Source organism: Cryptotermes secundus, unplaced genomic scaffold (genome assembly GCF_002891405.2).
Source record: "Cryptotermes secundus unplaced genomic scaffold, Csec_1.0 scaffold602, whole genome shotgun sequence".
Lineage (NCBI taxonomy): Eukaryota > Metazoa > Arthropoda > Insecta > Blattodea > Kalotermitidae > Cryptotermes > Cryptotermes secundus.
Genome location: NW_019739219.1, coordinates 467,537 through 539,625, shown reverse-complemented (window position 1 = coordinate 539,625; position 72,089 = coordinate 467,537). Strand labels below are relative to the sequence as shown.

At 39.2% G+C, this 72,089-nt stretch overlaps 5 protein-coding genes across 6 annotated transcripts in view; 3 read left to right on the top strand and 2 right to left on the bottom strand.

Annotated features, from left to right (window-relative positions):
• Nucleotides 1-5,906, bottom strand: part of LOC111871732 (trypsin 5G1) — a 27,902-nt gene extending 21,996 nt beyond the window's left edge. Inside the window, exons 1-2 of the mRNA XM_033754372.1 lie at nt 4,649-5,906; nt 1,424-1,521 (exon numbers count right to left, since the gene is read on the bottom strand). Of these exons, the coding sequence (XP_033610263.1) occupies nt 1,424-1,521; nt 4,649-4,697 (147 nt within the window). The 5' untranslated portion in view covers nt 4,698-5,906. The remainder of the gene's footprint in view (nt 1-1,423; nt 1,522-4,648) is intronic.
• Nucleotides 5,907-9,445: 3,539 nt separating this feature from the next.
• On the top strand, nt 9,446-12,937 carry LOC111871727. The gene is made up of 4 exons (XM_023865022.2): nt 9,446-9,728; nt 10,412-10,681; nt 11,385-11,567; nt 12,897-12,937. Exons 1-4 carry the CDS (start codon nt 9,659-9,661, stop codon nt 12,905-12,907), a joined length of 534 nt encoding a protein of 177 aa, XP_023720790.1. The 5' UTR covers nt 9,446-9,658; the 3' UTR covers nt 12,908-12,937.
• Nucleotides 12,938-17,498: 4,561 nt separating this feature from the next.
• On the top strand, nt 17,499-30,408 carry LOC111871731 (cell death abnormality protein 1). The gene is made up of 5 exons (XM_023865025.2): nt 17,499-17,587; nt 18,511-18,598; nt 23,428-25,817; nt 27,853-28,013; nt 30,183-30,408. The coding sequence occupies exons 1-5, from the start codon at nt 17,499-17,501 to the stop codon at nt 30,335-30,337; spliced, it is 2,883 nt and encodes a 960-aa protein (XP_023720793.2). The 3' UTR covers nt 30,338-30,408.
• Nucleotides 30,409-35,459: 5,051 nt separating this feature from the next.
• On the top strand, nt 35,460-43,813 carry LOC111871741 (tenascin). The gene is made up of 4 exons (XM_023865042.2): nt 35,460-35,750; nt 41,104-42,441; nt 43,203-43,375; nt 43,674-43,813. The coding sequence occupies exons 1-4, from the start codon at nt 35,659-35,661 to the stop codon at nt 43,736-43,738; spliced, it is 1,668 nt and encodes a 555-aa protein (XP_023720810.1). The 5' UTR covers nt 35,460-35,658; the 3' UTR covers nt 43,739-43,813.
• Nucleotides 43,814-44,022: 209 nt separating this feature from the next.
• Nucleotides 44,023-58,891, bottom strand: LOC111871742. 2 transcript variants are annotated; one of them, XM_023865044.2, is made up of 5 exons: nt 58,842-58,891; nt 51,469-51,699; nt 47,890-48,959; nt 46,859-47,009; nt 44,023-44,761 (listed from the first exon to the last, which is right to left on the bottom strand). In XM_023865044.2, the coding sequence occupies exons 2-5, from the start codon at nt 51,472-51,474 to the stop codon at nt 44,399-44,401; spliced, it is 1,590 nt and encodes a 529-aa protein (XP_023720812.1). In that variant the 5' UTR covers nt 51,475-51,699; nt 58,842-58,891; the 3' UTR covers nt 44,023-44,398. The 2 variants fall into 2 exon arrangements, with proteins under 2 accessions (XP_023720812.1, XP_023720811.1); XM_023865043.2 differs by lacking the exon at nt 58,842-58,891 and adding an exon at nt 58,277-58,347.
• Nucleotides 58,892-72,089: the final 13,198 nt, after the last annotated feature.

The window sequence follows — 72,089 nt, the reverse complement described above, 5'->3', positions numbered from 1 at the left end:
ATTACTTAATCCTCATGTATCTTATCAGATATTCACACCTACTTTTACCAGAATCATAGTCAAGTGGCTAGCACACCTACACCTATTTTTTTTTTGGGGGGGGGAGATTAGTTCAAATCTCAGCTTGGAAATCAGCTGTCCTTGCTGGATTTGTATGGGGTCCCCAGTCCCTCCAGGCATGTGCTTGTGTAATGCCTCAAATTATGCCATGACTGCTTCCTTCTACATCCATTCCAATTTGTTATTCACAAATCGTTTATCTTTTCATGCTGTGTTGTTTGAGCTCCTGAGAGCATCAGTAAATAAACCATAAATAAATTAATAAAATACTACTTTAGGTATTAAGCGTCAAGCCATGTAAATTTCTGGGGTGTAAATGATAACTAGCATGATTAGTAACAGCATCTTGAAATTTTGTATGGTAATAGATTTTCAAAAAACTTCTGTCAAGACAGTTGTGTTCTACAATTCAAAATAATGTGGCAAGAAAGTGAAATGTATGCTAGTTTATGCCATGATGGCACAACTGATGAACCATCGCGATAAATCTGTCGTTTCTATCAAAATACGTTTAAAGCAATGGATGTCTGTTTTATTAGAAAGTATATACAGAAGTGTATCACAAAATTCGGTAATTGATTATAATTCTGAAGAAAGCAGTCTTCTGGGATTTGGCACCATGTATATGTGGTGTTAACCGACGTTTCGGAGGAACGTATCGCCTCCATCTTCAGGGTAGAAGGAAAAATATAATAAATCCGCAAGTGAAGAGACCTTGAGAACCGGTAACAGCAGTCTGCTTTTACCGGTTCTCATGGTCTCTTCGCTTGCGGATTTATTATATTTTTCCTTCTACCCTGAAGATGGAGGCGATACGTTCCTCCGAAACGTCGGTTAACACCACATATACATGGTGCCAAATCCCAGAAGACTGCTTTCTTCATAGTCACTGCCGTGAAAGCCTCAAATCTTACAATTATAATTCTTGTTACCCTCGTGATATAAACTGAAAGATTTGAAGGAAATGAAGTACTCTAAGCCCCTTACACAACTTCGTGTCTCTGTCAAGTTTTTAAAAATATGTATATTAGATTCCCTCTGATGTTTACATTAAGCAGAAGTAAATCATAAATAAATAAATAAAATGTGTATATTAGATTAAATTCCGTAAAACCAGATATCACTGAAAACTGTTATCACGTAACTACCAATAAATACTAATGGAATGACAAGTAAACTAAATCATTAAATCTCCTGAAACCACATAATAAAAGAAGTAAGAATAATAGCATGAGTGAAGAATATTTTATGCTGTCATGTTTCTAAACAATGTCTTTCACATATCTAATGTAGTGAACATACAAACTATTATGAGCCATTCACAGTTCTTGTAACATTGTGCTAAATTTATACTGATACTCACCTGAAATGGGAACTCTCCGTCTTCAGCCTTCTCACCATTTACAATTTTCAAATTTCGGGCCAGATCTACAAAGACTCCCTGTATTTTACTGTGGGCCCCTGCGGCAAGATAAGATTAAGTTTATTACAGTATTCACATATTTTGTTCTGTTCATATTGGAATTATGAAATTAGTTGTGCAGCTGTTGATCATGGAGCAGCTGTCAAATAACCGGACTGATATTTTTCTGACTCCATGTGGCCTTGGCAACAGCGAGCGGGGTAACATATTAGCCTGTCCTCTCCTCTCCATCAACCCTGCTACTTCCAAGGCCATACAGCCAACAGTGTGGTAGCAGCCTTTGTTTGAAGTGGACCATGTATCTGAGCTCCGTCGGAATTATGTTAAGTGTTGAAGTAGAGCAACATGTCAATGTGAAATTCCTCGCAAAATTTAGAAAATCCGCTACAGAAAGATACAGTTTGTTGATGGAAGTTTATGGTGATGCATGTCTGTCTCGCACTCATGTTTTTGAGTGGTTCAAAAGGTTTAAAGGGAGAAGGAGAGATATCGAAGACGATCTGCGTCCCAGTCGGTCTTGCATATCAGCAACAGATGCTAACATTGAAAAAGTCCGTGAAATTGTTCAAAAAAATTGTTGCCTGAGAATTCGAGCAGTTGCTGAATTAGCTAACATTGATAGAGAAAGTGTCCAACAGAGTTTATATGAACATTTTAATATGAAAAAAGTGTGCTCAAAGATGGTGCCAAGAATCCTCACTCCTGAGCAAAGGGAACTTGAATGAACATTTGTGCTGACACCCTTCAAAACATTGAAAATGATCCAAACTTTTTAGGAAATGTAATAACTTGCGATTAATCATGGTTTTTTTTTTAAGTATGACCTGGAAACTAAACTCCTACCCATGTGTTGGAAGAATCCCAGGTCACCTAGAAAATGAAAGCACGGAAGAGCGAGCCAAATTTAAAAGCAATGATGATTGTTTTTTTCGATATCTGAGGGATTGTTCATATTGATTGGGTGCCTGAAGGTCAGACCGTTAATCAGGTCTACTATAAGGAGGTTTTGACAATCCTTTGTTAATGGGTGAGAGGAAGAAGACCTGAAATGTGAGAAGAAGGGCTCATGGATTCTTCACCATGACAATGCGCCAGCACACAACGCACTGCCTGTCAAGATGTTTCTGGTGAAGCTCAAGATCCCCATGTTGGAACATCTGCCCTACTCACCTGACCTAGCCCCATGTTACTTTTTTTTTGTTTCCAAAGATCAAGTCTGCATGAAAAGGAACATGTTTTCAATCCGTAGATGCAGTGAAGGGAAAGGTGATGGAGGTACTGAAGAAGCTATCAGGAAAGGACCTGCAGCATTGCTTCCAACAGTGGAGCTGTGGAGGGGTCGGGGAGGGGACCACTTTGAAGGTTGTGTGATTAGTTGAATAACAGATTTTAGAGCATCAGTTCGGTTATTTTATAGCTGCTTCACATATTTTCTGCTGAAGAAATTCCTTTTAAGCATCTGGAAGACCTACTATAGCAAGCACAATTTCATAATTCTTAAGGAAGATGAAACATATGTTGCCCAGGGAAGAGGTGGAAGGAATTGTTTCACAGGCCTTGGAATGCAATTTTGCCCCATCCCTGTTAAAGCAATATTTGCACAGTGTTGCATAACATTAAAGCACAGTAATGACTTTCCTCTGTCTAGCTGTCTATATCAGTGTTTCCCAGTTTAATTTGACCATGGAACTTGTCACATTTGGAACGTTTTTACAAAACCCATAATAGAAAGATAAAGATAAAGATATCCCTATAACAGGCCATGAAGGCCCATAGGTTTGTGAGACGTCAAGGTTTCCACATTTTCTCTAGACAGTCGGCTTACAGGTGACGGTAAGTTGTCAGCCTTACACACCCGCTGCCCTTTAGCCCCCATGAAGATTCCTGGTATTCATTTCCATTAGAGGCTGAGTCAACCCCAGGACCATAGTGCACCTGGAAGGATTAAGTCAATTGAAAAAATCCACCTCAGTGGGACTTGAACCCAAGATCTTCTGGCTTGTAGCATAGTGCCTCAACCAACTATGCTACTGCATCCCCCTTATGGAACCCCTAATAAAATTCTTATATATGAAGCTAAAAGTAGTACCACAAATGAGTAATGATAATTATAAGTAAATGTTAAAAAATGATATGAGATTACACCTAATTGTACATATTTAAAAACATATCACATTCCATGTATATGAAATATAAAGTGTAAAAACTAGTATGCCACATATATGCAATTTTCAATGTGAAGAATGGTTTCTCTTTCTTTTGTTCTTTACAAATTATTTTATGAAGAAAGCCATCTACTGGTATGTGGCTCCATGTAGATATTATGTTAACCGACGTTTCGGAGGAACGTATCGCCTCCATCTTCAGGGTAGAAGAAAAAGAAAGAAAATCCACAAGCAAGGAACAGATTTTCTTTCTTTTTCTTCTACTCTGAAGATGGAGGCGATACGTTCCTTTGAAATGTTTTTAACACAATATCTACTCGGCGCCACATCCCAGAAGATTGCTTTCTTCATAGTCACTGCTGTGAAAACCTCAAATCTTAAATTCTTTTTGTGTTTGGCTTGATATTGAAAATTTGAATTCTTAAATCTGGCACTGCATGTAATCTGTTTGTCATGTTTTTATATTGTAATGTGATTTTCTCATATAACCCTTATTTTCACTTCTTAGCCCTCAAGGGTTCTGGGGAAACACCAGTCTACATGTTTCATCACCAAATAAATCAGTTGATTTTGATGAAATTTAATGTTGGCGGGATTGACAGTAGAAATCACTGGCAGACGTTACTTTGATTTGTATTAAGATCATGATCTTCTGACATGTGGTACCATACAGTTTAATAGATTCGTACCAACGTTTTGGAGGAACATGCTGCCTCCTATTCAAAGCAGAAAATGTAGACAATTTCTTCCATAACATTGCTACCTATCTACCAAATTACACAGCATTAAATCCCACAAGACCACAATCTTAATATTCACTGCTGTGAGAACATCATGTAGCATGTAAACATCTGTGTTTTTGTCGTGTAATCCCTACTTTACGTGAACCACGCTTATCAGTTTCCTTAAAAATGGCTTGTTATACAAACATTTATTACATTAAATAAAATATAGGGCTCATTGAGATCTATTGTTTTGTTAGATAAATATTCAGACTTACCCAGACACCCAAGCACGAGTGTGGAAAAAACTGCAAGAAAAAGCTTCATATTGCTAGTCTGAGAAGCAAAGACACTTAACAGATACTTATATGTAATGTGAATAAGATAAAATCTAGCTTTGAATTAGGCACTTGACTTCATGACATCAAAAATTATCAAGGCAATCAAATTATCGGATTCCAGTGATAACCATTTTTCTTGAAATGATAAACTGTCTGCCAAAAGGCTGAAGTTATATTGATGAACTTTTTATTTCAATAAATACAACAGGATTTTCAATAACATTCCCATACAAACTCTTTTTCCTAGTATGAGTTAAATTACTGTGAAAGAAGGTGCATAATATGACATATTTAATATCTATTTTACTGTTATGATTTTTAAATATCACCTTTCTTATCAAAATACATATTTCAATATGGCTGATGATGTGGCTCATATTTAAATGCAGTATCTCCCAAATACAAGTCTAGAGCTGCACCACTTCTGGTACCCCAGTCTGTTCAGGGTCATCAGGTAATCACCATTTAACAAATAAACCAAGAAACTGACTCCACAGGGCTGAGTCTTCAGAAGGCAGCAGTTGCTCAGCTACTCAAGAAATTTCATGCATTTCTTGGAGACTAAAGAATTGGTACCATGTTGACACAAGCCTGCCATAATGTATCCAGTCAATGCCCTCCCATCCTGTCTCTTTAAGATCCACTTTAATATCCTCCCATCTAAGTCTTGGTCCTTCTTATGGCATCCTTCCTACAGATTTTCCCACCAGAGCTCTGTGGGGACTTCCCTACATGCCATGCTCATCTCATCCTTGATTTAATCAATGTAATAATATTTGGCAAAGAGTAGAAATTATGTAGCTCCTCCTTATTGAATTTTATCCAACCTCCTTTCACTTCATTACACCCACGTCCAAATATTCTCCTCAGGATTATGTTCTCAAACACCCTCAGTTGCTTTTCTTCCTTTAACATGGAAAGCACCAAGCCTAATACCCATACACAACTGCAGGAAAAATTGTGACTCAGTTACCTAGACCTGTGAGCAGCAAAGCAAGGTTTTATACATTTGGCTTTTACTTCCTTGGTGATTCTGGGACAGCCGGTGCATAGAGTCACATTTATGATCTCCTGAAAATTTGTGACACGGTGCTAAAAGTTTACTTTATCTCACTTGGAGAATGTATTGTGCTGTTTCAGCAATTTTATTTGGCAAACCAGACAGAAATATAGCTGTCAGACTTCTGTATGAAATATTTATTATAAAACTGGTTATTATTATTATTATTATTATTATTATTATTATTGTCACATGCAATTATCCAGTTTTAGTCTGAACCATTTGAATGTGAATGCTAATCCATACTGATTCAAAACTCATTATATTTAAATCATAAACATGCCTATAAATTATGCATGAAAGATTGGTTTTATGTATTAACAATTACCAACATGAAGACAGTCTGAAACTTTGAGGTTCTATTACACAAAGTTAATGTAGAGGGAATGTATGCCATTGGAAATTACGCACAAAAAGCATTTGAAACACATGTAGGTGTTCAGTGTACATGTAATACATTCTCGTTTGGCTTTCCTGTGTTCAGTATGTTTTACATAAATAACTGACCTGAAATTCTAGATGTAAACATGAAATTATTGCTGTGACTTCCAGATCTTCCCATGCAGTATTACAGCTCATAAATTATGTATGGGCATGCAGTAGCATAGTTGGTTGAGGCATTATGGTACAAGCTGGAAGGTCATGGATTTCATTCTTGTTAAGGTCATTGGATTTTTTCAATTGATCTAATCATTCCAGCCACACTATGGCCATGGAGTCAACTCAGCCTCTAACAGAAATGAGTACCAAGAATCTTCTTGGGGGTAAAGGGTTGCAGACAGATAAGGCTGACAACCTCACCACCATATGTGAGCGTATTGTCTAGAAAATGTGGGAGCCTCGACGTATCACAACCCGATCAGCTTCCATGGCCTCTTACAGGAATAACTTTACCTTTTTATCTACATGTATACCTTACAAATTGTGTTTATGAAGCCACAGACATTCCTAAATATAAAAGTGTGGCAATTGTAATTATCTAAAACACTGCAAATGTTACATTTAATAGGTTACCTGATGTGATTCTGAATGTCTGGGACTTAGGTTTGTGACTTTATAAAGAACATAATCCAGTCATAGTGTGTAATGACAATACACTTCTACTGTCCACATTTTCATAGTGTCTCTGGTTGCATAGTTCAGGTCCTTAATTGTACCTGGTTTATGAGTAAGTGTCCATCAAATTCCTTCATATAAAATATTTGTGCACGTGATTGAGAAATAGTAAACATGTAATAAACCTGTGGGAGTTGCCTGCATGTACTGTTATCTTGTTTTACTTCTTTTTTTATTGTCTTAGTAGATTAGAGAAGTTAATGCCCAATTGACCTTGAAAGTCCCCTTTCCAGCATCTTGGTATTCCAATAAGTATTTTACCTGCAGGGTTATCATTCTTCCTTTTATCTCCCACTCTATCTATATTGTTTTTATCTGGCAAATAAATGGATTAATCAAGGCCTGAAGCAATAAATCCTAGTACAGATGCATTAAATACATGAGAAATAATCAATCATGGGTGATAGATATAAGATATAGTTTGGAAAAACCAGAATGTTTCTGTTTTATTTTAAGCTACTTTACTAAAACGAACAAAGCAATTTAAGACAGCTGTGTCTTTGATTTCTCCACTGTTAAAAAAACTCACTGAGTGACATCTGTGATACTGTATGCAGTTACTATGCTGCCTGACCATGGTGCTCATGGTTTCATCCATCTGTGGCTTTCGAACTAGAAAGTAGGCTGATAAGTAATTGAAGTGAGCATAGATTTACCATGATGAAATAATCTAATCATAGCTTATCACATATGTAATGTCTTTTAGGAGTCAGCATGACAACATATGTGGGTCAGCAGCCCCTTCTGTAACTGAGGACTTGATGCATTGTTTATAAGGAACCAACTGCTAAGAGCGCAGAAGGGTTTCAGGTTCAAACCTAACCATTGCTGTTAATGTCAAAATAAAAGAAGATAATTATTCATTATAATACAAGGTTTTTACTGGAAAGAGCTCTGTGCAAGACCTACATGTAGATATGAGAATAACATCAGAGAAATAGGATTTGGGCTGGATTCCATTGGCTCTTTACAGGACCCAGTGGTGGGGCCGTTTGTATGCATAACAATGAATAAAAGAGTATGTCTTGACCCTAAGAGCCAGTTTGCATATTGACATGAAATATGTTTCGGATGAAGTGTCCAATATAACTGTGGTGTAACTTATCACGTTCCGTCAGTTCTAATTCTTACAAGAGGCTGATGGAGATTATTTTGCAGTCTGGTATTTATTCTATGAATCTCTGAATTTACTATGAAATTGTTTCTGTTTTTATCACAAAGAGCATAAGAGATAGTATGTACTGAGATACCAGGGGTAAGATTTCTAATTCTCTAAATAAGTTTCTGCATCCCAACATAATTCCAATTATATTATTTTGCGTTTTTTATTATCAACGACCAACACTGGGTTACCGAGCAACAATTGATTTAATTTCCAAGGTAACAGAGTCAAGGTCAGTCATGTACTAAGAAGTATATACAGTATTTTTGGATTAATTTTATATAAAGGTAAAATGTAAAGTTGTGCCAGTGCTTACTTAAGCACTGCACCATGAAGATGATAATGTATAGGGATGTGGGGGTACAACACCATGCCTTATTTTGACATTGGCATTTGATGTAGGTGAGTGGTCAGCTTCATGCCCAAGCTGCTAATCCACATTGGGGTCTGGATGTTCAGAGGTCCCTCAATGCCACCTTTCAAGATTGCTGGATTGGATGTGGCAGACCAATTCGGTGGCCACCACGTTCACCGGACCTCACTCTGCTAGACTTCTTCCTCTGGGGTTACATGAAGGACTGTGTGTTCGTGCCTCCAGTGAATGACCTCCCAGATTTATGAGCCCGCATCCGTGAAACGATTGCTACTGTAGCAATGGACATGTTGGAAAGAACGTGGCAAGAAATTGAATACAGATTGGATATTGTTTGGCTACCAATGATGCACATGCAAAGGTTTATTAGTATGTCGAATACAATTTTTTGAGTTCTTGTAGTTCCTGTATCTTCATTTTCCTACCATTCATACTTTCTGTTCTAATATCTGATAAGATGTGGGAGGTTTGAATGGAACATTCTATATGATCATAATACAGGGTGTTCAACCATCGAGGAAACCTGGCAGCAGCACTGAGCGGGAACAACATTCCTCATTGTTTGAACACATTGTACTATACTGTACTATTTAAATTGAAACTCAAACAAGTCACATGCTGTGGTACAGAAATAAAATCATAAACTGTTCTGCCTGTGTAATGGATTTTTCAGCTTTCCTCCTGACATTCAAGTCACTGGCACCCTAGTCATTAGGCTTTGGCAGTCTCACCATAGGTCTACTGGTACAAGCATGCAGTATTCGTCAGCAGAACAAGTGTTTATTCTTGAATATATTGTTGTTATTGTTATTGGAGAGGGTGGGTTTCCCCATGCACTTAGACCAGATATTGGTCCATTGTGCGTCCCCCTGTGATATTCTACCAGTCTCTATACCCTACTGGTACTGGTGCATGCCATCAGTCCCGACTCAGCCAGCAAGTTCGGCCTCTACTTGCTCAGCGGTATCTCGATCCTTCCCCCATCTACCAGAGGCGTTAGAGACTACTGTTGGGCAGGAAATGTCCTGAATTTGGCTCAGAGGTCCCCTTGAGACATAAGGTTCTTTTACATGCCGTAAAGCTAATTCTTGAATATAACTTTATATCCAAATCATTTGCTGCTGTTTGTGAAGCATTTAGCAGTGCAGACCATGACAAGAAGACAAAAAACAAGAATCAGACATGTATCTTCTGATCCAGTTCATTTCTTTGCAGGATTGAAACTGAAAGAGACTGATGGTTTCAGCATTGAAGGTAACTGCCCACATTGTGAACACAACAGCTGTTTTGCTGCAAGAGTCGTTAGGTAGGCACATCCAGCCTTCCAAGCCTTACCCCATATGATGTTTTTCTGTGGGAATTTCTCAAAGGAAAATTCTCTTCACAGAATCTATGAAGCCTGGGGGAACTGAGACACACTACTGACCACACTCTTGCCAGCAGTGACCCACCAACACTTCGCAATCTCACAGAACATACTAAAACAGGTGGACACTTATCTTTAGAAGACTGTGGACATCTTCATGATCTGCTGTAAAGCTGTTACATAAGTTGCTGCAAATAATAAAAACTAACAACTCATTTGTATCCTCATATTGATGACACTTGTAAGCTTGCGTGTACTGTTGTGTTTTAAATGGTACAATCTGTATAAGCCACAGTAGTACATTCAGTACACACACACATCCTTTGTGATATTGTAGTTATGAGGCAGGGTCGTAAAATAGTATATACTACAAAATTAATAAATTAATTAATTCTGTCCAGTGTGACTGAAATGAAACAAATCAGACTTACAGTATATACTATTCCAATATAGTTCAGTATAATGTATAGTATAGTACAGTTCTGTAGTTTAGTGTACATAAGTACGTATATAATACAGTGCAGTTACTGCCACGAGTCTGCAAGTTTGGCCTCGGTTATTGAACTGTAGGCCAGATGGTGGGTTGGAATGTATGAGTGTTTCTCAACCGTGTTCTTCCACAGTGCTGGATCTGATGTGCTGCGGCAAATGGAGACGACAACCTTCTCCCTTAGCCACCCTATTCGCCAGATCTTACACTCTGCAATTTCTTCCTTTGGGGTTCATTAAAGACAGAGTTTATGTACCACCATTGCCCACGTCCATCCGTGAACTTCGTGACTGGATAACGCATGCACTGAAGGCCATTACAGCGGACATGCTACACTGGGTCTGGGATGAGTTTGATTACCGTGTGGATGTGTGTCATGTGACCCAGGGTGCACACATTGAAGGTTTGTAATTAACACATGAGAAACTTGAACAGTTGCCTCCGCTGACGGTGTGCGTTGTGCCCATGTAAGGGGAGAAATAAATTTTTTATTAACTTTTGAAACAGCGCCTTTCTTTTGTGTATATCCTATATATGCAGTTTTAGTAATGTGTAATTTTGTCTCTTTAGCTCATGCATAAAGCGATCATTATGTGACATATTAGCAGCAAGTAATAAAGAAGATGTGTTACATCAAATCGTTTTGTTTTTATAATCTGAACATAATGACAAGGATAATGCAACATTATTCCATGAATGAATATTATCAACATAATTGGTCATAAATGTGTAAATTTGTAATGTATTTAATTCAGTTAATATAGGTAATTTAAATAAAATTGTATTAATTCAAGTTCTATAGTAAGTTATTTTTAAATTATCTTATTAAATTTCTTACTTTATATTATTATTTATGTTAATCAATTAATGTAAGTGATTTTGATTATGTGACTCATGTAATTTTGTATATGTATCTTTATATATGTATTTTCAAAGGGACCATTTCCACATCCTAGGTTAGTTACCTGTATGGATATATGGAAAATAAAGGAAATTAATGAATGAATGAATTCGTTTCTTGGCATTAACTTTCACAACTCAGTTATAATCGTAAGACATGTTACAGAAGACTAAATTAGAACACTCTACATGGATTAATGTTGCAGAAGAAGTTTTTCAGAACTATACAAGAAACGTGGAGCAGGACAGCAATGTAGGTGGGGCGTGGAGACAACCTTGGCTGTGGATCTTGATAGCTGCTGTGATTACAGTCATTACTATGGCCATGATAACAGGAGCCTACTTGTGTCAGCATCAATGTACTAATCTTATTCTTCTGTCACAACAAGGTATGTTGATTCAGTTCATCTTTCATTAGAGAATAGAACTGGTCTACCATAGTTCAGACAGGCACTGGCTTCTCACTGCAGAGCCTTGTGTTGAAGTCCAGGTGATGTCATATGAGATTTATGGTGGATTAAGTGGCACTTCAACGGGGTTTCCTTTAAGCTTCTTCAGCCTTCTTCTGCTATTCATAATTTCACAAATGCTTCATACCTACCTATTACCGCCTCCAGAGGTGTGTGATGACCTTCAATAGGCAGCGCATTATCACAACTTCAGACCTAAAGTCTGGGTTTTGTCTCTGACCCAGGATGTTGCTGGTTACAGATGGGTAGTTAGTTAGTTAGAATACCGAATTAATTAATAAACAAATGCAGAAGACTATATTCTTGCCACAAATTTCATACCATTTCCAAAAGTACTCAAAAATGTCAATGTTAAATGCTCTTAAAAATTTCAGCCACATAATTAACACAGAGGTTATAACGTAAAGCATGGTCCATAATAATGAGCTTAAAGAAATTATGTAATTTAAAAATAGACCCTTTATATTCTTATTATGTTATAATACTAATGAATATTAACATGATTACTGAATAATAGTGTTCTCAAGTGAAAATCAAATCCATTTCAGGTAATTCCAAAAGTCAGTCTTTCATCCAGTTCCACGAAACAGCCTCATCAACTATACATATTCTTCTAGGCAGAGGTCCTCTGAGGAATGACAGCATGTAAATATTCATTTAAGTGGCGCCACCAACCCTTGACGGCTTGGGAATGCCCAGAGCAGTATCAGTTGTGAGGTGTTCTCTCGTGAGTCAGTTTGAACACCAGCCAGTCTGCTCATGGCAAGCCAACGTGAATTATCGGAGTTTGAACGGGGCATGATAGTGGGTGCCAGACGGATGGGACATTCCATTTCCGAAGTTGTGTGGTCATTCAACATTCCTCGATCCACGGTGTCATGTGTGTACTGGGAATACGTTGTGGAAGGCATTTCCACCCACTTTGGACAGCGCAATGGCCGACCACGGGTGCTTAATGATCGTGATCAGCAGCGTCTAGCTAGAATTGTCCGTGGTAACAGACAAGCGACACTGGCTGAAATCACATCCACATTCAATGCGGGAGGTACCAGACGCATATTCAGCCGGTCAGTGCAGCGTTCTTTAGCTTCCATGGGATATGGGAGCAGAAGACAGACCAGAGTGCCTCTGTTAACACCATGACACCCGACACAGCGCCTCACCTGGGCTTGTGATGTCGCTAATTGGACCCTGGAGGATTGGCAACATGTGGCGTGGTCCGATGAGTCATGGTACCATTTGTTTCAGGTGGATGGTAGGGTTCGGGTGTGGCGCAGACCCCATGAGGCCATGGACCCCAGTTGTCAGCAAGCACCATGCAGGCTGGTGGTGGTTCCATACTGGTGTGGGGTGTGTTCACGTGGCATGAGTTGGGTCCGCTCGTCGACCTAAACACGTCATTGACCGGTGACCGCTATGTTACACTGCTTGGAGACCATTTGCAGCCCTTCATGGACTTCATGTAACCCCACAACGATGGGATATTCAAGCAGGACAATGCACCATGTCATCGAGCCGGAGTTGTCCAGAATTGGTTCGAGGAGCATTCTGGAGAGTTCTGACAAATGGTGTGGCCATCGTGTTTGCCCGACATGAACCAAATCGAGCATTTATGGGACGTGGTGGAGAGGTCCATTCGCACCCAAAATCCTGCACCTACAAATACCAGGGAGCTGTGGGCAGCTATCCAGACGGCATGGCTCAACATCTCTCCAGAGGTCTTCCATCCACTTGTGGAATCGATGCCACATCGAGTTGCTGCACTTCGCTGGGCTAGAGGGGGTCCTACATGATACTAGGTACCTATCCCATGACAGCAAGATGAAGATTCCTGAACAGAATGACTATGAGCATTTCCTGTACATATTCTGCTCTCAAATTCATTGTGAATATAATTCGGACTAGCATAAACTCCGCTGAAATTGCAACAGGAAATTGTTGAGGTTTATATCATTATTGAATTTGGAACATAAAATATACGAGGAGCGTTCTGTATATAATGTCTCCTATTTTTAATGAAAACTACAACAGATACAGAAAGCATAATAACGCTTATACCTCTTCTGAGACACAAAATAAAAATAATATACAAAGAAATATATGACAATCCGACACTGACTTCCTAACTGATAATTCGCCACTGAAAACCAATCCTTGAAAACCACACTTCCTTGAAAGCTGTGGAAGCACAGATCTGCAAGCACAGATCAATATTTCCTCTTCAGTTCTCAGAACAAAGCTAGGCTATGTCATAAACAGTCGTATCTAAACATGAATAGTATCGAAACCAGTACCCTGATAAATGATTTCATTCTTCACAGCTAAGATATGAACCTCTGACATAAACCTGTGTGGGTTTGTTCTGGTTTCAAACCCAAGGTCAAACTGTCAGCACTCCCAAAGACTGCATGTGTCCTGCATCATATATTCGTCCAACTTGGGTTTCTGCCTGCGTCATATATATCTGACATTCAGCTGTTAAAGGTTAATGTGAAACATATATATGTTTCACTGGATCCTATTCAGAAACAGTAAAAATATACAGAATTTTGTAATTTTTGTAATATTCATTTTCATTTGTTATTGTTTCCTGTATGACCTGGTCATTCATATGACATGTTTGCAGGAACTTCTTAACATTATAATGCATTGTGGGAGCTATAATCACTTTAACATTAAGAACTCTGCATTTTGTCTGCAGAGATTATGCAAGGATTACATATGATTCTCAGAATAAACAGTGATTATCTCCCTGCACAGTATTACCAAAGTAATAACTGAAATGGAGACACTGCTTTATGTAAGATAACTGAATTTTTAAGCAATATTCATGCTACAGGGTTTTAATCAAAACTTAATATGAATATTTATCTTTAAACAGAATATTTTATTCACTAGCTCATATTCACTGCCATAATCTGTTGAACATCGAAACAGGAGCCAAGTTCTGTAAGTCATTTAACAATGTATACAATTAAATATATAATATACCCACTCTTGCTCCAATTGTCCTTATAACACCTTCCCATGAACCGCGTAGAAAACACTATTTCCAACAATTCCTCCATTGTTGCATGTGAATTAGTGAGCGACCGCCGCTTGTTGGCGAAGTTGGTGCAAACTTTAGCGGCAACTTTTATACATTCTGTGTTATGCGCTACATATTTCGATCTCACAGGGACATCCTCAGACAACACACTTTTTAAGGAATCCGCTGTATTGTGTACTTTGTCAGTAGTATTCTTAATGTGCGTCACTATTTAGTTTATATTGTGGGATGTCTGTTCTTCCTATCCCCGTATTGCAGCAGCTTTGTGACCCATGAGCGTGCCGCTCCCCTTGGTTGGGTGCACCTTGTGTAGATCTATGTTCCTTATACTCCAGCACACCCAATAGGGCACAAAGCGGCCGCAATATGTGGAGAGGAAGAACACATATCCCACAATGTAAACATAATAGCATAGCACATTAAGAATACTACTGACAAAATACACAATACAGTGGATTCCTTAAAAAGTGTGTTACCTGAGGATGGTCCTGTGATGCCGAAACATGTAGCCCTTAACACAGATTATATATATATATTAATGACATTTTAAACATTTTGATGAACATTCTAATGAGTTAAATGTGGATTAAGACCACCTTTATGGTCTAGTGGTCTGAGTTCCTGGTACAGATCCAGNTCACCCCTACCCTAAAACATTGTGTTAGCATAACGGGACCAAAAAGTGCAGAGCTCGGTTCACACTAGTGCGAAAATAGTGTTACAACTCACCATGTCAAACAAAAGTGGATGAATATTAACATATAAGCCTAAAAAAGCCCCGGTTAAGCCGGAAACCGGTTTATCCGCCCCCAGATAATCGAGAGTTGAATGTATATATTGTGACGTGTTGCGCAATGGAGGACACCCCCTCCCTCCCCAGCAGTCTGTCTGGGTCTGCAGTCTATAGCAGTCTGACGTGGCGGGTGAGTCAGCGCTCAGAGTATACTGTTAATAATCAGTACAATTACTACTTTTACTTTTCTTACATATCTGTTGTATATATATATAGGAATGTTTTTTATGAAGTAACAGATGCCTTGCAAAGATTCCTGCAATACTACTTAGAAAATTTGGTAGTGCGGGGAATCGAACATGGACCTCTGGATCAGTAGCCAAGAACCCGTGGGGCACAAAGCTGCCGCAGTATGGGGATAGGAGGGATAGGCATCCCATAACACAAAAATAATAGCGACATGCATTAAGAATAATAATACTGTCAAAGTGCACAATACGGTGGATTCCTTAAAATAGTGTGTTGTCTGAGGATGTCCCTGTGAGGGCAAAACATGTAGTGCCTAACACAGAATGTATAAAAGTAAAAAAAGTAAAGGTATCCCTTTATGTTTTTTAGCCATGTTCTTTGAAAATTGTAGTTCATTAAGTTGTATTTCATCAGTTTATCACTGACCGTCTATTGTGTGTTCTTGAAAATGACCAGTCATTCATTACATTGTCAGAAATTTTCAGTTGTTGTCAACAGTGACTGATGTTTGTCTTTGAATAAACAGCTATAAAATATCACACAAATAGGATCATAAATGGAAAAAGATAATTATAGCCTTCTTCAAAGTATGATATTGGCATTAATTTTGTGAGACTGGGAAGAAACATAGACACACTCACTCATGATAAGAAGTAGCCTTACAAAGAATTGAACTAAGTAACTTCTAGATACAAATTTACAGCCCAAATGCTATATCACATGAAAATTAGTGGGGCTTTGCCTCCAGGTCCTCATGGTAATAGATCAGCAACCACATGACCAAAGCACTGAAAGAATGCCTCATAGCATTATACCATCCTGAACATCATTCCATGTGACCATGTTTATCCTGCTAGCAGGAAACATGGGATACAAGGAAATTGCTCTGTGATGTCAGGAATGGGGAGAAACTGAAGACACAAGATAATTCCACTATCAGCACATCCTTCTGCCTACACGTTTTCTCGAGTTGAGTGCAACTCTGTTCATCTTCCTNGCGCACACACACACACACACAATACTCTTCCCCCTCAAGAATAAAGTTGGTGGACTCTGGGAATGAAGGGATATTCAAAGTTCTGGGGAACAATATTCCACATATATCCAAAATTAGCAAAGAATATGAAATTAAAGCCCAAAGTTTACCTCTCTTATTCCTTAAGCTTTATTAACATTTTTTACTTTTTTTGGAAAAAAGCTCTGCATGCATATTGTCATGTGTTGGGTATGTCACGTGACAAATAACTTCACGCCATCTTGGATCTAGCGAATATTCATTGTGCTTCGCTTCTACACTCACACACTTCACAATTATTATCACGTGCAGTATCACAATTACTGCTTCCACTGTATCCCGGTGAATACTAGACAGCCTTCGACGTCTACCCAACTCTCTCGTTCATAGGGGTCTCTCTAGTTCTGCTTCCAACTCTCTTATATAGGCATTATACGGACTGGATACCAGACACCATTTCTCATGGTTTCGTTTCTGATGTTTCAACAGTTCGTTGTTGTGCAACAAACCTTCTCTTGTCCGTCTTTGGGAAACACATTCACAGAATCACTTGCTCTTAACACTTTAGTGTTCCCATAGTAATATGGTAAAATACATCTTATGCAATTAGTAATAATAATAATAATAATAATCTGTGGGTGCTACAGTTCGTGATGAACCTTGTCCTCTGTTTTACAATTTCTTAATCATATAGATAGCCAGTAGGACTCCTTGGGTGGGGGATCAGCTTGCTGCAAGGTCGCTTTCTAAACAGGACATCACAAACAGAATAAATGCAGACAAATATCCATGCCTCAAGTGGAAATGGAACCCACAACCACAGTGTTTGAGCAGGTGAAGACAGTTCAAGCCTTAGACCATGCAGCAGCTTTGATCTGCTTTGACTCACCCTTGTAATTACTTACTTACTTACTTACTCATGGAGCTGAGCCCTTCTGGAGGAGCTGCAAATATTCTCCTCAACACCCTGTTCTCAAACACCCTCAGTCTATGTTCCTCCCCTAATGTCAGAGACCAAGTTTCACACCCATACAGAACAACAGGCAAAATTATAGTTTTGTATATTCTAATTTTTATGTTTTTGGACAGCAGATGAGAAGACAAAAGGTTCTGGACTGAATGGTAGCAAGCATTTCCCGAATTCAATCTCCTCTTAATTTCCTCCTGAATCATGTTTTGGTCTGTTATTATTGTTCCCAGATATCTTAATTGTGTCACATTTTCAAAACATCTGTTTCCTATCTTTATATCATGATTTTGCCCTGCATTTTGGTGACAAGACAGTAACATATACTTAGTTTTCTCTGTGTTTACTTCTAGACGAACCTCTTTACTTGTGTCAATTAAAGTTTGTGTGTTTTTCTTTATGATGTCTACATTATCACCCAGTAGATTCAATATAATTCAGTTCTTTATTATTAATGTGCCGAGTAAAGAGCTGCAAGGCCAATTACAGACACAGCACAGTGCAGATGAATGAATTACATTATAGACAGACTTATTAAAAGTCAAATACAAATTACAGGTAAGTACTTGGAAGAAATAATAATGAATAAAAGTAAAAGTAAACAAACAAATAACTGATAATTATAACAGTAATAATAATTTCATTATCATTAAACTAAGTGTTATTACGAATTGAGGAATGAAACATAAATAATCATCGGCATAGGACAACAGCTGATGTATCCCATTTAATTTCAGTCCCACTGACATCAACAAATTAGTAAGTTCTGATTAGGACTATACTCTATAACATGCTCGTACTATTCTCTGAAAAAAACTGGGCGTGGATTTAACGATTTTCCTGTCACAGGTACCCAGCCATAGAAATAAAGAAGTACCCCGCCACTTTAAGATTGCTGACAACTCAGATAATTACTATTACAAAAACTAGGTTGCAGGTGAGTCCCATACTTCTCAGATTCTCACCAGATTATATCTGAGTTTTGTCTGTTTTTACTAGGAATTCTATATGCAACGCATAACATGGAAAATGCTTAAGGGGAAGTTGTATTCATCAGGCTGTCCACATGTTTCAGTTCCAAAACTAATTGGTAAATTTGAATGAAGTTTGGTATGAGCAGTATATATCAGAAATGAAGTGAACTTCAATTTACTTCAGATTGGACCATAAACTCTTGTTTATATTTAAATGATATAATTCTGTGTAGTGTATCTTGATATTATTCAACATTTCCCCCCCCCCAAAATGAAATACATTTTGATTTTGAACATCTAAACGATATTTCTGTGTATAATATTTAATGTTAATCACTTGACTGTGACATGGTTTCATAACATAAATATCAGATATTAAGATCATTTTTTTTTCTTTTCTAAAATGAACAGGTACCATGCCACAGAAGTGTACTCTTATCCAGTAAGTAGCAAGAGGCCTGATGGTAAACGCATTGTCCTTAAAACTGCAGTTAAGGTGAGGGGTGTTCACAACATTTAATTACATTAAAATAATTGCATGCCTAAAATACACTCATATATATTTTAATGTGTTATAAGTTCTTCTTGAGAAACAATTTAGTTAAAATGAATAGCAACTGAGAATGCATATTCTAGTTTATTTTTAACATATCAAAAGAGAGAATGGAATAAAGTACATAACATGAATTTTGTTGTACATTTATTTCTTATGGTACTGTTATCAGAGAATGTAAATCAAGAAGGTAATGATGGGTCAGGTATGTAGCTCAGGTGAGGGAAAAGAGAAAATGGATAAAGAATTTGGGGGGGGAACTAACAGAATATAGCAATTTCAAAATATAAGGCAGCTTCAAAGGATGATATTAAAGTGCATCTTTGTGGGATATTAAAATGCATAATATAGTATGATATGCATTATATTAAACTGACTTAGGAGATCTGAAACTCCAGGTTTAAAGAATTAGTTATTTTCTTTCCCTTTATACAAAATTGAAACAAGAAAGAATTCTTGACAGAGTATAGGGTCCAGTGAAATGAAGCTGTCATCCATTCATAAAGATATTCTCTGCAGGAACAGAATGTTATCATCAGGCGATCTAATTGGTCCTTACTTTGATTCATACTTCCCATTCAACTTATTTAACCATTTTAAAAACAATGGCAACTCTACCTACTACAAGCTTAATATTAAAGAACTTAGAATTTTTCACATATATTGTACTTACATGTTTCGTATTATTCTTAAAAGAACGATTGTTTCCTAGAGCATTAACTGTCTGGTCCTTTCGATGGACATATAGTGCATTTTCTGTGATGTCAAAACTGAATGTTTTAATACTGTTTAAGTGAAATTTGTACATCAAATAGTTAATAAAATACATTGTTTAAAACGTGAAAAATAATCATTAAAATTATTAGAAGTAAGAAGCAAAGAGTCAGGATATAAAATATGGAAAAATATAGTATAAATACAACTATTTGTTGCCTTCAGTCTCTGACATAAGCATATTCATAACCAGGGTTTGACAAGGGTTGGCTGAGTTCTCAAGTCATATGAGAATTCTGCTTGTCAGACGTTTCTTCATAAGAGAAACTTAGCCTACCCACAGTGCTGAAATTGTATTTCACTTTGACCTTTTCTCCACATCTCAGCACTGAAATACAAAGACGCTCATATGCATGTAAGTTACAAATTTTCTGTTTTACTTCTGTGCAGGGAAAGAGATCAGGAGAGAAGAATGTTAATAAATAAACTGTAAGGTTTTTCCACTCATCAGCCTTGTTTTTTTGTATATGACAGGAATGCAGATGTGTGGGATTTTTGCAACACAAGGAAGCAAACAGATAACATTAGTAGCAAGAAACTAAGTTATGAACTTATGGGTTACATGATCTAAATGTGTGATTGAGAGAAGAATGATCTATCATTTGTGATATGTGTGCTTGCTATTTGGAAAGTTGAGATGAATGAAGATATCTAATGTATAATTAGAAAGTTTAATAGTATATTAGATCAGTCTCTTTATCCTCATCACTTGGTTTTATAGCCAGGCCTTGTCACATTATGTAATCGTAGCAACATAATTTCTGAACTTCAAAGGATTGCCTAGCAGGCATGACTTCAGAGCAAAGAAAGATTTTTATAATGAACCATTACAGGCCTGTGAGTGTGGATGCCATGAAGATTCTTTCTGGTGGAGGGTGAGCCAGAAAATTTAATCTGTTTAAGACTTTTCAATGTTCAGCCTAGAATATTGAGGTTATAAAAATAATTAAATTTTTGTTATTAATATTTGACATAGTTCCTTATATTTTTAATTTTGATTCAATTCCAGATCCATGGGTGACAGACGCATGGTTTATTCCTTCCCTTTTAACACTACCCATGCCTATATGTCATATTATACTATGCTACACCTTTAGTTTCTTTATTCATTAACTTTATGTTTGTAACAACAGTGATAATGAGCTGTCTTTCTGCTGTTTCTTCCAAGAATTATTGAGTCTTAAGTTAATCTCCTTATGTTCCTGGTACCACATTCATTCTGTCATTAATTATAACTGCCAAGATATTAAAGTCTTATAAGAGTACTTTCTTTCATGACAGTTCTCCCGACCTGTATAATTTTCAACTTTGAGGACTAAACTAAAATCCCCTAGCCAAGCGTTCATGGTTCCCTAGAAGCCTTCCTGACAACCACAGCAACTATGCAGTTCTGGGTCAAATTTTCATAGTACATTTAACTTCCTGACACTTTCAATATCTTAAGAGACAAGTTAATACATATATCTGTGTGCTCTGCGAAGTGCAAAGGTTTCCAAATACTATCAAATTTCTAAGCTGAAGTTGAAATGCCAAACTTCATTCAAATAAGAGAAACAATCCTGTATATATGTTTTGTGCATATAACCATTTTTTAAAACAGTGTAATAAATTATGAACCTCTATCATGTTTTGGTAACAAGGAGACAGTTTTTCCCCAAGTAATTCCATGTAAAGAATATAGAAAGCTTTTAGGAAAAGTAGATATTGAAGATGGGATGTGATGCCACACAGTCTAGTGAAAAATTACCGCCATTTTATAAGAACCTGCAACTTCCACCTTCAGGTTCAATCTTTCATTCTTCTGCTGTGCAGTTGGAAGCAGCAGGTTCCTCTGAAACACTGGTAACTTTTTACCATTCTACGAGGGTAAGTCAATAAGTAAGTTACAAGTGCATATAGAACTTAAACAAATAAGAGTACTGATTTGAAAAATGCTTTTATTTCTCAACATAATCTTCCTGTACTTTGAGGCACTTGTCCCATTGTTTCACAATCCCCTGAAAACCAGCAGCATAAAATTCTTTGGGCTGCTGTCGGAACCAAGTGGTGATTTCCCTTTCTACAGCTTCATCATTGGAAAAATGTTCAGCCAAAAGATGATGTTTAAGAGGGCCGAGCAAATGGAAATCGCTTGGAGCAAGGTTGGGGCTATACGGAGGATGCTCAAGAACTTCCCACTTGAAATTTCGCAGCGTCTCATTTGTCTTGTTGGCAGTATGGGGACGCGCGTTGTCATGCAAGAACAACACGCCTTTGGTGAGGAGTTCTGGTCACTTCCGTTGAATGGCCTTACGAAGTTTCCTGAGGATGTTACAGTAGGAGTTGGCATTTATGGTTTGTCCTTGAAGCTGGAATACAGTGAGCAGTCTGCCTTCGTGATCCCAGTCACCGCCTGGTTCCGACAGCAGCCCAAAGAATTCTATGCTGCTGGTTTTCAGGGGCTTGTGAAACGATGGGATGAGTGCCTCCATGTAGAGGAAGATTATGTTGAGAAATAAAAGCATTCTTCAAATCAGTACTCTTATTTGTTTAAGTTCTATATGCATTTGTAACTTACTTATTGACTTACCATACTATAAGGAATTATATACCATTAGAGAGAAGTAGTCATGTTCACTGGTGTTAGAAGCTTGAATCTCACAAAACAAAGGTTAACTCATCTAATACAGTAATCTCTTTTCTCCTAAATTGGATTTGGTTAAAATGATGTGGATTATACATGACATATATTTAAACACTATTTTGTACATCAAGTGTTGAGTCTTCATTATCCACAGGCTAGCATATGCTGATCTGATAAAGAAGCAGATTATCACTGTGAGGGAAAGGTAAAGTTGTCCCTGTGCTAACGAATTAAGCACTATGCCATGAAAGCCAACGTGGGAGTGGCTGTATAGATCCACATTTTCTTGACCTCAGCACAGGCTGGAGGTGAGCGGTCGGCTTCACACCCCGGCCCCTTTACCTCTGGGGAAAGAGCCCCCAGTACCCATTGGATAGGATGTTGGGCAGGCCCCAGAGCCAGTCTAGACAATTTGGAAAAAGGAAAATTCTTGACCCTACTGGGACTCGAACTCCGACCCCTCCACCATCCAGCCTGTAGCCATTCACTGTACCAACTGTGCTACTCGGCTCTCCAATATTCACTGTAAAGGTATTGTATCCTGCAAATGGCCAGAAATACATTTGAATTAGTTGAAAAAGATTCTTTGATGGAAGGGAATCTTCAATTCAAAAGATAGCTGGAGAGTGTATTGCTGCCTTGTAAATAAGTATGGAAAGACTTCCAATGGAAAATGAAGCAGCCATCTGTTACTAGTTATTATAATTGCCGAGTTTCAGAATTAGAAGAAATGGTGCATTTTATACATCACAAAAATATAATCCCATTATCATTTTATGTTCCTTCAGTTAAATGTTATAAAAAGTATGAGGCCAGTAAATAATATCCAATTTATATTTCAGACCGTGATCAAATGGAAGAGGGAAGAGGAATGTTGTCAAAGTTACGAAAGAAACAAGCAAGGAATTTGTGTACCGGTCTGTGCTGGGGGCTGCCCAAATGGCTTTTGTCTGTCCCCTGGAAAATGCAGGTGTAACACTGGCTACACATTGGACAGTAAAACTAATAAATGTATTACAGCATGCAACGGTAATTGCAAAAATGGAAAATGTACGGCTCCAAACACATGTACGTGCAACACTGGTTATTCTAAAGATCCAAAGAACAGCAAGAACTGCCTACCAATTTGCAGTCCATCCTGTACTAATGGAAAATGTACAGCTCCAAACACATGTACGTGCAACACTGGTTATTCTAAAGATCCAAAGAACAGCAAGAACTGCCTACCAATTTGCAGTCCATCCTGTACTAATGGAAAATGTACAGCTCCAAACACATGTACGTGCAACACTGGTTATTCTAAAGATCCAAAAAACAGTACGAACTGCCTACCAGTTTGCAGTCCATCCTGTGCCAATGGAAAATGTACCTCACCAAACACATGTACGTGCTACAGTGGTTATATAATGGATCCAAAAAACAGTAAGAACTGTCTTCCAGTTTGCCGTCATCCCTGTGTCAGTGGTAAATGCACAGCTCCGAACACATGTACGTGCAATACTGGTTACATTAGAGACATAAAGAATAACACAAACTGTCTACCAGTTTGTAGTCTGCCCTGTACCAATGGGAAATGTACCGCTCCAAACACATGTACGTGCAACACTGGTTATTCTAAAGATCCAAAGAACAACATGAACTGTCTACCAGTTTGCAGTCCATCCTGTACCAATGGGAAATGTACCGCTCCAAACACATGTACGTGCAACACAGGTTATTCTAAAGATCCAAAGAACAACATGAACTGTCTACCAGTTTGCAGTCAGCTCTGTACCAATGGGAAATGTACAGCTCCAAACACATGTACGTGCAACACTGGTTATTCTAAAGATCCAAAGAATAACACAAACTGTCTACCAGTTTGTAGTCTGCCCTGTAGCAATGGGAAATGTACCGCTCCAAACACATGTATGTGCAACACTGGTTATTCTAAAGATCCAAAGAACAATATGAACTGTCTACCAGTTTGCAGTCCATCCTGCACTAATGGTCATTGCACTGCACCAAATACATGTACCTGTGACAGTGGTTATTCGAAAGATCCAAAGAATAACAGTAATTGTCTCCCAGTTTGCAATCCATCTTGTAGTAATGGCCAGTGTCTTGCACCTAACCAATGCACTTGTAATAATGGATATTCCAAGGACCGGAAGAATGAAACCAACTGTTTACCAGCCTGTAACCCACCATGTAATAATGGAAAGTGTACAGGACCAAACTCATGTATATGCAATCCAGGTTTTACTAAAGATCCAGAGAATGAAAATGAATGTTTACCAATTTGCAGTCCACCATGTAGGAATGGTACATGTATTTCACCAAACATATGCACCTGCAGCAGTGGTTATACTGAAGATCCAAAGAACAATAAAAACTGTTTACCAGTCTGCATTAATAGTTGTATGAATGGCACATGTGTATCCCCTAATAAATGTATATGTAATGAAGGATTCAGCAAGGACCCTGAAGATGACAGAAAATGTTTACCAATTTGCACAGCAGGTTGTATTAATGGAGTATGCGTAGCACCTGAAATATGTTCATGTAATACAGGATTCACTAAAGTTCCTGAAAATAATAAACTTTGTGTACCAGTGTGTTCTTCTGGGTGTGTGAATGGAAAATGTGCTTCACCAAACACATGTGAATGTAATGTAGGCTACACCATAGATCCAAAAAATAAAAATGTCTGTGTACCCATGTGCAAAATTAAATGCAAGAATGGCTCCTGCACAGCAGAAGATACATGTACTTGTAAAACTGGATATGTGAGATCTAATACAGATCCCAATACATGCATACCTGCCTGCCCTTCAGGATGTCTCAATGGACACTGTACTGCTCCAAATGTATGCACATGTGACAACGGTTACTCTGCGGATATTCGTAATGATGCCATTTGTATGCCTGTGTGTCTCCAAGGGTGTGTCAACGGTAACTGCACTGAACCTAACAAATGCATTTGCCATTCTGGTTATATCAGACATCATAAGAATCCCAATAGATGTGTACCAGATTGTCATAAGGGATGTAAGAATGGTATATGCACTTCTCCAAATACATGCACTTGCCATGAAGGTTTCACTTATGATGAGAACAAGGGATGTGTGCCATTCTGTTCAGGAGGTTGTATCAATGGCAACTGCTCTGCATTAAACAGATGTGATTGTTTCACTGGGTGGTCTGGAACAGATTGTTCAATTTATCAACTCAAAGCAGATACAATTCTAAGGTAAGAAAATATTTTTCTTTGCAGATCATTGTCCTTTATAATTGTCACTGAAAATAAATGTAAACAAGTTTGTGTTCTTTTTTTAGATAATCACTGGTGACATTAACATTGACAGTATTTTTATCACTGATTCTTTTATTATTGTGTATAGGTAAAAAAGTAAAGCTATCCCTGTAACAGGGCATGGAGGCCCATAGGGTTGTGAGAGGTTGAAGCTCCCACATTTTCTAGACAATCGGCTCACAGATGGCGGAGATTTTGTCAGCCTTATCACTGGCCAACCCCTACACCACAGGAAGATTCCTGGAACTAATATCTGTTAGAGGCTCAGTCGACCCCAGGGCCAAAGTGTGGCTGGAAGGATTAAGTCAATTGAGAAATCCAATGATATTGGGAATTGAACCCATGACCTTCCAGCTTGTAGCATAGTACCTCAACTAATTATGCTACCATGTGCCCCCTGTGATTGTATATTCTTTACCCATTTAAAAGCTGAATCTCTTCTAAATAATATATTGAAATTCAGTTCATGCCTCATAGAAAACACAGTAAAAAGATAAGATCAACCAGTTAATGTTGTTTAGGAAGACAATCATTTACTATGAGGATCATGTGGAACACATAAATGCACACTGTGAGCAAAATGCAGACTTCAGTATGTTAAAGCATGTGGTACATACAGTAACTGCTGCTATTTAAATAATTACAAGGAGCAACTTCAGTGGAGGTTATGTCTGCCTGTTACCTCGTATCATCACACAAATCAATTGACAGAGTTTCTGTAGTTTGATATGGTACACTTTCACTGAAAGTTGTCAGGAAATTCTCAATGGATATGGAGTTTTGGTATGGAAACTTTTAGGAAAATGTCCTAAGAGACTAACAAGATACGTGACAATGACATTAAGTACAGCTTATGGAGATTGACTGTGAGGTTGGGAGATGGATGGAACTGACTCAGGACTGACACATGGTTATTAAGTAGCCTAGATAACAGCCAACTATTGTTCACCTGGTCTATCTAGATACTATTCAGATGGAATATTTTATACACAAGTGTCCTGAATTGAAGCAGAGGAACTAAAATGCTACCATATTACAGCAACGTGTTATAGATTCAAATTCATGTGTATATAATACCCTAAACAAATTCCTCTCTGCACTGCCTTAAATTACATCTACAGACCTATAAACACCAACAGCCTGCAACAGAATTTGCAAGTATATAAATAGGCCTACATTTCCTGAGAAAATTATATAATTTTTACCTAACTACATATCTCTAAAAATCCTCATGACTCAAGGTACGCGGGTTCAAACCCAGCGGAGGTCATGGAATTTTTAATGGCGGAAAAATTCAGGGAACAAGTCCTCCGGGAGGGACTTTAAGCCGTGGGTCCCGTGTCGTAGCTTTACAGCACATAAAAGAACCTCATGTCTCAAGGAGACCTCTGAGCCAAATTATAGGACATTTCCCGCCCAACAGTAGTTTCTAATGCCTCTGATAGATGGGGGAAGCATCAAGGTACCGCTGAGCCAGTAGAGGCCGAACTCGCTGGCTGAGTTGGGGCTGATGGCACGCACCAGTACCAGTAGCATATAGAGACTGGTAGAATATCAAAGGGGGACGTACAATAGATCAAACTGGTTGCGATGCATGGGGAAACCCACCCCCTCCAATAATAACAATAAATAATATCTCTAAAAATACAATGCTTCATCTCCTCTCTATACTTACACATGAATGAGCAGTGGGAAAGCTCTACAAATTCTTAACTTCAGTATTAGTTGAAGGTGAGTGAATAACATCATGCCTCAGGCATTTTACTCCTGGGGATAGATTTTCCCATACCCATTGGACAGGAGCCTGATTGGAAACCAGATTCTGTCTGGACATAGCAACAGAGAGGAAAATGAATGCCCTTGCCAGGAATTGAATGTAATTGTACCTGTACCATCTGTTTGTTGTATATATCATGTAAGAGGATTCAACAGGGTCAAAAATTACAGTAGCATCTTGATATCTTACTTACAGGGAAATCACAGTAAATAGGTACCCAAAACATCCTTATATTGTGTGGTTCACCCTAGTGTCTCTTCTGGTGTTAACAGTCATTGTAAGCCCAATCATAATAAAGATCATAATATGGACACAAAAAATAAGGAAAGAAAAATGGGAGAATGGTGGCAGTAGTGGTAAGTATTACCATAAAAATTTTTACATATAAAAGACTAAGTCTTGCTGTTCTATCGTTAGATATGTTTGCACGTATTTACAATTAGGAGTAGAAGATGAAGTGGAAAATATGAATGAATGAATGAATGTTACAGTGTGTATGTTTGCCAAAATATTTCCTCCAGGTAGCAGCCCACTTAGTGAAGATATTTATTCTGTCAAATTTAGTATCTTATTATAAATGCAACTGTCTTTTTCAGAACTTTATAAGATACTGAGATTCAGTATTTTATGGTATTTTCCCATTGAAATTTCAGTGGGCTTTATATTTGTGCTAAATGCAAGACTAAGTACCTATCTATACTTAGTTTACTATGCAGATGTAATGAACACAATCAGAGACAGGGTACATTGCGACAAACAGAAATTTAATTCACAGTGAGCTGAAAGCTGTAAGTAAGAATAACATTTATTCTTCTTAACCTGCATACCTTGTAACAGCAATGAGTACCCACTGAACAGGGTATTGTAGAGAGAATGCTGAAGAGAAAGCTGCATCTTTTGATGAGAACAGTGAACAGGAAATAACTGATAGTGTCTCAGCTGTCAAGCTCACAGGACTAAGGTGAATAAATAATGTTGTTGAATACCACATTTCTACAAAATCTGTACAGGCTGGTCCCTAGGCTATTCCTTAAACGATATCATAGTTTTTCTTTCTCCTTCCAATTCAGTCTATAGTTTTCCTAATATAATGTAATTTCTCATATGACTGACCTTGATGTTACCTTGGGAATGAAACTGATTAGTTTTCATTAGACCATTGTTGGTTGCTGAATACTGGACAACAATGAAATCCATTTGACGCATTAAGTCGTTTTTGAGAAAATTGGCGTTTCGTGTTTGGGCCCCAACTGCACCTACCTTTATGTTCCTGAAGATATCAACTATGCAGTTTTACTAAAATATAAGAACTCCATGAGTTACTTAAGTTTAATCAAAATCGTTTCAAAGAAAATTTGGCATTTTGTATTTTGTTGTTCATTAGAAGAGCCCCTGTTTTTGGAGATGGACCTTTGATAGATACACTCTTGAATACCAAATATAAATTAAATCTGACACACTGTTCTGGCTCTATTGGTGGAGGTGGGACACATCCGTATGTACTTATGTACAGACAGACAGCATTTGAGAAACCACTTTTTCATAACCAGGGCTTCTAGGCTGCGCCATACCTCCAGCGGTTACTTGCTGGCTTCTCATTGCAGAGGCCCGAGTTTGAACCAGGGGTCTGGCCAAGTGGGATTTGTGGTGGACAAAGTGGCTCTGGGGCAGGTTTTCTCCAAATACTTCGGTTTCCCTTGTCAGTCTTCATTCCACCAAATTCTCCATCATTATAATTTTGGAGATAGTTTTCTGTCACGCTCTGTACACTTGTAGAGTTAGTTACCAAGTAAAAAGCTGTCTTACATAGATCTCCAGTTAATTCTTTAAATAGAATAAAGACTGAAATAATATAAATACAGTTTGTAAAATATTATGGCAAAAGTTATTATTTTATTAAAAGTGTGTATCAGCTACTTACTTGTATATTAAGAAGTCGGAAAAGAAAGATAAATATCTCACACAAAAAGGAGATAAAGTTCAAAATGAAGTTATTTTTAAATCATCATGAAATGATTTTCTCTGTGATGTGTCAATCCTGCTCTTACTATCATATAGAAGGTGCAATTTTCCCAATTTCCGGGTTCAAACCCGGCGGAGGTCGTCGAATTTTTAAGGGCGGAAAAATTCAGGGAACAAGACCTCCGGGAGGGACTTTAAGCCGTGTGTCCCATGTCGTAGCTTTCCGGCATGTAAAAGAACCTCATATCCCCAAAGGAGATCACTGAGACAAATTAAAGGAAGTTTCCCGCCCAACAGTAGTCCCTAACGCCTCTGATAGATGAGGGAAGCATTATAGACACCACCACCCAAGTAGAGGCCGAACTCGCTTGCTCGGCGGGACTGATGGTACGCACCAATATCGGCAGGGTATAGAGACTGGTAGAATATCATGGAGGGAAGCACAATGGACCAATACTGGTCTAAGTGCATGGGAAACCCACCCTCTCCAATAACTAACTAACTAACTGACTAGATATAATGTCTGTTGTATGCATTCTTAGAAGTATTGTTTTTGTTTTTAGATGTAACAGCGTACCGATCTTCTGTCTCCGTGCTTGACCAGAAAAGAAAAGAAAACACGGAGTTGGCAGAGGATGAAAAAGAATCCATTCTCTTTAGTGAACTACAGCCGAAATGCAATCAGTCACCAGAATGTATTAAAGAGCTGTCGACTTGACATAGGTATTAGCAACAATGTAATGCTGCATCATAATCTTTCAATAAATCATTACATATGTTGAAATCCAACTAGGACAACAAAATTCTTCATATTTACAGGATCTTCTCATAGCAATTTCCATATTTAGAAATTCCATGTTTGATGGGTTCTGATGATTCTTACTGTTTTTACAGAACCCACTACCAAATCCTATCCTGAGCTACCTCAGTCAAGAAAGCACTAAGAAGGAGACAGCTTACATTCACTTATAAATATGTATCACNCCAGCATCTTCTTACGTCTTCTTTCTCGTCTTCTGGTCACTTCTATCCGCCTCTCAATCTTTCCTTCAATAACTTCTTTTAGAAGGCAGTTACTGCGTAAGATATGACCAATCCAATTAGCCTTCCATTTTCTTATTTCATGTAGGATATTCCTCTGCTCACTGACTCTAATTAACACTTCTTCATTTCTCACATAATCGGTCCAACTGATCTTCTCCATCCTTCTCCAACACCACATTTTGAAACTTTCCAGATGTTTCTGATCTACTGCCCTAAGTGTCCATGTTTCAGCCCCATACAGAGCTATGCTCCAAATATAACATTTCACCAGTTTCTTCCTCAAATTTAAGTCCAATTTGCTGGTAAAAAGATTCTTTTTCTTGCTAAATGCAGCTTTTGCCATGGCAATCCTGGATTTAATTTCACTAGTACACCTTCCATCATCTGTTAACAAGTTACCCAAATATTTAAAACATTTCACATTCTCCAGTTGTTTTTGGTCTATCTTTATTGTGACTGGGGTTGGTTGTACCTTCTAATCCAAACTCTGGACGTATACAAAATACGCCCCAGAATACTGTTTGTTGCAACACCCATCAATTTCATACTTTGCCAGCTAGCTTCCAAAACATGTTAAACAGAACTTTTTAAAGTACTTCTTCACATGTGTATGGTGGATACTCCTGCTTTTGGGGCAAACTTCCCTGTGCTACTGCTATTGTCCTGTCCAGTATTTCACTTCATTATTCTCTTCCATAGTTGATTACCTATTTTCCTCACGTTTCAGTCTTGTCCCCATGAAATGGCCCTTGAATTTGAATTTATTTACATTACGTAAATCCAAGGACAGGTTGACACCATATGATATGCAACAAGTCAAGTACAAATACATAATATCTACACAGTAATTGTTTTGCTTGAAAAGTTAATAAGATTATAATACAGTATTAATATTGCCATGCTAATTGGATGCATACAGCACAGTCTGCAAATAAGCAAAATGCTTGGGAATACACTTTAGCTTAGAATTGATACTAGTTACTATTTATTTACATTAAAATATTCATCTATGAAGTAGAAGGAATGAGTAAGTAAGTAACGTTTCAGTGCTGTTTTAAATTGTTAAATATTACGAGTTTCCTTCTTGAGACTTTGAGGGAGGGTATTGAACACTTTGGTGCCAAAGGAGTGAACTCCATTTTGATATAGAGGTGGATTTACTGAATATTCACTGTTACTTTAATTTCATATGCATTATTAGTTATTCCTTATATTTACACTTCCCATACACATGATGAAACCCTGCTGATTAAACACATTTCACAACCACGAAATGCTCCACTCACATGAGAGCCTGTTTGTTAACCCACTGGACCGATTTCAGTTCTTGAAAACCCAACATTCTGAGTAGCAGCAATGAATTTACTATGCAATTTAGAAGCAAATGGGCCTTCAGATTGCAAATAGTACCTATTTATGGAAAGCCATACCTTTCATCAGTTAGTGTACCTAATAAAACCATCTGCAAAAAGAGGAGAAAGCATAACATGGAGTTCTCTTTTAACTGAGGAATGGTTAATTGCAACATTATGAATCCTTGTTGTGTGAGGGAGTTTCAAGAATTCTAAGTTTTGTTAGGATACATGGTCTCAGTCTTAGGGAAAAATCATACCAGAAACTTGTTAGGCTATATATAATATTCTCAAAAGAATATTTAAATAATAAGAAATATGTACATGTACAATTATTGTTATTATCTGTCAAATTTAATTTCAAGTGTCAGTCGTTTAAAAATGTACTTATAACAATTCATTTTAGTTATAAGGTAAGTAATTAAACATCTAACTTCATGGAAGCCATCTTGAGAAGACAGCTGATAAGCTAACAGGTATAAAATTATTTCTTTATTAAAACCATCACAACACAACTATATCAAGGTCAGTGCCTAGTTTGGCTCTGCTAGTTGTGTTGTGACGGTTTTAATAAAGAAATTGTATAACACAACAGGATGCATGAAATTGAGATGAAAAAAAGAAAGGTATAAAACTGTTTTATGGTATCAAGATGTGGGCTTTGTACCTGGGATTGAAACTAGCAAAATTTTATGTTAATTCTCATATTTTTTCACAGTTCTTTATGTGTTTGGAGTTGGAATATCTCAGTTGGTATAGCAATGGGCTATGTGCTGGATAACCCGTTCAATTCGCAACAGTACAAGATTTTCCTCTTCTCAACAGTGTCCAGAGCAGCTAAAGGGCCCACTCAGCAATGGGACTGAGGCCCCATTCCCAGGGAATAAAATGGCAGAAGCATGAAGCTGACCGCTCGTCTCCATCTAGTGCTGAGGGGTGGAGCTATACCTACACTCCCCCGTATGTCTTTGTGGCATAGTGCTTAACGAATTAAGCACAGCAACAAATTTACCCTACTCTGTGTGCCTTATTATTGTATTTTGCCAACAAATGTTGAGTCTCTATTATTGTTCATGATTGCATCATGAATATTTTGCCTACAGTGCTGTGTTCATTATATATTCCAGACAAAACAGATATGCTCTACACAACTGAATAATCGACACTGATTGTTTCCCTTTTCTTTCGCCAAATGTTTTGGTTTTATTTATGGCACTATAAGGTGAAAACTTACAGAACTATCAACATCAACAGAGCTGGCAGCAGAAGGAGTGGTTAGTTATCCACCTTTGTCTCATCTCTATGAACCGAGATAGCGTAGGTTAACATTTCAAGAGGTGAACGTGTTTTAATTATTGAGAGGTGGGTATACCTACAGTAATTATAATTAAATTTCCATTCTGGTTCAGATCGATGGATTTATTGTTTTAAAAGTGTGCCAAAACATAATAATAACTTCGTTTAAAAATTACCTTAACAGTTTATACGTTTCAATTTTTTGGAATAGCAAGGGGATGTCTCTGTCCATAGTATCTCCTCCACCATCCAGCATACGATATCAATGAACAGTGAATACTTATAAATAAAGGTCCAATTTTGGAATCAGTCCATTCTTTTTTGAAACTATACATTCCGCTTCTTTCAGTTACATTTCCTGATACGAAGGAGACCCCATTAACCTGGTTAGAATACCAGCAACTTTCTGGGCACAATAGATCACTGTGGTCGCGGTGCAAGGGCCAAGAAGGCCCACCCCTTATACATTCATTCATACCACCAACTTGGCATACATGTCATGATCTGAAGAGGTGCCTGATTGCATTGACTCATATTTTTTCTAAATATTTATGAAAAAGCAGTACCCAAATTTTCTCCCAAGTCCCAGTGAACTTCAGTGTTATTGAATTATATTTGGCCATTAATTCATTAACATCAAAGTTCTTTGTGTTTTTAATATAACTCTTTGCATTCTCTAAGGATGCATGCCTTTGATAACTTTCAATTTATTGCTCACAGAAGCTACTGTTTGCTTCGAATGCCATCACACAGGATAAAAAGGAATTCTTCTTTGACGTGACACATTTCTCAACAAAATGCAGTTTGCACACAACAGTGGAGTGCATGGGAGGTTCAGGTGGGCAAGGGTCTTAGTGACTGGCGACATCTTTCACGAATAATATGAATGATTTGCGTGTCCTTCGTTCATGTAACTATAGACCATTGCGTTAAAATGCCAATAGTGCAGTCAGGGATCTATCATCCAAAACTATGAGTACGAATTCAAATATTTTGGGGATTGTGACTTATTACAGCAGAAAGGTGTATATGTTTATATTACGCATTACGAATATTTAGTCAGATTTATTTAGTTTTATGTACAAAATTCTAACATAAAACTTTGCTATTATAAATCACATGATCTAAGCAAGGTATTTTGCATCTGGTGGATAGTGGGCTATTAAATTTGAATCTAACTAACAGTTTTACTTCAACTGTCTGATATCTGATTTCCTGAAAAATCTACTTGGCGATTCTCAAGTTTTTTCATGGGTGCACACACAAACACAGACGGATGTATAGAGCGACTTTTAATGACGTTCTGCAGGGTTGCGGACGAACCTGGAGGAATGTAGGAAAGGTCAGTATCGGCAATGTCAGGGAATTTCTTAAGCACGTGGCTGGAAAATACAACGATTTGTCTCCCAAACCGAAATGATGGGTTTCGCATAACGTTATTCTCTTAGTAGAAACTGAAATGTAGAAATATAAGATTTAAGGGTGTGGGGGCGGGGAACCTACACGTGCATCATATCCTTTAAACTTCGTTATTAATGAAGGAAGTGTTATTTGGAATGTGTAAACATAGAAGGCCAGAAAGAAGATTATCTGGATCCTCTATGTGTTTGCTTTTAAGAAATTAGTGTGTAATAATGAACGAAAAAGAAAAAATTTTATTATAAGCTTGCATGGCAGATTTCTTGTGGCTTAGTAAATTGTCTAATACACATTTTTCCACTTCTAGGACGTACCAAATTTGGACAAGATCGGAGACTTGAGATATTAGTTTTCTAGTCCAGTGGTCCAAGATTCTTTGAATTTGAGTATCTTGTAATATAAGTGAAAGGATCTTAAGGTCTCCCCCCAAACTTTTAAAATTACTAAAAATATGACAACAAACAAACTCCGTGGTTTTAGTCCGCAAGTGAACTATACCGACCTAGCGACCGCTGCTTGTCGACGAAGTTAGTGCCAACTTTAGCGGATAGAGGGTGTCCCTTTTAAAAAATGACTACTAAGGAATATTAAAGACAGACGTACAGTATTTTCCTATTAAATTTAGTCTTCGAAATTTAGTATGTCATTTCAGGATTAAAATTAATTCAATATCTTTGTTGTCGGTCTGTTTTTTTTTTTTTCGGGGCGGCTTCCACATTGGAAAACGCTGCTCTAGTTAGTACAATATTTCTGTTGCACTAATCGTTCTATATTCTTAAACTTTTAGCAGCTACCGCAGTTTTGCAACGATAATAGATTATTTTAAAGCTGTGACTTTTCACCAAAGATATCACTATCGCCTTCTCGGTTCCGCAGAAGCTCTAACTCGGTCACACTGCATCCAGTCTGCTCTAAATGTTGCTCAGCAATGAGTTGTACTCTCCCGCCTGTCCTGTTGCTTGTGATAGCCGAGGTCTGGATTGCCCACGCCGCCAACAGAGCAGGTGTATGCTTAGATGGGTGAGTTTTTTCTTTGCAGTGCCTAAAAGATGAAGATAATAAAATAAAGATAGCATAAAATACATCATCTATTGAAGTTTATGCCTTCTTTGCATGAAGGGGGAAAAATTAACGTGAGATACAGAAGGTGACTGTTCATCAGCCGGTAGATTCCAAATTAAACGACTGCAGGTCATACATAACTGTGAAGGGTAAAGTTATCCAAGAGCTTAAGTTAAGCGCCATGCCTTGAAGATATACTTGTATATGAGAGCGAAAAGATAGCTTAATTTATTCTTAAACTCGACACAACAAGAAGATGAATTGTAATAAACCACAGTTCTGTCTATAGAGTCATTGTTTATAGGACTTAACAAAGATTAATTAAGTAAATAGTGATTTATTCTGAGATGTGACTTCGTATGTAGTCTGGTAAAATTTTACTTGTGTTTCAGAAGAACGTACTTTCTCAATTTTCAGCGTCGATGGTTATATCAAACAAGCAACAGAAATGCAGACTATAGCCTATTGTGTCACATACCAGAAGATAGCATTCTGCACAAACAATAAATATAACATAGTTCTAGTCGGCAACTAAAAATTCGTTTATCCACTCTTCACCTAAAGGGACCTATACAAAGATCTATTTATTTACGACTGTATACAAGAATCAGTTCGTCATAAAGTTATTTAAAATCAGCTTCTCTTACGACAAAGTTCATACAACGTTGAAAATATGGGGGATAATTTTATCTTTTATGAAATAACTTATTTTTAAGATGTTTAAATCGTACAAAATTTGTACATTTCTTTGTGCCATATACTAAGCTTACACAAAACATGACATGCATAGCTGAAATTGGCTGTTTGATTCATCTAACGACACTTTCCAAAATCATTGATTTTATAATGTCAAATGGAAAATTATATGATATATTGTTTCTTTCAAAATAAATCTGAAATGTGCGAGTATTTTTGAGTGCAACTGGTAGTGGTTTTTATAAGTGGAATGAATTATCTGGAGAGAAAATAAATACGTGACTATGTTTGTTTATTTATCCAAAACTGCAAGCAGTTTATTTGGAACCGAGCTGCTACTTCCTATGAATTCCTGCCCCAGGAAAGAGTACGGTTTATCAGAAAGCTTCAAGATAAAACCACTGCCTATCGCACTTTTTTGCGTGCTAATTACTATAAAATTATGTACTCTCTTCCTGGCTTCTGAAATTTCCGGTAGGCCTGTGTGAGGAAAACAATTATCGTAAATCTATCTGAAGCAGAACCTGGATTAACGGTTGATTTTGTAAAGGAGATATAACNATCTTCTTAACAATACTAACATGCTGCATTTCGCCAACGGAATGTATTTGTGTGTTTCTTAGGGTTCTCAAGACACAAATCCCCTACCCCTAAATAGGATTAACCGGTTGATTTTATAACGGAGATATAACGTGTTTCCAGTGAGGTACGAACTGAATTCTTATATATTATTCCGAAGTAATAATCCCGTGTGGAGGCAGGGTCGAATACCTCCACCGTAGGCCTGCGAGTCATAGGAGGCGACGGAAAGGGAAGTCTCGAATCTGAGGCAGTAAAATATGGTCGTGAGTCCCAAGGGACTCTNTGGTTGTGTGTGTGCGTTTTTCTGTGTTTGTGTACAGGTAGAGGCCTTGCGACGAGCTGATCACTCGCCCAAGGAGTCCTACCGAATGTGTAAGATCTAGAAAAACCGAAGTGAACGGAGGAGTTCATGGAGTTAGGCCTAGGTCCACTGGGGCTGTAGTGCCAAGGGGAAAAAAATAATCCCGTGTGGAGGCAGGGTCGAATACCTCCACCGTAGGCCTGCGAGTTGTAGGAGGCGACGGAAAAGGAAGTCTCGAATCTGAGGCAGTAAAATATGGTCGCGAGTCCCAAGGGACTCTGACCCGAGAATGACTGCGCTGGCGAGGACCAGCAGCAATTGTAAACGACAGACCCGTCCTCTCGTCAGAGAGAGCACCCCACATCAACAAACCCGCAACTGTCCGGCAGTAAAGAAAAAGTCGGGTCGTAAACCCCAGATGGGTGCTTTATTCCAAGCGTCGGTCGTAACATAAGACTACTCGACTCAGTCTTTAATGGATTAAACGGAAGATGTCTCCGGTCCCGCGAATGCGGAAAGAAGGACCCACCCTCCCAGTCCATCCCCTCACCATTTTCGGTCCTGATAACGAAATCCGGTTCTGTCTTTGAGGCATGTGAAATGCAACCTTTAAGCTGTATTTATAAAATAAGGAAGTTTATGGTCTGACAGACAGGAAACCTTATGCTGCAGTTTTATATGTTTAAGATGCATTCACACGTGATTACATGTAGATATGATTATAATTATTAAGTTGATACGATAAGCCTTCCACTCACCCGATTGTTTCGAGTATGACAATATACGAACACGTTACTTATATAGCATAAGGGTGGAAATGTAACCTCCATTTTGTGCAGGATGAGCTGCATCTTCCAAATTCATTCTCTGTCGTACTGAATATTTGACTGCTCTTGTTGCAAATACAAATCTGTCGTCGCAAAGCAAATCGCACTGCAGAGAATCGTGGATTTTTATTTCTTTTATTCTCCTAAGTATTTCTTATACCATACGTTATGCAGTATTTTAACTGTTATACGGAGAGTCTCTTTGAGAGCAATATGATACATCGTAAAGTTCGAGCTGAAATTCTTGTAAAATATGGAGTTACGTTGAAATGATTCGGACCAAAAAATAAATCCCCCCATAAAATTTTAGTGTAGGAACCAGATACTAATTTTAAATAAGTATTCATATCAATTCAGTTTTGTAGGAGTGAAGTATTAGAAAAGATGAATCTCGTGCAAGGAGCGAGTGCAAGTTAAAGCACCAATACCTATTGGACGTTGTTTCCTTAAAGAAAATAAACTATAGAAGTGTCATATTATCTCGCAGCTGAATGTTGACTCCATTTGGCGGAAACTTACCAGTTGCAGCTGAATGTCGACTCCGTTTGGCGGAAACTTGCCAGTCGCAGCTGAATGTTGACTCCATTTGGCGGAAACTTGCCAGTCGCAGCTGAATGTTGACTCCGTTTGGCGGAAACTTACCAGTTGCAGCTGAATGTTGACTCTTTGGCGGAAACTTACCAGTTGCAGCTGAATGTTGACTCTGTTTGGCGGAAACTTGCCAGTCGCAGCTAAATGTTGACTCCATTTGGCGGAAACTTGCCAGTCACAGCTGAATGTTGACTCCGTTTGGCGGAAACTTGCCAGTCGCAGCTGAATGTTGACTCCATTTGGCGGAAACTTGCCAGTCGCAGCTGAATGTTGACTCCGTTTGGCGGAAACTTGCCAGTCACAGCTGAATGTTGACTCCATTTGGCGGAAACTTGCCAGTCGCAGCTGAATGTTGACCCTGTTTGGCGGAAACTTGCCAGTCACAGCTGAATGCTGACTCCGTTTGATGGAAACTTGTCAGTACTTAAGTACGAAGGAACGTTGTAGTTATATAGCAAATATTAATCATATTCATGAAATTATACAGTGGATATTGTTTAAAAGTGACGTTAACTTTCTAACAGGGCACAGAAATTGAAAAATTGATCAATTCTTGGATTCTTCGGCACGACCACACAGAAAACACCTCTCCCAACGGCTCTTCTATTGCGTCGCGCAGCTGTCTCACGGACCGCATAGAGAACACCCTTCCTTATTCCCTCAGTCGAGCCTTTAGCATATTCTTTTGGAGAAATGGGCACCAAAATATTCTAATGTATGCTAAGGTCTGTGCGTTCGAATACTCTGAAATTAAAATCCCTTTGTATTTCTTTGGGATGAGAAATAAGAAATGATGTAGTAAATATTCCATGTGATTATTCATTCAGAGATGGATTTTAATGCATACAACCAAGGCAATTGAGCAAAGTAGGACAATCAGTTTCCTGTGAAATTTGAATGATTATTACTCGATAATTTTTGTCTGAGAAAATTACGTGATTATATATTTTTATTGATGCTCTATGACTTTAGGATGAATGTCATCCATGTAAGTAATCTGCTTTAGAAACCACATAAGTGACTCATTTGTTTGTGAGTACAATATTTTGTATATCATGAAGATAAAGCTTTATCATATCTTGGTTTACCAAAGGATGTGGTTCCTAAATGAGGGATGCATTTTTTCTATTTATGTGTTTGATAGTTATTGTATCTTTTGAATAAGCAGTATTTTTTCAAAAACTTTTTAAACAACTACCTTAAAATATACACGATTACTTTATTGGCAGATGGGATAATATAAAATTCTAAACTAAAAGAAATGCAGATTCTGTATACATTTCCAGACTATCTTGATACAGATCTCAGCGCGTTGAGATCAAAATATTAAGTTCTTATTCTGTCCCTTCAAATCCCACTTTCTTTCTGTAATACTGACGCTATTAAATTTGTGACTATAGTGAAAAGAATATTATATGCTTTCTATATATACATATTTTTTATGAGAAAATTAATCTTCATGCAGGCTTATCTACTTTAATCCTTGTGCTTATGAAAACATTTCAAATAGCTTCTAAAATGTGAAAATGCTATTTGTGATTGATGCAGAACTCATCATTATAGGAAAAGCATTTTGCAGTGTGTACAGATATACATTGCAGAGTGCTTTATATCTATGTATATATATATATATATATCTTCACACTGTAGTGCGCATACATGCACGCAAAAAGGCATTCACATACACGGACAGATACAGCTTTATTTATGTTATAATAACATTTTTCATAAAGTATAAAAATAAAATATCACTCTTATGAAAGTTATCAGATATGTGATAATTTCTTCACAAATTTAGAAAATTTTGTGTTCAATCCTCAAATTTGACATGAAAATTCCCCCCCCCCCTTTTTGTATGTAAAAAGTACACTTCCATTTGCCACACATGAGTATCTTCACCTTCATTTCTGGAGGAAACACATTCAATAAACAGATTCTGAGATATAGATAACAGTAAAGCAGCGTATCTACACATTTTCATGATACACACATAATATTGATAAAATATTTTAATTGGAAATTAAGATTAAATTTAAATTAAGAAATTAAGCTACTGCTCTCTGCATTCACAAGCCATTCACCTGCTCTGAAGATGGAGGCGATACGTTCCTCCGAAACGTCAGCCAAAACGAAGAATACACGGCGCCAAAACCCAGAAGATGACTTTCTTCATAGTTTAGCACCGTGAAAACCTCAAAACTTACAAACTTAATATCAGTCCACATATACATGTATAGAATAAGAGGTAATTTCATTCCCTGAAATTCAGGAAATTATAACATCTGAAATTTATAGTCTTCATTTGTATTTTCAGAGAACATGGGGAAAGTGAGAGATGCTGTGAAGGATATAGGAAAAATTCTGCAAATGACTGTGTGCCCAGATGCAGTGGAGGCTGTCCACCCAATCAGTATTGTTCAGCTCCTAATATCTGCTCATGCAAGAGTGGTTATGTGAAGATTGGAAAAAATAAGTGCATGCCTTTCTGTGCAGGTGGTTGCCAGAATGGACGTTGTTCAGCCCCCGACGTTTGCACATGCAATGACGGTTTTGTGATGCATGAATCTTTATGCATTCCTGCATGTGAATGTCAACATGGCCGCTGTACAGAGAATGATAACTGTGTCTGTGATGAGGGTTATATTCTAAACAAGAATAAAACAGATGAATGTGTTCCATTCTGTCCTCTAGGCTGTATAAATGGCTATTGTTCAATGCCAAATATCTGCACTTGTAAGAATGGTTATATCCAAGACAAAGCTGTCCCATATATGTGTGTTCCTATGTGTCCTGCTGTGTGCAAAAATGGTTGGTGTAATGGACCTTTTACTTGTGAATGTTATGAAGGTTTCATAAAAAACCACAACTATGAATGTGTACCAGGATGCAAGAATGGTTGCAATAATGGACAGTGCATAGGACCAGAACTTTGTGTATGCAATGAAGGGTTTATGAAGAATAACTTGTCAGATTCTCCTGAATGCGTGCCAGAATGTAATCAGGAGTGTGTAAATGGGGAATGCACACAACCTAACAACTGTACATGCTTTGCTGGGTACACAAAGGACTTGGAACATCCCCATAATTGTGTGCCACTGCATTACAGAGAATGTGCAAATGGTAATATCTCTTTGCAAGGCAAATGTATATGCTATGAAGGTTACAAAGAAGATGATAAAAATACGAACATCTGTGTGCCAGATTGTACTGTTGAATGCATTAATGGCAATTGCACTGCTCCAAACTTATGTACTTGCTTTGATGGATACACAAATGATTTAACACAACCAAACCGGTGTATACCTACATGTATACAGCAATGTATTAATGGGAAATGCTCTCAACCAAATGTGTGTCACTGCCTTTCTGGATATGCTATGACAGACATTAAAGAACCTAACAAATGTTTTCCAGTTTGTGATGAACCATGTATTAACTCTAAATGTGTAGCCCCAAACAAGTGTGTGTGTCATGATGGCTTTGTTCCTGACTTAAAATTCAGGAACAGATGTGTGATAAGGTGTCCTGATCGTTGTATCAATGGAAACTGTACTGTGAACAGAACCTGTGAATGTTATGAAGGATGGACTGGCACAGATTGCAGTCTCCAGATAGACTACAAGCATCATTATTCCAGTGTTAACACAATGCAGTAAGCATGCTGGATACTGTTGAGCATATCTTTCCTTGAGCACTTCTGCATTTTAAATGGGTCAACTGATAAAATGTCTCCAACCTCCTCTTCCCATAACCTTATCATTTTGGCTTCTTGTTAGCTCTACAGTTATCTTTTTGTCTTCCGGTGTCTGCATTAACTGTTTTTTTTTATCTTCCCATATAACTCTTTCCATTAAAGTTTTATTATAATACTCTTCTAGGTATTTTCGTTATAACTGTTATCCTTTACAGGACCAAACCATTGAAATTTTCTCTATTTTATCTGCATTAACAAATTATGAATTCAAACTGCCTTAAAAATAATACTTCAATTCTATTCATTCGTTTTCCTTCAGTACTTCTAAAGAATTTCTTATGGAATTCATGGATTTTGCCTTGTGAGGGTTCATGTTAGATATTTGTGTTACATTAATTTATACTCTATATCATGATCCAATTAAGACATCAGTTAAACCAATTTAATAAACCATCAAATCAGCCTGAGAGAAATATCTTCTACTTTGATCATGTTTTGTGGAGTTCATGGTACTGTCCATGTTAATTTAGGTCGTACAATTAAATACTTACTGATAAACAAAAGAAAGCATTAATTTGTATTAACGGTAACCTAAATATGTCAATGATATCCAATATTTTTGGACAAAATTTTTACCTGTGAAAAGTCATAATTTTACCACAGTGGCCCTGAACTATATAAACTATTATGTATCTAACTGTGTGCTAATTTGTCTTCAGAGTACAGGCAGACTATTGGTTGCCAGATAGGATAAATATGCTTTGGATCAGCGTGGTAATTATAATGGCTGTATCTCTCATACTTGTCCCTGGCATCTCGAAGATTGTATCTCGTTGCCAACAAAAGAAGGAAGCGAAGAGTGATGGGGAAGTAATGTATGTCCAAAACCCTGGTGAGTGAACATTCTACAAATGTAAGCTTAGATTATTTATTTTAACTTCACAGCTTTTTACAGCTTTGTAGGAAACGTCAGAATACATGCGTTGCATTTCCGTTGTTGAGAAGCTTACATTAAAATAATAATTCATGCTCAAAGAATACCAACCTAAAGATATTGATACCATGGCTTTTGAGATATGAAAATCTTATTATATCAGTGATTTTATGTGGTTTCAATAACGATCTACAACCTGGCTTGTAGCGTAGTGCCTCAACTAACTACATTGATGTATATTTATTTCGTTTTCCAGAAATGAATGACTTGAGCACCGAAGCCCTATGTGTTGACAAATACAGAGATGAAGCATACTACTGAACTTTAGAAAATATATGCAGCTGGAAATGAAAAGATCGCCTTTCATAATATTAATAAATATTTGTGGGATTTGGAGCAACTTACTTTTTTAAATAGTTACCAAGTTTCGGAGAATCCTGCTGCTTCTTTCTTGAAGATAAAATAATAGAGAAACAGTAAATTTCTCCGAACCGCTGATACCTACCTACCAAACTATAGTGCCACATCCCAAAAGACAGTATTGTTACCCTCCCACCCAGAAACAATCCAGTTGGTGCCCATGGATTTATAATCTTCCTTTTTTCTTCCATTCCATAATCAATGTAACAAAAACAATCCGCGAGGGTAAAACCGAAGCTGTCCGTATGCTTAATTAAATAACACATCATAAACTTTGGCACGAGACGGAGATGAATGGTCAGTTTTACGCCACGGCCGCTTTTCCTCCCGTAAAGATGCTTCCAGTATGCAATAGACTGTAGGCTGGGTGGGTCCCAGTGTCGACCTGTTTGTTAGAGACCAAAGTATACATCTTCGATGGTGAATGTCAATTCGAAGCTGTAAGACTTCTAGCTGATCAGGAGTGTGTCAGAGAATCTTAAGAATTCACAGTGTGTCATATTTTCTGCGTAATGCTCTCCTTTTTGCCGTACGTCTGCATATGTTGGTTCGCGGGAACACTCACGAGTGTATTAAATAACACACACAAGCTGTGGGGAAACGGAACACCCTTATCCTGGGACAAAGCTCTGGTTTGTCCGGGTCCCATGTCACTAAATGCGAATACGAGTAGCGCTGGACACAACGGCTCGATTTGGCTGCGTTGTTGCGGAAACCGTTTCCTCGGGAGCACCTCGTGGCAGTGCATGGCTTGCCCACGTTACGACATTTATCGAGCGTGATCTGCTGTTTCAGTGAGCTGGCTTGTAGCACGACATACCAGCGCCCGCTGGGTGACTCTAGCACGTATCCGGGTTCGATGCGCTGTCTCTCCGAGTCACATACTGTCTGCTGTGTCTCTCCAGGTCGCGCCCACGACCATACCTGCAATTCGCCCAATTGGTGTCAATTAAAAAAGGGTAAAGCTAGCCCTGTAACAGGATATGGAGGCCCATAGGGCTGTGAGACGTCGAGGCTCCCATAGATAATCGACTCGCAGATGGCGGTAAGGTTGTCAGCCTTACGCCCCTGCCTCCCTTTACTCCCAGGAAGATTCCTGGTACTCATTTCTGTTAGAAGCTGAGTCTATCCCATGCCCACAGTGCGGTAGTCAGTTGAAAAATTCAATTATCATCGGGAATCGATACCGCGACCTTCCGGCTTGTAGCATAGTGCCCCAACTAACTATATGTGTAGGTGGGAAATGTGTAAGCGTTCAGAGTACTGTGACTGTAACAGGACGTTCGTACTTGGACATGCTGGAGCTGTATGCGCTGCCCCAGTTACCACCTCAAACTATTCTCCAACAAGATGGGGCTCAGCCACAATTTTGCCACCATGATAGGAATCAACTGGACACAGAAATGGCTGGGAGATGGATCGGCCAATCGCCTGGTCCCCTAGGTCGCCAGATTTAACTCCAGTGGATTTTTTCTCATGGGGTTGTGTGAAGAACATTGCCTACCAGGTTAAGATCAACGAACTTCAACACCTGAAAGCCCGCATAAGGTACGCTGTGGCTACGGTAACACCAAACATGCTTCAAGCAACGTGGATCGAGGTCGAATACCGTCCGGATATTTCTCGTGCCACCAAGGTAACCCATATTACAATTTATTGAGAAAGTTATGTACTCAGAATAAAAATTGGTAGTTTCCCTTTATAATGGTGTAACCCATAAATGTGGATAATAAATGCTTTCTGGGTTATAATTATTTTATTTTGGATAACTTTCATTCAGATATCCTGTATTTCCTGTAAGGTAGGAACTGAATCTTTATAGATTATTTAGAAAGAAATTAGTTTTAAACCCGTCCTCTCGTCAGAGAGGATGCCCCACACCGACAAAACCGCAAATGTCTGACAGTATCATAAATCTTGTCTTGAACCCAAAATGGAACTTGACACCAAGACTGACTGGTCGACTGAACGTCTGTCGTAACGTGTCTTTGGCTTCAACTCAGTCTCTAAAGGTTAGATTTGTCTCTGAGAAGTTCTTACATTACTCCCCTTATAACCCTTGCCCTAAACGTAACCCGATCTTCGATCTTCGTAACCAATATAAAGGAGTATAATCTCTCTACTTGATACCGCGTAATTAAACGACACAGAGATAAATCTATACATATAACAGGCCGCGCCATAGCTCAAGCGGGCGGTTAGTCGCTGACCTCCCACCCCGGCGGCCCGGGTTCGAACCCGGGTCTGGTCAAGTGGCGCTGGGGCAGGTTTTCTCCGAGTACGGTTTCCCCTGCCAATTTTCATTTCACCAATTGCTCCACAATCACCCTCACCTTTCGTCTGGGGCTGTTACAATAGGCCAGAAGTGGCCGCAGTACAAGGGACTTAGTCCCACCCCATTAGCAATAAAAGAAATGTATATAACAGGCTGTGCCACAAGTTAGGCTGTTAGTACCTGCTTCTCACTTCTGTGGCCCGGGTTCTTTCCCAGGTTATGTGGCATTCTGGTGGAAAAAATGGCGCTGGAGCAGATTTTCTCCATGTACTGCTTTTTACCCTGCTAATTTTAATTCCACCAACTGCTCCACACTTATCTATCACCATAATCAGGGACCGGTACCATAGAGCCAATAGTGGCCGGCGTATCAAGTGTACTAAGTCTCACCCCACGTTGGCCACGCCATAGCTCAAGCAGCTAGTCGCTGGCTTCCCACGGCGGCGGCCCAGGTTCGGTCCCGGGTCTAGACAAGTGGGATTTGTGGTGGACAAAGTGGTGCTGGGGCAGGTTTTTGTCCAAGTAATTCGGTTTCCCCTGCCAAATTCTCCATCATCATAATCACCCGGGGCAGGTACAATAGGCCAATCAGTGGCGGCCGTGCCGAGTTGATCCAGCTGGGCTCCCCCCCCCCCCCCACTAAGCGAATTAAAAAAAAAGTCTCCCCACGAATTACAATAGAATGTGTGTAATTGTAGGATAATGTTCAAACATGCTAGAATAAAAATCAATGTATTTTCTCTCACGTGTCTGTTTCCCCTCTCCACTCCCCCCGTGCTGTTGGAGGAATACGGGGTTGTGTCCCCCGCGTCTTCATCGTCCGCATCCTCGGGTACCGGCGCATATAGGGACGAGAGCAAATCTGCACATCGCCTCATCAACTGCGACATCTGTTGCCTACAGAAGGAACAAGAGTATTCAAGAAAAAAGAGATTCGAGGTTTTATCGGCGGTGAGCATTTTGTGGCCTTACGAGTTATGTCACTGTAGAGTCGTAGAGTCTGGCAGGTGACTACCACCGTTTAGGAACAACTTAATGGTTCCGTTGTAAGGACAGAAAGTTCTGACCAGACTTGTTGGCATCATAACCCAGCACACATAAAATCTACAAAGACAATAGAACCCATCAATATAACGACCCTTTCTAAAATATAAGCAATAACTTTATGTAGGATATAATATTTTCACAGCGGTGGTTATGAAGAGTCACATGACGCCGTATGGTGTGTTGAAATTTAACCGACGTTTCGGAGCAAAATGCCGTCTACATTTTAAGAATTTAAGAACAGGCGAAGTAGGGAATCCGCATGAAGCAGTTAACAAGCAATAATTTTGTGCAAACGTATATTACCAAGAGACTGTCTTCTTTACTAAAGACACGTGTTGAGTAGACTAACATATTTCAATCTGTTTTGTAATGAGTGTAGACACATTTTATAATTGTGAAGTAAAAAAGTAAAGTAAAAGTAAAGCTATCCCTGTAACAGGCCATGGAGGCCCATAGGGTTGTAAGACGTCGAGGTTCCCACATTTTCTTGAAAATCGGCTCAAAGATTGCGTTTAAATTATTAACTTTAAACACTGGCCACCCTTTAGCCTCAGGAAGATTCCTGGTACTCATTTCTGTTAGGGGCTGAGTCGACCCCAGGGTCATGTTACGCCTGAAAGTATTAGATCAATTGAAAAACACAATAACCTCATCGGGAATAGATACCGCGACCTTCCGGCTTGTAGCATAGTGTCTCAACCAATGTGTAGGCATTGTTCAGAATACTTACGAGGGATATCTTGGAGGAGAAGCACAGTAACCCATTTCTTTAGCCTCTGGGCAATCCTCAAGAAGTATGTCTTTCAGAGTCACTTTCTTCCTCGGATCTGGAGCAGAAGTGGTCCTGAGCTTATTTTCTGGAAGCGATCTCGTCGTTGGTCCAAAAGTAGGAGGTTTTGTTATTCTTATTGCGGAGGGCGGTGGGATGGGGTCAGTTAGGGTAACCGGAGCGTGATAAATTGAATGGTGCTCGCTGGCCTCAATACTCTGACTAAACTGCACGTTGGGCTCCAAATTATGATGGCTAGACGCGTTTGGGAAAAACACCGGCAACTGTTTATGTTCAGACCCTGCAGTGAACTGAGAAGGCTGAGGATTTGTGGTATACCGATGACTTCGAAAATTATTTTCTACAGGAGTTCCTTTACTGTATTTTTCCCCATCCTGGCTCCAGTTATTTCTTGAAGGTGTTGCTTTTTGTACAATTCGGTTTTGGTGTATTGTTAATGGGTTCTCTGTGTTTGACGAAATTAATTGCTGTTTATGATCTTGCTGGTAAATAGGACCAGGAAGTTGGTATTGTTGTCTGTGCGGAAGAGATACCACTTGTTTATTGAAAGTTGACTCTGACTTGGTACTGTCGGATGGATCACTGAATTGCAGAGGTTTCCGGCTTGTAGTATCCACAATTTTTTGGTTAAAGACAACGTGATGTCTAATATTTTCCGGTGAATTACTCTGTGTAGAAAATCCTTGAGGAAACCGAGGAAAAAGTGGACGACTATTTCTGATGTCTTGTTGGTGGCTTGGAAACTTTGGCGATGACATAATTTGAATTAAGGGCGGTCTCTTATTGAACGGATGTCTACTGTGTGACGTCACTGGTGGTCGTGGATGAGACCGGAATCCAAGTTCATGAGCGGGAAACGGTGGAGGTCTCATGACTGTAATAGTCCCTGGTTTTACTCTCTGGTCCTGTCGAGTATTTCTGTTCGACGGCTGCAGGTCGGCGGCACCGAGTGTGTCAACAGTGACTCCGAGCGTCCTAGGGGCCAGGAATAAAGCTACTAAGATGAAGATCTGAAACAAAAATAAGGGGGGAAATGTGTACTCTTCGCTTATTTGCATACTTCACTGGCCTCGAGGTAATCATGGCGTTAAAACTCGTCAGATATATATATAAATTAGATTTTATGTTTTTACGTGTATGGAGTGTGAATATCGACGGCTTTTGGATTGATGATCTGGTTAACTGGATTCTTTGATACAGCTAGGGACAGCAATTAACAATTAACTATTACACACATTAGTGTCCACAGTCACGTCTTCAATAGCCGTTGCTTGGTAGCGGCTTCCAACGGCATCTAATACCGTTCTTCTGGGTTCCCGAACTATCCCCAACCTTAGCTACTAGTTCCTCACGGCAACATTTCATAACTACCGAACCACAGCAATTCTCTAACTAGTCTAGTGCTGAGTTTAAGAAGGGTGGAACTATACCTCCACACCCGCACACGACTTCATGATATGACGCTTAATTAATTAAGCACAGGGAAAATTTTACCTTCAACTTACCTAACTTTGACTGAAAAAATATTTCTCACTGTATTCTACAGAGCGGCCATTAAGTGTAAATAACATGTCAAGGTCTAAAAGCAACCAATAGGGACTACCTTTATGACAGAAAGCTTAATTAAAGTGAAAGAAAATGTATAACAGAACATCGGAATTAGTCAGGAAATGAATCTTCATGGACATAGCGCAGAGTAGTCCATTGAAAGTCAACAGAAGTTTCGGAGAAACATGTCGCCTCCATCTCCAGGGTCGAATATTATGCAAAGATCGCTTGCTACCTCCTTCATGTTGGTTTCTTGGTCTGTTTATTCTTCGAGCCTAGGTACGAGGCGAAATGTTCCCCATAATTTACAGTAATATAACACCTGTCTCTTATTTATAATTTTCTAAGCAGGTTGATGAATATATACAGCATACACTTAGGCTTTCAGTAAAAGGAATTGCGGTATCATATAAATATCAGGCTAATATCCAAGATATTGCGATATTGCTGCGATCAGTTCAGGTATTTGAAATATTTATTCCGATAACCTCAACAAATTATATAGCCACTTACATAAATTTAGTTTAAATAAAATATATCTGTTCACTGTGAACCTCTAAATTCAGGAGGGAGAAAATTCNGGTGCCAAATCCCAGAAGACTGCTTTCTTCATAGTCACCGCCGTGAAAGCCTCAAATCTTACATTCAGTTCGGTTGTTATCGAGAATCAGCTACTTCCGTGATCATTGTCTGCATTTAGAAGACATCTTGATTCTTTTAGTGGAAATTAAGAAATGTACGCACAGCATAAACATCTTTGTTTATTTCGATAACCGTGAGATTTACGGAGAAATGAGTCAGACACAAGACACTTGCACTTTTTTCTCTCTCCATAAAAATATTGATCCACATATATTTTTGTTTCGATACATATTTATAGAATTATCCTCGAGAAATCTGCAGAAAAGCCTTTAAGTCTTCCTATAAATTGTCCGTCATTTTTGTCCAGTTTTGTTGAAAACTGTAACATGTGAAGAAATGCTCGTAGAACTCAGTGTCATTGCATTTCATGAATATCCGTTCAACGATTTTCACAGTATTTAATATGTATAGACTGTCAGATGACAGACCGCGACCATCTTAACAGAGACTCCATAAGGTTACGAACAAATGAAACAAAAACAAACTCCGTGGTTTTAGTCCGCAAACCAACTATACCGACCGAGCGACCACCGCTTGTCGGCGAAGTTAGTGCCAACTTTAGCGGATAGAGGGTGTTGCGTGGTCAGCGCAACGAATCCCCACGACAGTTAATTTCGGTTTTTCTAGAACGGAGCCGCTATTTCCTTGAAATAGCTCCTCAATTATCCTCACGAGGCTGAATGGACCCCGTTCCAGACCCCTACTTCTCAGAAAAACTGGTATAGCCGGGAATCGAACCCGGACCTCTGAATATGTAGCCAGGGACTCTGACCACTAGACCACAGAGACGGTCCCACAAGGTTACGAAGACAACTAAAATTAATTATATTAAGTATCACATTTACAGCCTCCAAATTTACTGTGCCGATCACAGTGGCCACACGGTCTAAGGCATGAGCCGTCTTCTCCCGTTCGAACATTGGGATCGTGGGTTCGTATCCCATTCAAGGCATGTGTGTCCGTGCGCGTATATTCTGTGTGTAGGTAGCGGTCTTGCGACGGGCTCACTCCCTTAAGGAGTCCTATCGACTCTGAATAGATTATGAAACTGAAAAAGCGGCAAAATTCCAACAAATGAATATAGAACCATAGATAGATAAATTATTTACTGTGGTTCACCGGGTTGGGAAAACTGATTAAGAAAAGTGTCTTAATGTTATAGAATATTAATATTTCCAGCAATGGTAAAAGAAGTTCACGGAGTATACTGCAAGAATAATGCTAATTAGAAATTGCTGACTCATACAAATTAAGGCAGAGCTTCACGAAGCAATGTAATCCACTCTCAGCTTCTGCTGACGCAACAATAATAACTATCATTGGACTTACGTTCATGTTTGGGCTGCAAATCCACTTTTCACCTGCAGAAGTCTTGAGCCATCACTGCGCTCCACACAGCTTCATGACTATCGAGAACTGCTGGTGTCTTCAGCGAGTATCATGGTTAATTCTGACCACAGTTTAACCCCTTCCTCAACAGGAGGTGGCCCAAGTGGGTCGCTGCGTTGCCCACGACCCGGTTTTGCCTCTTCCTCTCACTGAACGGTCCAGCAAGGCGTCCTGGAGAAAGCAAATGAAACTGTGAACAATGCGGCAAACAGTAATTGTAAAATAACGTAAGAATCTGGGTTTTAAAATCTCGCAACGGTGACAATGAAGAGTACGGTCTTTTGACTGTACGAGTAACGCCGTGTAGTTCGGCGTACTCTCGACAGGAACACATCATCACCATCTTCAAGCTGCAGATTTGGGCCTGTTTCCATTTCCCCCCCCCCTGGATTATCCTTCTACCCAATGACCGCGCCATAGCTCAAGCGGTTAGTCGCTGGCTTCCCACCGCGGCGGCCCGGGTTCGATTCCGGGTCTAATCAAGTGGGATTTGTGGTGGACAAAGTGGTGCTGGGGCGGGTTTTCTCCGAGTACTTCGGTTTCCCCTGCCAATCTTCATTCTACCAAATTCTCCATCATAATCACCCGGGGCAGGCTACAATAGGCCAATCAATGGCCGCCGTGCCGAGTGGACCCAGTTGGACTCCACCCCAAACTAAGCGAATTTAAAAAAAAATCCTTCCATCCAGAATATAGAGGCGATGCATTCCCCGAAAGTAGGCTTTTTCCGAACTACATGGTGTCATTTTACAATCCCAGAATACAGAACTTTTTAACATAAATTGCACGAAAAAATTATTAACACTGTTATTGGTCAATGGAAATATATATTCATAAGTCTGTCATAATCCAAGATGCATTCAATTTTTTCAGTACAGTCTATTTTAGGAGGGCATTTTAGGACTTGCATAGCGCCCAACGGCAACTATTTTGAGGGCAGGTGTGGATCTGTGTAAGTGAATGCGAATACCCTGTAACATGAAGCGATAAAACCACAGTCCACGAACTTAACGACTCTACCACATACATATCTTGTACTGAATCTGAGGTCGTGTGGTGCTACCAAAAAGAAAATTTGTGGGTCAATGGTTAAGACAGACTGAGCTATCAGGCAACTACAATTGTACTTTCACGAAGCTTCTATGGATGTGAGAACTCTAATTCCTTTAATAATTATAGTAGAAATGAATAAACAAATTATTCAGTGCCAAATAAGTATTTATTCCCGGTCTCTGACAGGTTTGACTAGCCCCTATATGTTTAATATAATTTCCTGTTCATTCATATTTTCTCGTGAGTGTCACGTGAGATGCTATCGATCCTGAAGCTTTTATATCTGCTCTAATCCACTCACCTGCTTAGCTACGGTTAGTGCCTACAGAGCGGAAACTTATAAATGGCTGATGTTATTTACTTTTATTTCAGGCTTAAATAACACATAAATTTTGGAGCCTAATTAAGGACGTGCTGATCACAGTGGTCGCGCGGTCTAAAGCATGAAATGTTCTCGCCCGCTCGAACACTGTGATCGTGGGTTCGAATCACACTCGAGGCATGGATGTCTGTGTGTGCTTTTATCCTGTGTTTGTGTTGTTCTGTGTGTAGGCAGCGGCTTTGCGACGGGCTGATCCCCCGTCCAAGGAGTCATGTCGTCCGCGTAAAAATGATTATGAAACAAGAAGAGGTCAGGGCCCAACAAAAGGCTGCAGAGCAATTGATGAATGAATGGATTCAGCAATAATGTAAATCTCGAAGAGACTAAATGTGTTTAAAAATGGTTTCACTTTTCTTCATAAGTTATTACAAGTCATGTTTCTTTTCTCATGGCACTCCAGTTTGCTCCAATTTCTTCTCATTGATGGGTTACACATATTTTCTAGAAACTGTATGTACCATTCTCCTTTCAAAATTCATTCCGGAAACTCGCCTTTTCTCGGCACATAATTTTTATTTATCCTAGTTCTGCAAGCTAACATATTTGTAAAAAAATAAGTTTTCCGTGTAATCATTTAAGTACAACGCCATGGAGACGTATAGTGAGAGGAGGTATAGATCCACGCATTCTTTGCCTCAACATTAGTCAGAGAATAGTCGTCGTATTTACATCCCTTTCATTCAACCCCCTGGGTGGCCCATATAGCACGTATTTGATGAAATGTTTCCCTCCGACTTATCTGTCGACATATTGGACCAAACATCTCTCTGCACTGGGGTGTACAGCTTACTGCTACAATACGCCATGTAATCCTACATTACAAATAGATTTGGTATGTCAGGCGATGACGCAATTCATGAATCGTAACCTTCATTTCTTCTACAGGTTTTCGTCTAGCTTTGGGCTACTTCCCCACGTGACCCACCCACACGCACATACACATGTACGGGTTCATTAGCTGCGTTTAAAATTGCTTTTCGTACAGAAAATTTCACAAAAGTATTCGTATCCTTTCCCAATGTTCCACTTTTATTCCTGTTGAATAAAATAGTAAAAGTAAAGATATCCCTGTAACAGGCCATAGAGGCCCATAGGGTTGTGAGACGTTAAGGCTCCCACATTATCTAGACAATCGGCTCAAAGATGGCGGTAAGGTCAGCCTTACGCGCCGGCCGCGCTTTACTCCCAAGGAAAATTATTTAATTAATTCCTGATACTCATTTCTGTTAGAGGCTGAGTAAACCCCAGGGCCATAGTGCGGCTGGAAGGATTAGGTCATTTGAAAAAAATCCAGTGACCTCATCGGACTTCAACCCGCGACTTTCCAGCTTGTAGCATAGCTCCTCAACCAACTGCGCTACCGCGTGCCCCCTTCCTGCTGAATATGTCTTCTGAAATATTGTTCATTTATGTCGCTTGTATACAGTTTGATTTCCGGCAGGGGTAAGATATTTTTCTCTACTCCACAGTCTCCAGACAGGCACTAGGGCCCACCAAGTCTCCCGCCCAATTAGTACCGCTGGGTCTTTCTCCGGGGGTAAAACGGCCGGAGAATGAAGCTGGCCGCTCACATCCACCTTGCGTCAAGAACAAGAATGGTAGGGCTATACCTTTTTTCTCCTATACGTCTTCATGTCACGGTGCTTAAATTAGCACAGGATTAATTAAGTAATTAATTTTCGCTTAGTGGGGGCTGGAGTCCAACTGGGTCCACTAGGTATGGCGGCCACTGATTGGCCTAGTCTACCTGCCCCAGGTGATTATGATGATGGAGCATTTAGTGAAATGAAGATTGGCAGGGGAAACCGAAGTAATCGTAGAAAACCTGCCCCAGCGCCACTCTCTCCACCACAAATCTCACTTGACCAGACACGAGATCGAACCCGGGCCGCCGCGGTGGGAAGCCAGCGACTAACCGCTTGAGCTATGGCGCGGCCTCGAAAATAAGCACAGGAACTTTTTATGTCTCTTATTAATTGTTACAAGTCAGGCTCTATTCGAAACACCTACAGCCCCAGGGATTAGTGCAACCATCAAGAACGTTGCGGCCTACAGAAGGGGAACAATAGTTCGTTATGTGTGAAAGTAAAATACTCGTATAGTCGCGAGTCCATGGCAAGGGCCAGCAGCATATTCAAAAGACGGATCCGTCCTCTCGTCAGAGAGGGTGCCCCACAAAAACAAGACCGTAGCTGTGAAACTAGGGGCTCGACACCAAAACTTACTGACTGACTGACTGACTGACTGACTGACCGTCAGTCGCAATGTGACCTTGACTTTGAATTGACAGTTCAGTTTGAAGTCAGAATAGTCCAGTGGAGTGTCCAATCGAAGAAGATGACAGTCCGTCAGATAGTGATTTGTGAACTGTTGTAACCAGTTGTATAAAGGTCCAAAAATTCGATTATCAAAACCAAAACCCGTCTTATTAGTCAAGCAAAATCAGATTATGTGACAGTATTTTGAAAATATACTCTAGCAATTTCCTAATGATGACGTACAGATTTACGTCACTAACTGATGATGGCGCACTACTGTCAAATAAATATCACTCGCGAAGACAAGTCTCTTCTGAGATGTGACGCCGTATAATTTGGCACGCAGATACCAACGTTTCAGAGGAACCTGCTGCGTAAATGTTCAGGATAGAAGTATATTGCTGGATATAGCAAGTTCTTCCGAAACGTTGGTGTTTATCTACCCAAACTCCACAACATCGTACCCCATTTGCTCAATCTACTAAGAGAATGAAGTTTTTTTTTATTATTTATCATTTATTAGCAATCTGAATTTACATTCTATGAGCTAATTTGCTGTCATGTACAATAATTATTCTATTGTACTAGGTTGGCTTGAAGAGCTGTAATCCATCGATTACGCCTCAGTTTTCCTGGAGATCGTTTGGCCAAGTTCGTCTTAGTCTTCTGTATTGTGTAGGTTGAAGGAGAGCTTCTATTGCGTTGTTGGGGTGAGATTCCAGTTTCTGATAATGTTTTTGGATTCTGTCTGTGATTACGGTTCTTACATATGGGATCTTGAGGTCGGTGTGAAGAGTTTGGTTTGACACGTACCAAGGTGCGTCAACTATGGCTCTAAGTATTTTGGATTGACTTCGCTGGATGATTTCTATGTTGGATCTGCTGGCGCATCCCCAGAGCTCAATGCCGTATGTCCATATGGGTTTAATTATTGTTTTGTAGATCAGCAGTTTATTATCTATTGTTAGGTGAGATTTCCGACCTATTAGCCAATTTATTTCCTTGAACTTAATTTCGATTTGTTTTCTCTTCTTCGCTATATGGTGTTTCCAGTTTAATGTTGAGTCCAGGTGTAGTCCTAAGTATTTTACTACATCCTGCTGTTGAATGTTAACATGATTTAGATGTACTGAGGGGCAGTTGCCTTTCCTGAGAGTAAAAGTCACATGCGCCGATTTGCTTTCATTCACTTTGATTTTCCATCGGTGTAGCCATTTCTCCATTAGATTCAGATGTTCTTGTAAATTAGATGAAGCAATTACCGGGTCTTCTGACGTAGCGAAGATTGCTGTGTCGTCTGCGAACGTACCTATTTTTCTTAATTCGGTGGTCGGTATATCTGAGGTGTATAGCACGTAGAGGAGTGGACCCAAGATACTGCCCTGAGGAACTCCTGATTGTATGTTTCTTCGGTTGGATACTTCAGCGTTGATTTTTATTTCGAATTCTCTGTCTGTTAGGTACGACTGCAGTATTATGAAATATTTGGCCGGTAGAATTCTTCTGATTTTATAAAGCAGGCCTGGATGCCAAACTTTGTCAAATGCCTGGAGAATGAAATTGAGTCATAGTTTGTGACATTGATGTTACGTCATCTTTAAAATATATCTAAATATACAGAGTGATTCTAAATTATTATCGGGATTTCCGTGGCCTACAATTTTCAAACCTGAAATGACAGAATAAAACTGCTGACATAATATGAAAGTGGAACTCGAAACTTTTTATTACTTTTAGAATAATTTCTGCAGAATGCTCAACAACTTCAAGATGCGCGCCTTTCTTGGCAAGCAAGCAGTTTTATTTTGATTTCAGTTTGAATATTTTAGGCCATGGAAACCCCGAAAGTAATATAGAATCACCCTGTATATTTATATACTTATTTGGCCATAAATGTCCTTATGTTGATCGCTATGTATGTACGCGCGTAATCCTGCAAACGCCGGCAACCAGAACACGCACAATTATACAATACAGCTAAGTTTATGCGATTCGAATTATTGTGGTATTTTAAAGTTGAATGTGGACGATTTCATGTTTAGTTTTGTATATCAGCAGCGTGATGAGAAGGGATTTCGAAAGCGGCCTTTGGTATGTTAGAGCCCTGAGATGAATAAATCGAGCGGAGAAAAGAGCCAAAAGCAATCCTTCAGCAGATCAAACCGTAACTTCGCATTCTTTTCATTTGATGCTATTGCATGCTCCAGATATCGCAGCGTGCTAATAAAGAATTTATCAACCCGTGGTCCTCTGACCGTTGCCGATCGGACGGTTCCACTTAATGTCATGTTACATATTTCATGTGACAAATAGAACATGTAACATTTTACAGCTAGTGACTTTTAAGTTTCTTTTTAGCTGTTAAATTATTTACGTTGAACATTATCACTTTTCTGTTCTGAGCTTCGACCAATAAATTTATGTCTTCTTCCCGCAATCAGATGCTTGTATGTTATATATGCAGTGATGCAACATACGCATGTTGTAATGAGTTATGAATTGAGAGACATGTTTCGGAGCTAAAGCCCCAACATCATATCCAAACACTAATTACGAACTTATGTACATGTAAAATAAATTAATTTAATTTCTAATTTTACTCACTAGATCCATTTAGACAAACATAAAGAGTATTTACCTTAATAAAATATAAATATTATATTATTATAAGTGTAAATTAAAATATAAGAACTGCGATGCATAATATGAAGCTTGAAACATGAAAACATAAGCTCTCTGTGAGACCGTACGTAACAATTAGCTTTTGTTATTGACTGCAAGATAAACAGTTCAAACAACATATAAATTATTAAGCAGGAATAGTGTACATGGTATGATTACAAAAAGTTTATCTGTTTGCTTATTTGTTTACTGTTGTAGCTATGCAAGAAGGCTTTACTTCTGGTCTATACCGAATAAAAATTTCTGGAAAACAAATTGTTTTTATGATGTTGTGCATACATGATATATACGAATTGTTATTGTGGATAATTATGTCAAACCTCAGATTTTAATATGACAACAGGACAATTTTATGTTGTAAATATCTACGTACTTCCCTGGTAACACAACCTGCATTTCGCTTCCTGGTGAGGGACTGTGATGTTGGACCTACCTCAGAACTCGATATCTACGTACTTCCCTGGTAACACAGTCTGCATTTCCCTTTCTGGTGAGGGAGTGTGATGTTGGACCTACCTCAGAACTCGATATCTACGTACTTCCCTGGTAACACAGCCTGCGTTGCCCTTTCTGNACCTCAGATTTTAATATGACAACAGGACAATTTTATGTTGTAAATATCTACGTACTTCCCTGGTAACACAACCTGCATTTCGCTTCCTGGTGAGGGACTGTGATGTTGGACCTACCTCAGAACTCGATATCTACGTACTTCCCTGGTAACACAGTCTGCATTTCCCTTCCTGGTGAGGGACTGTGATGTTGGACCTACCTCAGAACTCGATATCTACGTACTTCCCTGGTAACACAGTCTGCATTTCCCTTTCTGGTGAGGGAGTGTGATGTTGGACCTACCTCAGAACTCGATATCTACCTACTTTCCTGGTAACACAGCCTGCATTGCCCCTGCTGGTGAGGGACTGTGATGTTGGACCTACCTCAGAACTCGATATCTACCTACTTCCCTGGTAACACAGCCTGCATTTCCCTTCCTGGTGAGGGACTGTGATGTTGGACCTACCTCAGAACTCGATATCTACCTACTTCCCTGGTAACACAGCCTGCATTTCCCTTCCTGGTGAGGGACTGTGATGTTGGACCTACCTCAGAACTCGATATCTACCTACTTCCCTGGTAACACAGCCTGCATTTCCCTTCCTGGTGAGGGACTGTGATGTTGGACCTACCTCAGAACTCGAAATCTACGTACTTTCCTGGTAACACAACCTGCATTGCCCTTGCCGGTGACGCTGGTGACGGACTGTGGAAGTCCGCTGGGAGCATAGATGCTCTTCTTATATCTATTCGGGAGAGTAGCCATGTGTGCATAGTGTGTCGCGCGCCCTGATTTAATGGACGGCTAATTACTGCAGGCTCAGGTGAGCATGTGGGAAAATTTGTTTGAAAGTATCTGATAATTACATATTTTTCAGTAATGTGTGCCTTCGTGTTGTATTTCTAGGTTATGAGCTCCCGTTTCACTTACATCATTCACTAACGAGAGATGTTGTTACCAGTCATGCTTTGTTGCTTACTGTTATCGAAGTCTAGTAGAGCACGAGGAAATATAGTTGAGTGATACAGGCTGTGTTAAAAACTGGACACTTTAAGTATTATAGGAATGTATTTATGGGATACGTTTCATATGAAACTTTCCAACTAAATCGAAACATAATCGGATTTTGAATATGTTATAATAAAAGTTATTAACTAGTAATTATTCGTAATATGATTATGAAAAATTCAGAATTGATAATTTTGTTATTATTTTGATGGACTATAGCCGTTTACTAACCAACAGTTCGGTAAACACCGCATAGAAGCCTGAATAATGGAGTCAAAGACGAAAATGCCATTTTTGCTAGGCAACGGTTCATGCACATCTCGGAGACGAAGCATTCATGAGGGACAGTAACGGAACCCTCGCTTGGAGGCGGTGATCCCTATTCAGTTTTATTGCAGTTATAACAGGGAGTTCGCTCGTGAATTCAAGTCATTCTTCAGAGCATTCGTAACACAGGGTTCCTGATCCATCCGTAAGAGAATCCAGAAGGAGTTCAATGTGTGAGCTGTTATAATTGGTTGGAATTGTAAAGAAGTGCCAATAAATCCAATCATCTAATCCAAAACCCATTGCTGTTAGTCACGCTGACCCTCATGCGTAACATTATCATAATAATCGGTTATTAACTTCTATCGTAACATGCCGTTTTAATGTAACCGAGTCTATCATTCCTCCCAATATATGAATAATATTTATAATCGTGGAAGTCAGTGACAAAGGATATTTCTGATACTCTGCATATTAGGCTTGCAGGGTGCCAGAAAATTACCCACGTATAGTTGAGGCTGAGGGGGATATTGGGCCCAAGGAGGAGAAGTTACAGATGACTAGAGAAGGCTGCATCGTGAGCAGATACGTAAGTTGCATGCGTCTCGCTGAATATTGTCAGAGCAATGAAATGAAGAGGACTTAATGGACGGAGAATGCGGTATGCATGTGAGAAACTAAAAATGCAAACAAGATTTTGATGGGGAGACAAGAATAGAAAGAGATAATTTGGAGGACCTAGGCATAGATGAGACATCAATATTAAAGTCCATAAAAGTACATTNGAATATTGTCAGAGCAATGAAATGAAGAGGACTTAATGGACGGAGAATGCGGTATGCATGTGAGAAACTAAAAATGCAAACAAGATTTTGATGGGGAGACAAGAATAGAAAGAGATAATTTGGAGGACCTAGGCATAGATGAGACATCAATATTAAAGTACATATTAATAAACAGAAAGGGAGAATGTGGACTGGATTAATTTAGCTCAGGATAAAAATCATTCATGGGCTTTGTGAAAGCGGTAATGAATTTACTGGTTCCGTAAGAAACTCAGATTTTTTTGACTAACTGAGCGGCTTACATTTTAAGAATAACTCAGCCCCAAGGACTTTGTTTTGTGGTAAAAATAAAAACTTTCTCTAAAGGTTGATATAATTTTCTGCTGTATACAGAAGTAAGGACATTATTTCGGTTCAACACTCACTCACTCGTGGAGCTGAGCCCTTCTTGAGAATCCACCAGTCACACAGCTACTCAAGAACTTCCCAATATTTTACGGAATCCAAAGGTTCATTACCATTTTCACGAGATCCCCTCACTGGTCTGTATCGTGAGCCAGATCAATCCAATGCCTATCATCCCACTCTATCTCTCTAAGATCCATTTTGATATTATACACTCACCTACGTCTTGGTCTTCCTAGTGGTCTCTTTCCTTTTGGCTTTACCACCAATATCCTATATGCAATCTTCTTCTCCCTATTCGTGCTACATATCCTGCCCATCTTATCCTCCTTGATTGTTTCAGTTCATTACTCACTCTCTCATTCACTCGTGGAGCTGAGCCCTTCTTGAGAAGCCGCCAATTCTGCAGCTACTCAAGGATTTCCAAGGATTTTTATGGAACCCGAAGGTTCATTAATCTGTTCACAAGAGCCTTCCATTGCTCCCAATCCTAAGCAAGATCAATCCAAACCATACCATCCCATCCTGTCTCTCGCTTCGGCGGTACATGCACTCAAATTGGAATGACCATTTCGGTTTACACATAAAGAAAACAAATTTTGCTTAAATAATCGCGCATGTTTCAATTTACTTTGTAGGAAATATGTCTCGAGACGATATCCCTCATGATTCAGCAGTATTGCTTTTAGTTCTTGAAGCTGGTACTCATTTTGTTCAGCGCATGACTGACCCACCCCTGACATTTAACCGTGCTTAGGAATAACATTGCACTTTCTCGTGATCTCACAAGGAGACGGACTCTTGGACGAAATTAAAACAAACATATAAATGCAATAATTTTGCAGAAAATTTGTTCAAAAATCGAAAATTACTACCGAAAATTCTAGCCAGATTTAAGGATAACTTAAATTATGTTTCCATAATTTAACACAGAAATAATTTAACATCTTAAATCATGTTTAATCAATTACATCATCCTTATGTCTTACATTTGGTCTCACAGATAATTCGTGGTAATATTTTATGTTATTGCCTTCTGCGGAAATAAATTTCCTATTGAAATTAATTGCCCATATCTAATATTTCTGAAATAGTTGGACTTAAATATTTTAATAATGTTATTACTATAATATCTGAAGAAAAAGAGACAATTTGGAAAACACTGCAATGGATTCAAATACGTTATTAAAATTGATCTTATTATTTTTTTATTGCTAGTGAGGTGGGACTAAGTCCCTTGTACTGCGGCCACTTCTGGCCCATTGTACCAGCCCCAGATGATAGGTGAGGGTGATTGTGGAGCAATTGGTGGAATGAAGATTGGCAGGGGAAACCGAAGTACTCTGAGAAAACCTGCCCCAGCGCCACGTTGTCCTTCACAAATCTCACTTGACCAGACCCGGGATTGAACCCGGGCCGCCGCGGTGGGAAGCCAGTGACTAACCGCTTGAGCTATGGCGCAGCCCAAAATTGATCTTCAGTCAATAAGGTGGGAATATGTGGTGTCATTTCATCTGCCTCATAGCATAGACCAGTGGCCGGTTTTCCAGATGAACGCTCTAAATATACTGATCATTCTTAATTAGCTGAGAAAATATTAGATTTTCAGAAAATACTCTGATCGATAGAGTAGCAATTTCATTATAAATGACAAATTGGTAAGGCCAATGAAATATTCTCGGGTCATCGGGTATGTCAGTTGAGTACAAATGACCCAGAAGATATCATCAACTTCAGTAACCGTTTCAGGTGTTCCATAAACTCACTTCAGATCTTGCCTAAAAGTGTGGAAGATATCGCTTCTGATCTGTTTTAAGGTATAATCGCATCATTTGCTTCGAGTAACTGAGGACAATCACGGCAAACTGAGTTCAGGGGAGAATCGTGTGGGGTCTCTCAAAGCAGAATTCCGAACAACACTGTCGGTGTTTGGCAGCCTCTCTTATCATATTCCTATTGCGAAATTATTGGGAGTTTGTGCTGAAGTCTTCTCTGGCGATCAAACTTGTAAATAATGAATTAGAAGCCAATGCCTCGGAGATCTGCTGTGCCTCCTTCATCAGGGTTTATGTGACCAATAACCATGCGTCGGTGACATCAGTTGGTCAGATCGATTCATCATCTTGCTAGAGCACTGTGCAGCAGAATATATTGGAAATGAATAGGCTAAAAGAGCAATAGAACACAGATCTCAGGGAAGAAGAAATATCGGAAGACCTGAAAGAACGTGGTCGGATAAGCTATTAACAAGTTCTTGTGACTTAAACTTTGACAATACAGATGATAAAGAGGATTCACGACCTTACGTAAATTGTCTGAAGCGGTTAATACGTAACACAAAGAGATCTCAAATTAATTTCACCATTACTTCCAAGTATAATTAGAATGATAAAGTCAAGAAGGATGAGGTGGCCAGGTCATGTAGCACGAATGGGAGAGACGAGGAATGCGTATAGGATATTGGTGGGAAAGCCAGAAGGAAAGAGACCACAGGGAAGACCAAGGCGTAGGTGGGTGGACAATATTAGAATGGATCTTAGAGAGATAGGATGGGATGGTATTGATTGGATGGATCTGGCTCAGGATAGGGACCAGTGGAGGGCTCTTGTGAACACAGTGATGAACCTTCGGGTTCCATAAAATTCTGGGAAATTCTTGAGTAGCTGCAGAATTGGCGGCTCCTCCAGAAGGGCTCAGCTCCATGAGTAAGTAAGTAAGTAACTATTTGATTGACAATTTGTGACAAACTACTTAATAAAGGAAATGCATTTATGGCCTTCAGTAAGTGGATTTAATTATGGATAAATGTAGCTGAAAATCAGAATTCTCCGATATCATTCAGCGAGTCTCCCAATATCGACCTGAAACATGGATGATACCTAGTCACAGGGGCCCAGACGGAGAGACGTGACCTCTATTTAAGGCTGTGCCTCGTAAAGAACGCCCAGTAAATTGAGGTAAATGATCATGTTTTTGAAATTTCATTTTCAAGTGCCCCACTGCCTCGTTTCGCAGAACAGATGCTTCTCAGACCTCATCAGATGCAAGACTTTCCATATACAGCTGAGCCTGTTTACTGTATCGTGACTTCATCTGCCTTAATAAGAAGAGACAGCGTAAACAGAACTGAAATAATCAGAATGAGAAATTTATAATTTAAGACACGATCAGTTGGAGAGAGAGTAGGTTCATGCTTTGCAGTATTACCCTACTGGAATTACACCTTACCTTTACATTTGTTAAGCACTAAGTGTCCTTATTGCATTGCCGGATTTACGTACAAGCTTACGGATCTGTCTTCTTTTCTGCCATTCGACCTCACGAATGTCATGATTAGAAATAAATAATATANCCTCCATCTTCAGGGTAGAAGGAAAAATATAAGAAATCTGCAAGCGAAGATACCGTGAGAACTGGTAAAAGCAAACTGCTGAAGATGGAGGTGATACGTTCCTCCGAAACGTCGGTTAACACCACATATACACGGTGCCAAATCCAAGAAGACTGCTTTCTTCAAATAATATAAACTTTCCGACAGAAACATAGGAAGGATGTGCGTGTATATATCACTGTAAGCGAGTTGGTGTAGTGAAACTCTTCCTTCCTATCCTGGGGACCAGAATTCCACAGTACCATGCAGCATTTTCGTCTTGAATTATGTCTCACTACATAAACTCAAACAGAAGTCTAATATTTACCTGCTGTACTATCTATCTATTTATCTATTTCTGTTTCTCACACATGAAGCAGAGAACATCCGCGAAACGCCTCGTTTCCTTACAGTTTCTTAATTTTAGACAGTCGGTAGGACTCCTTGGATGGGGGATCAGCCAGACACATGCTGCTACCTACACACAAACACAGAATATACGCACACATCCACGCCTTGAGTTCGAGCGGGAGAAGAGTTCATACGTACCTTAGACAGCGCACCCGTTGTGACCACTCAGTGCTTACTGTTCGTGTTCAGTCTCTTTGTCCCAAAGCTGAGTGGTCATGTGACCATGAAGTTGGATTTACAAAGTGAATGGAATGGCTGACAGTGACATTGATATTATTATCTAAGATATTTCTGTATGTCCATTACTTCCCTTATATTAATTTACTTCCAGGGCATGAATATGCGAACCTTCTCTGTATGGGCCTTCTCTTCTGGCTTAATATAAAAAAAAAAGGTCTTAGCCAATATTTTTGGTTGATTTTAATTATGATCTATATTTCTGTTTCCTTTGGCAAATAAATCATGATCGTATAAGATAGGACGCGTCACTCGGTAAGTGTAAAATGACAACGCTAATCTCACCTACCGACGGTGCGCCCTGTTCCTAACAGGAGGCCCTGGGCATGGAGTGAGTCATTCATTTTTGTGCCACAGAAATGCCATACTTTAATTTAGAATTATTGTAAAACTATTTCGAACATCTTTTGGCATAAAACTACAGAAAGTCGTAAGAAAAGTAATTCCTCAACTGAGCACCGTCGTTGATATGCTGCCGGTGTTAAGACAAAACAGCGAAAAAACTACATAAGAGAACAACTGAACATCTCTGAAGGCAGTAAGAGGAATGGATGAAGCCATTTAGCAAAAACAAGAACCTCAAGCTCAAACAGACGGAGAGACGTAATCCCCTGAAAAAGGATGAATTAAGATAAAGTTATCCCTGTGCTCAACTAATTAAGCACCACGCCATAAAGACGTATGGGGGAGTGGATGTATAGATCCATATGTTCTTGACCTCTGCATTAGCTGGAGGTGAGTGGTTAGCTCCACGCCCCGGCCGATTTTCCCCCCAGGAAGAGCCACAAATACCCAATATATAGGAGGTTGGGCGGACCCCAGAGCCGGTCTGGACGACATGGGAAGGAATGAAGCAGGCTCCTTAATAGTAGTTTCAGTAGTAGTGATAGTAGTGATAGTGCTAGCTACCGACTTTGAGCTAATTTATCTGAGAAGTGTAGTACCGCCAAATGCATTAGTGAACATATGCACTAAGTGTTTAATTTACTTGCTACTTTGTTAACGTCTCGTTCTGCACGTTGCAACCACTTATGAATTACACTTAGTCGTCGACTTGCGACCACAAAAAATGATAAATAAATAAATAAATTAATAATAAATTTTTAAAAATAAATTATGAAGGTGATAAAAAGATTACAAAGGTTAAAGAATACTGTTAACAAATATATGGCCGACATACGACCTGTCAGTCAGAGCGGAAGTCGGTTGTAAGTCGACGACCAAATGTAGTTTTTACTGGTATTATTTCTGCAATACAACATAAGGCTAATTACTAAACTATTATATGTTATTAAGGCCCGCGCCATAGCTCAAGCGGTTAGTCATTGGCTTCCCACCACGGCGGCCCGCGTTCGATCCCGGGTCTGGACAAGTGGGATTTGTGGTGAGCAGAGTGGCGCTTGGGCAGGTTTTCTCAGAGTACTTCGGTTTCCCCTGCCAATGTACATTCCACCAATTGCTCCACAATCACCCTCGCCTATCATCTGGGGCCGGAACAAGAGGCCAGAAGTGGCCGCAGTACAAGGGACTTAGTCCCACCCCACTAGCAATAAAAAAATATATGTTAGTAACAATATTTACATTCGTATTAATTAAAAGTTGTAGTCTTAGACAGACAAATAATTAAGCTGCATATTCTACTTCAAATATAGATTCACATGTCAAGATTACTCTTGTTGTCACAACCATTTGTCCTTTGTCGGGTAAATGAGCATCTGTTTCACAGTTTGGCATAGTTCTCCAGAAATTGCGCCCTGAAAATGATAAATGGAGGGGTCGAGTCTTGTAGAACGGGGGAACAAGAAACAGAAGAAATTAACTTACTGTATAATTATATTTGTCAGATAATTGCATATGGCGGTAATGATAATTATCATTACCGCCATTAAAATGAAGTTTTCCAGCTAAATATTAAAATATTTAGCTGGAAAACTTCATTTTAATCGAATTAATCTGTAATTAAAAATATAAATGAAAATCCAGGTACTTGCTAGAAATCTTACCAATTGTGTCCAGATTTATTCTTCTAATTTCAAACCGCCAGAGATGATATGAACTAGAATGTTCACGTTAAGATACAGGAAAACAAAAGGGATATAACACGTTCTGAAACAAATAATTTTATTACAAGAAGAGTTAAACAGATATCTAAGGATTCAAACAAGGAAAAGGACTGAAGCGAGCAATAAATAACATTATTATTCTTATCTCTACAAACAAACCACATCACATGTGAAATATAAAACATTTTAAAAATGTAAACAGAAATTATGATATGCTTCAGTTGTGGCCATATTCTCAAATCTATTGCACTTACAGCTATAGAACCCCCGAATTTCCAGGATAGGAACTATGTTCCTTGCAATACAGTGTCTGAAATTTGCAACATAAACTTACTGGAGTAGCGAAGTTGGCAACGTGATCTTCTACGAACTGAGAAATCGAGGTTTAAGCCCTGGTGAGGGCAACATTTTGCTTCATCTCCAAGGCCGAACTCATCCATTCTCATTGTGCTAACGTAATATACATGTTGCCAATTTCTAGGGAAAAAGCGAATAAGGTGGAAAAGAAAGAAGCAAAGAAGAAGGAGGACGGAGAGAAATGAGGGAATAAGAGAAGGGGAATGTATGGCAGGAAGAAGAAAACAATATAATGGAAATTAAAAGGAGAAGTAGGAAAAACAAAAGAGAACAAAAAGGGAAAAGAAATAGTGAACACAACTAAGAGAAAGAGAACATAGGACACGAGAATAAGTTAATGAGTAAAGACAGAAAATGAAGCGAGAAAAGGAGTACGAGCAGGTGCATACAAATAAGAAAAGAGAACAAAATAAACAAGAAATAGAAGTGGAAACATGGGTAAAGATAAATTAAGGAAATATTTTTATGACGCCTCTGAATGTCAGTTGTTCAGAAGGTCATGGGTTCCTTCGTGACGTATTGCGACTGAAAGGGTTAAGCTGGCGGTCTGTGAGGATGACAGCTGTACAAATTCGGGTTCCAAACAATCATTTTCGCGAAAGAAAATTAGTGATCATTTTATTTGCAATGTGACTTATATAACTGGAAAATATTTTATAAGCGGCATGGAGATCAGGAAATGGGAGTGTTTAATTATCCCACAGCATAATTAAATGATGCGTTACAATTCAGACCTGAATCATGTAAATTAAAGAAAAAAAAATATTGTAATACCAGATTGAATTGCAGCCTACCTGGTAATCAAATTTTTAAATTCTATAAAAATTTTGTTTTTTTAAACCTTCTCTAAAACGTGAAAATTTATAGCCTTATAATGATGGCAGTGAAGACTGACAGATTTTGGGGATGTTACGCCGTATATTTTGGTAGATAGGCACCACAACAGTGCATCAGATCTCAGAAGACAATAATGTTCTTCTGTAAAAATCTTAGTTCTAGATAAAAAGTGTGAAATCTTCCGACGGTTCAAATTAGAATCCAACTTATCCTTAACTAATGAATTGTATCTAATGGTAGTCAGTGGGGACGACATCGAAACTACCAGTTTAAGTAATAATCATCTGTTCATTCACGGAAATGATTTGACATCTGACGTCATCACAGTAATGGCACCCTTCATTTCTAACAAAAAAAGTACTGAGCAATGTGAGTGACTTGGCAATTCACGTTACACGATTTCGAGGTTATACTTAGTTACTCCATGTACGCCTATTGTACTGTATTGAACCTTCAGCTATAAGCATCAGTGCTAGTGTGTGCCAATGTTCTGGAACAAGACCGCTTAAGACATAGAGAAACCCTTGTATCTCCTTCATATCACAAACAGGAAGTACGTATTTTGTATCGGCTAACCTCACACACTTCACCGTTCTGGGTTAGTATCCGTGACTATGAACTGTTATAGCTTTATGTACTGCCGTATGACTGAGCATCAGCGATGCCCTAAGTACAATTAAAAACACGTTTCTGTGGCATGGTGAAATTTTTCTCTTAAATATTACATTCTTCATTTGTTCCTTTTTGGCCTTATTCTCTCTCCAAACTGGAGATTTGTATTTGTTGGTGTCACATCCTCTTTATGTTGCTTGTCTTCTACGTCTGTATCCCTTACGGATCCTTGATCGTGTTTATATCCTTGCAGCTCCAAATCCTCGCTATAATCCATGTATTCTGCTTCTTCCCGAACGTCTTCCTCAGTTTTATGTGGACGAATAATGGAATGTTGCTGCTTGTGTTCGCTGCTAAACCGAACTGTTTCCGGTGCTTTACTCTCTTTCGGCCTCTGGAAAGTGTTGAGTGACGTATTTATTTGTGGAGGTGATTGCTCACTTTCCTCCTCGTCCTCCTTAACCTCCTCAGCATAGTCTTCTTCAACTGAGACATCGCCTCGTATCGGTGTAGAACTCTGGTCTTCCACGTTCCTAATATGATTTACTAAATTGCTATTAATACTTCCTGCAGCTGCCAGTGTTGCCAATGTCTCTGCAGCTTCACGATTTGGCAACGTCGAGTAGTATGACGTTGCAAGTGGGCCGTTAGATACATAAGTTGTAGAAGAGTCACCTTCATTTTGATTGGCGTTATTATTGCTTTCTTCATAATCTTCCTGAGTATTTTCGTTATCTGGGTTCGTCGCAGTGTTATCATAATAAATGTCTTCTTCGGTTACAGAATTTAATTTAGCTTCGTGAGTCTTCTGATGTTCAAACTGTTCCTGGAATGATGTAATGGTTGATTCTGGGGATTTTCTGACCACCGTGACGGATGGAACATTCTCTGACTCTTCCTGTTCATCGTAGGCGTTCCTGTACTTGTCTTGCTGATGAGACGAGCCTTGGTATTGCTCTTCGTAGTTGAATGTCTGGTAGTCAGGTTTGAAATCTGTCTTAAAGACGACCAAGTTGTCCTGCACAGGCTCTTCTTGCTTGAGGAAGGTTGCAGGAGGGAAGACGGCTGCCTGTTGGTGGAAGTGTTGCTGAAGCTGTGGTTGTAGCATCAAGGGCATTCCGTAGCTGTCCACCAGAGGCTGCTGGTGTTGAGGGTGTTGCGGAGGTGTATGCAGCAGCTGGAAAAGCTCCTGTGTTGATAGGCTGTTCCCAAGACTTCCGCTGTTGTCAAGGTTCTGCAACAAATACAGGATACATTACTGTGTAAGCTTTCTTTTCAGCGGTAATTTTTACGGGTTTTCCAACCAAACAAAATGTGTCAATCGAAACGGTTTTGATTTGTATTCCAAGGGTACCCAGTTCAAATCTTGGCCAGAACCTACTCTTTCATTAACTAGGTTTTCGTGGATTGCTTCAGCAAATTCTGGGATATGCCTGGAATTAGGACACTACTGCTTATTTTTGCATCCCTGACAATTTTTATCCATTAATTATAGTATTATTCGAAGCTATACAGTCTGATTTCCTGACGGCGTCTAAGTAAAGCCTGAATACAGCTCCCTTGTCAGTGATATAGCGTCGTGGCGTCCAGTGTTACTGTTACTGAAGCCTATTTAGATGAACGGCGTAAATGAGCATTGCTGTTGTCATGCATCCAATGGCCTCTTTCAAATTTCGGGCAATCCGCAGGACAGACACGACCTTCCCTACATGAGTTCGCTTCTTGTTTTTCGTACAAAGCAAGCACAGATGTTCTCAATGCTCTTACCTGTAAGACCGGCGCCTGCAGTGGATGTTGAGGCGTCTTGCCGTTACTGGGCAGGGAATGCGGGTCCGTCGTTTCCGGTACCTTGGGTGCTGGCAGACTGGGGTCTGGGTCCGGTGCGAAATACGTGGGCACACCATTGGGGGTGTGCCCAGCCTGGTCGTTGCTGGGCTCATGTACCTCATAACCGTGAGGCTGCTCCAACTTCGTGTGAGGCTGTGGGAATGCTGACGTGTGGAAGAGCGCCTCATGTTGGTGGTTGTGGTTCGGGTTACTTGATGGACTTAGGTTCGGAGCTGGAATTGTGTGGATTGGTCCCTTATCATCATCTATTGCATTTCCTACGTGTGTGATGGCTGGGGGTTGAGGATGGGATGTTTTGGGTGGCTGGTATTCAGAGGGTGGAGAAGGGACGAAGGGCTCCTTCAGAACAGGTGCTCTAAACCCATGATTCAGATGGCTTTCGAGCTTCCAAGGTGGCAAAGATGATGTGCCCAGAAGTAGTGAAGGTCCTTTGAACTGAAACTGAGGTCCTGGACTGTGGAGCCCGAGCGGTATACCACGAACATTACTTTGGACTGGTCCATTCCACAGATAAGGTTTGTGTAACTGGGGGAGAGGGTGGTGATACTGTAAATTTGTGCCTCTCATTGGCGGAATTATTCTATGTGCGGAATTGGAAGTAGGTATATATGGCCATTTGTTTTTCGTGTTGAAATGTTGAGTATGAGGGAAAGGTTTGCTGCCGAAATGGGGAATTGGTGGTCGTGGTGGAAGAGGTTTCGGTGGAGGCCCTCGGATCTTATGCCTATATTCCCCGTGTCCTGTCTGCAGCATGGCAAGCAACAGGAGCCCACGTGCGAACCCAGAAGGCACCTGAAAAACCAAACAGAGTTATACTACACAGAAGAGAGTTCCAGAATGTTCCTCTCTCTTAGGATAGAAGGTGTAGGACTCGTTAACTTAAATGTTTTCCTTACCTTACGTTCATTCTGTTTCCATATAAGCGAGCGGGATAACCGAACCATGGCAGTGTAACTATAATATCTGTCACTACATCGCCATTACTTCGAGCTTAATTTTTCCCCTTACGTTTATTTTAAATGATCTGCAGCTTGTGCAAATAAATATATGTGTTCAGTAAGTACTGGCTCGTGAATGAGTTATGCCCAGTGACGTAATTCATGTACTCGTTTCTTTATTCACTTTATTCATTTTTATTCTTTATTCATTTTAATTCTGGTTTTGGTGTTTTACTCAGGACTCTCTGGTAGACTCAAGGTCCATTATTTATCGTCCTTCAATATTGAAACACTCTGCCATTCACACTCAATTTTAGTTTAACATTATACACCTTGACACTACATGTTTCGGCCCCAAATGGCCATCTTCAGGTGTCTTGATATGTTACAAATATTTTTATTAAATTGTGTTAAAACTGCTACACTGTCTTAATTCGTGTTAAAATCACACGCTGTAGCCCTCTTTTCAAGGCAAAACCAGATAAAATCCTT

Excerpts from the sequence above, each read along its gene's own strand:
- LOC111871742 (XM_023865044.2), bottom strand. Across the intron at positions 47,010-47,889 it reads TCTCCTCCAAGATATCCCTC|GCAACAGATGTCGCAGTTGA; the intron begins GTAAGTATTCTG and ends TTCCTTCTGTAG. Across the intron at positions 44,762-46,858 it reads TGGAGAGGGGAAACAGACAC|GTATGGTCGTGGGCGCGACC; the intron begins GTGAGAGAAAAT and ends GGCGAATTGCAG.
- LOC111871741 (XM_023865042.2), top strand. The coding sequence starts at position 35,659 with ATGAGTTGTACTCTCCCGCCTGTCCTGTTGCTTGTGATAGCCGAGGTC. Across the intron at positions 35,751-41,103 it reads GCAGGTGTATGCTTAGATGG|AGAACATGGGGAAAGTGAGA; the intron begins GTGAGTTTTTTC and ends TTGTATTTTCAG. Across the intron at positions 42,442-43,202 it reads TCCAGTGTTAACACAATGCA|AGTACAGGCAGACTATTGGT; the intron begins GTAAGCATGCTG and ends ATTTGTCTTCAG.
- LOC111871727 (XM_023865022.2), top strand. The coding sequence starts at position 9,659 with ATGGTTTCAGCATTGAAGGTAACTGCCCACATTGTGAACACAACAGCT. Across the intron at positions 9,729-10,411 it reads TTTGCTGCAAGAGTCGTTAG|TGCTGGATCTGATGTGCTGC; the intron begins GTAGGCACATCC and ends GTTCTTCCACAG. Across the intron at positions 10,682-11,384 it reads CCAGGGTGCACACATTGAAG|AAGAAGTTTTTCAGAACTAT; the intron begins GTTTGTAATTAA and ends TTAATGTTGCAG.
- LOC111871731 (XM_023865025.2), top strand. The coding sequence starts at position 17,499 with ATGGAACCCACAACCACAGTGTTTGAGCAGGTGAAGACAGTTCAAGCC. Across the intron at positions 17,588-18,510 it reads ATCTGCTTTGACTCACCCTT|GTACCCAGCCATAGAAATAA; the intron begins GTAATTACTTAC and ends TTCCTGTCACAG. Across the intron at positions 25,818-27,852 it reads AAAGCAGATACAATTCTAAG|GGAAATCACAGTAAATAGGT; the intron begins GTAAGAAAATAT and ends TCTTACTTACAG.